This window comes from Diuraphis noxia, unplaced genomic scaffold (assembly GCF_037042655.1).
Source record: "Diuraphis noxia isolate RWA-SAM2 unplaced genomic scaffold, SU_Dnox_SAM2 contig0003, whole genome shotgun sequence".
NCBI lineage: Eukaryota > Metazoa > Arthropoda > Insecta > Hemiptera > Aphididae > Diuraphis > Diuraphis noxia.
The window spans coordinates 55672195-55744283 of NW_028301713.1; the positions used below are offsets into that span (position 1 = coordinate 55672195).

The 72089-nt window shown below is 29.8% G+C and overlaps 1 protein-coding gene and 1 pseudogene across 3 annotated transcripts; one reads left to right on the top strand and one right to left on the bottom strand.

The window, feature by feature from the left end:
- The first annotated feature begins 4725 nt into the window (after positions 1-4725).
- LOC107165473 (uncharacterized) lies at positions 4726-53986 on the top strand. Of its 3 annotated transcripts, none has more exons than XM_015513718.2 (3): positions 4726-5718; positions 14637-15651; positions 53453-53986. In XM_015513718.2, the coding sequence occupies exons 1-3, from the start codon at positions 5552-5554 to the stop codon at positions 53477-53479; spliced, it is 1209 nt and encodes a 402-aa protein (XP_015369204.2). In that variant the 5' UTR covers positions 4726-5551; the 3' UTR covers positions 53480-53986. The 3 variants fall into 3 exon arrangements, with proteins under 3 accessions (XP_015369204.2, XP_015369205.2, XP_015369203.2); XM_015513719.2 differs by having other exon boundaries at positions 14637-15645; XM_015513717.2 differs by having other exon boundaries at positions 14637-15640.
- On the bottom strand, positions 33740-34800 carry LOC149057562 (uncharacterized; annotated as a pseudogene).
- Positions 53987-72089: the final 18103 nt, after the last annotated feature.

The window sequence follows — 72089 nt, forward strand, 5'->3', positions numbered from 1 at the left end:
AACCGCCGTAACGTCTTAAATAACTTCACTAATATTAAATACAAATGAATAATTATCATAAAATATTGTAAAAATATAATTTAATACAGTGTATTATATTACTATTTTAAATACACATAAATAATAATAAAAAAATAATATTTTTGTTTATTGGCGCATTTATAATCGTAATAAAATCGTACGATAAAAATCACTATTTGTATTTAATATTAGCGAACGTATATTATAAAGCACTACAGTTTTGCCCAAATGAGGTTGGTCATAATAACTAGGTACTAGGTTTGCACGGTCGAAAGCCGAAATATGACGTTTTGTCCTGCAAGGATTATTATGGGCAGTTCACGTTTTGAGCGGGCATTTCTGAGGTTTGCCCGATTTCGACTTTTGCCCGTAACATATACGAGTATATTGGACATTTTACTATAACTTAGATCAGTGTGATCAATTGATTGTACCTATATATAATCTATATATATATATTTACTATTTTTATTCTGGTACATGAATAATGATGCATACCTATACTGCACCTAATTGCCTACATAATAAGTTTACTTAAATTTATTCTGTTTATTTAAAAAAAATCGGGTAAGTGAATGTCGCTCTGCTGTATATTAGGGGGGGGGGTGGACCTCTGACTAGGGTAGGTTAAATTTGAATGCAATGATAGGTATCATTGTATATGAAAAACGATTCTGAACGGAGATAATTTGTCAGTCTAGGATATTTTATATTTAAATATTGTCATATATTCTATTTTGAAACAAATATTTTATTTTTCAATTAGGACGCATTTTGCATTTTGCATAAGGAATGGTTAATCAATTTTTCAAAAACATTGCATGTAGTTATCATAATTCGTAATACCTTATATTATCATAGATATATACATATACCTGGTATGAGGATAAATCGTTATCGTTACGCGATTTCATAAAAATTTTAAACTCAAACGCTCAAAACATTTTTCCTAAAATGACGCTTCAAATTTTCTCTATATAGCTATTTGAAGAAAAACTAATGGAAAACTATTAGTGTTGAATTTTTTAACCTATTAGATATAAATACAAACAATTTTATAAATTTTGAACTATAAAATAAGTTGCAAATATTCATGGTTTTGACGAATTTTTGTCAATATTTGAACTTCAAATGCCAATAAAAAAAATTGTGCTTATGACGTATTCTTATAATTTTTTAATCACTATAAGAATAGCTTATGAAGAACTTTGTATTAAATTTTCAAGAATTTTGATAAGCCAAAAAAATGTTATCGACACTTCAAAAAAATAATATAAGAATTAAAATCGTTATCGTAGTTATATACGCTATTTCGTAAAAATTTAAAATTCAAACGCACTAACATTTTTCCTTTAATGATATGCTTCGAGTTTTCTCTATAGCTGCTCGAAGGAAAACTTACTGAAAATTTAGTGTTATATTTTTAATCCTTAGTTATAAACAAACAAAATTTTATAATTTTTCAACTTCAAAATTACTTGCAAATTTTCGCGTTTTCGACAGGTTTGGTTGGAACCTTCAACCCTGCAGATTGGTAAAAAGTAGATTCTCTGAATAATATACCACTAAAAAAAATGTTTTAGGAAGAAAAATGCGCAGGACAGGATTAATAGACAAAAAATTTTAATAATTAGGTAAGGGTGTTCATGTACCCACACCTAGTCATTTAATCTATATATACTTTTTAGTTTTTAATGTAACTTGTGTCAAATTGATGAATTATTTTAAACGAAAAAATCCTAATACCTATACCTAATGTATTTTGGTTTTATTTAATGTAACAGTTGGTAGCAGGTATCCCTTTAGTTGTCGTTTTCGATTTCTAGAACATTATGTGACTATTGATTTTAGCCCAATAATTTATATTACGCAAGGATAGTTTATGTACAAATATAGTTTAAAGTAAAATTACTTGAGAAAATTCAATATCAATTCAGTTGAAGTTCATACTTGGTTCAGCCATCATATAACTTTATACATACAATATGTTCATATTATGAAGTATAATTACTACAGTGTATTAATATACTGTATAGTATTAATAAAGATTACTTTATAAAAATCGCAATGAATAATATTATATTATTATATGATGGAAAATAGAAATGGCATTAGAACATTGCACTATTGTAGGTGCAAAACGTAAATGCCAAATGCTGAAATTCTATAAATGGCGGAAACCGAAAGTTGTTTGTATAGTGTTTATTTTAAAACTATAAGCATACAGTAGGGTCTCGATAATCCGAACGAGATTGGGGAAAGGGGTCGTTCGGATTAGCGATTTGTTCGGATTACCTATGGCTTAAAAAAAAACATCAATTTTATTTTTATTTAAAATATGAAATTTTATTTTTATTTGTATTAATCGTGTAAAAACTCGTTATTTCAAAAGACATTGAATACATAAAAATATTAATATTAATTATGAACTTTACCATTTAAAATATTGATTTTTTTTGTACATTGGTTCCCGTTATGAATTGGTAGCCTTGTCCCACATAATTGAAAAACTTTATTACCGGAAAATATTATTTATAAATACATACATAATATGTACATATTATGTAGTATGTACATATTATGGCGATAAGATAATTCTCAAGCCCGTTCGGATTACCGCGTCTTTCGGATTAGCCTGTGTTCGGATAATCGAGACCCTACTGTATTTGCTTTAACGTTCAAATGTTTCGAGTTGATGATCTATGAAATTAAATCAGCGCTCCACTGGATTTATTTTCATAGTATTGAATAATGTATGGCGGGAATCTCCTCAAATGTATTTATAATAATGATAAGTAATTATTAACCAAAATAATGCTGTTATTTCAGTTTCACTATAGTTTGAAACTGCAGAATAAAATTATCTTGAATTTACCATCTCAAGCAGTTATCAAAAATCAGTGGCGTAGAGTGCGTTTTGAGAAAATTTAAACAGAAAAACTTATGTATTGGAAATTTATTAGTAATTTTACAGTCAACACTACATTTAATTGGTAAAAAATATATATAATTCATTTTAATTTAATTTTATAACTTTTAACAATTTATGTACAGTTATAATTTTATTTAAATAATGAAAGCAGCTCCATTTCCATTTCCAATAATTAATTAAGTGTATATAATTATAGATCTATATACCTATATTCTATAACATACTATAATAACAAGAAAATAATTTATTGCCGATTATTATCGCCTTATCAGAAATAAAAATAATAATAAAATGTTTGGAACCGATAGGTATATATTGTGGTGTATGCAAAATCATATAGCCATATAGGTAAGAGCTTACAAATTGTATACAACAAATTGTATATACGAGCCCCCCCCCCTCTATGACATTGTATGTAATATTATTTATTATTTCTGAAATTTAAAAAAAAATTAGTCAAAGATTAAATTTAAATTTGTTATTATATTAACATTAATATATTAACCTATTTTTCCTTTTTTTCAAGTGTAAGCAGTCAAGTGCTTACAGTGATTACATGCACGCTATACGCCCCTGCAAAAAACTTATATTTAAATTAAGCCCATGACTGATGTAATAATATACAATCATATTAAAATTTGATGTCACATTTAATCAAGTCAGATAACACTCAATCAAATAAGTTAAATTCACATATAAAAATAATAATTTTAAATTACGTTTTGGATTCACATTAATTTAATTAAAACAATATATATATATATATGCCAAAGCCCAAAGGAGTTAAAACAAATGTATATGCCACTAAAGTTAAATATATAATGAATATAATAGCAAAAGTTAAATCAACTTCTAAATTTCTATTATGTGCGTACCTGTATGTACCTATATAATATATAGGAGCAGTAAATCTACTGCAGTATACCTAATAGGTTCCTAATTATAGTTAATTGTAGTTATTAGAAAAATTAAAGTTTATAATTTATACTTATATATATTCTACGCGTTTCCTTGCAAAATGGCAAAATGGCAAATCAAAGATATAATCTGGTTTCTAATCATAAAAACTGCATTTAAACTGAACATAAACTGATTTTTATCTTATATTATATATATATAATCTAGCATATTAAATTAATTTGATTCTGTAATATATTAGAATATACATTTATATAGGTACCTACTATACCTATTGATTGGTGCAGGGATGTTGTATAATAGTATAATACTATTATAACGACTTTGAAAGCGAATTATCTCTACTCATATATGCTATTATCTTCATTCACCGCGTTAATATCTCAATACATACTGATAATATATTTTATTATTATATGCATCATTGGAAATATTCAACCAAAAATATTCATCGACGATTTTCGCCAGGGAGAATTATTAAACACCAACCATCCATGGGTTCGACCGTTCTATAAGTATCTATTAATATAATATTCCTCATATGAAAGAAGTTGATAAAAAAATATTATCTATACGCGACCTAAATCATCATCGTATTATATCATTCTATATTTTGGTATATGAGTGCAATAAATATTCGAATTTGGCGAAACCATAATATATAAATCCGACGCGACGGCGGTTTCCTCTCGCTCAGTATGCAAGATGTGGGCGTGTACGTCGCACTACAAAATGGCGTGTAGATGGCCAATGAGGAGTTGAACGGAAGACCGCCCACTGTGGGGAGGGCGTCGATTAGGACGGCGACAAAGACGATGACGGCGGCAGCGGCGGTTGCTGGCTCGGTACCCGCACAAACCGGTCAGTGTCGATCGCACGCCGTCGTAACCGCCGCCACCGCGTGACTATTCTGAATTTTCGCCGCGACGTTCCGTACCGCAATTTCTACCTTATTTACGCGCTGCTCGTGACGCGTCATTTCCCGGTGCACTAATGCGTGATAAGGGTAGTAGGTATATCGTTTTGATTTTGTTTGTATAATTGGAATTTGGAATACAATATTTGATCTTCGTATGTCTACAAAACCTAATATTATATACCTATATTATATCGATTCCGTTGTTTGAAATAATAATGTATAGGTACATCGTGTGCGCTGTTAAATCATGCGTGCGCTGCAGATTATTCGACTGAAGAAAGCAATAATGTTGACATTTAATATTATATTGCGTATTGCACTAATATTACACTATAAGACATTAAAGTGTACAACTGCGGTGATATATGTATAAAAACTATGATAGTATAATATATAGGTATTATACTCGTATACATACATAGGTACACACACGGGCATAGCTTAAATAAATAGTAAGTCTATAGGTACAAAACATGCCTACATAATATCACGCGACGAGTGCGTAACCGACCCGTATCGAAACTACAATAATTATTGTAATAAATCAAATATATATTATATAGTTACCTATATACATACATAAACATAATACCTATATTATATAAATATATATATCAGTGAACTATGCGGCGGTCGCCACCGCTTCTGCCGCCACCGTCATCGTGCGCGATTGATACGACATGCGACTCCGAGTGCAGTGACGATCGAAACCTGCAGCATTTTAACACTGTGACGGTGACGACGATGGTCACGTGATAAGCATGCCGCGGCCGTGCAGAGAGACGTACGGCGACCAAAAGCCGCCGTACAGTTACATATCGCTGACGGCCATGGCCATATGGAGCGCTCCCGAGAAGAAGCTACCGCTGTCCGACATCTACAAGTTCATCAGCGACCGTTTTCCCTATTACCGGAAGAACACTCAAAGGTCAGTTATCCCCTATAGCCATGTGTGCATTAATAACGTACCTACCTATATATTGTATAATATGACTATTATAGCCTATTGACTATCTATATAAGTATACATACAATTTATTTAGCGTTATATAGAATAGGCGCATAAGTATTTTACTCTTTTGTTGTAATACATATAGGTATTAGTACCTTAATATATATATAGGCATTCGATAATTTCGCCGCGGAAGCAATGCGAAAGCAGATCCCGCGGCGTCGTCGGTTAAAACGGAAAAAAAAAAAAAGGCATTCGATAACTTTTGGATAACACAAACCAAGTATAGATTAATAGGTATTGTATTAAATAATATATACATTTATACTGATACCATTGTATTTGGTCGTCTATCTAAGTATATTATATATGGCACAGTTGTATATAGATAATAACATATATACATATGCCGTGCATATCTATATAAAGAAGTCCAATCTAAAAGAGATATGTTATAGAATTGATTTACCTATCTGATGTGTTAAATCTACCTACATCGCAGGCTTAAGTACGCAACTGACCGTTTAAAATTTTCAATTTGTTTTCAATAATAGCAATAATGCAGCTGTATTATATATATATATTATATACAAATATATTATATGCAAATATTTTTTTCACAGTGCATAAAATGTCGAAAATATTTAACTGCACACGGTTTTATAGGAACGCACATGCAGATCCAAGTGGGAATTAGCAATTTCATAATAATAACGGTTTATTTTAATTTTAAAAGTGTTTATAGTGCTTATACTACATTTGAAATCGAATTGTATGGCTGTTTCTGTTATTTTGGGAATAAAGCGATCTGTATATTGTATATGAAAGGAATAAGTTTGAGAGATGTATGAGCATGAGAAAGTATTGGTTTCTGAACATTTAATTTTGAATTTTGTGTACATTTAGCTTTTTAATTGAGATTCATAACTTTGTATACGCGTACCATAATATTTCTCATAGGAAGTTTGGAGTAGCGTATTATACAGTTTGTTAATTCATATATACCTTTTATATAATATATATTTTATTTTTGAAGTGAACTTTCGAATATTTAACTAGGAAATAGTTTATTTAAATCTCAATAATATAATATTTTATGAAGGAAGTTTATAGTTGTTATATCCAAATGTGTTTTCAACATTTTTTAAATAAATAGGTATAGGTAACAGAATTGCCTACATTATATCATAAGAAGTAATATACATTTTAAAACAAATCTACCTTTATATGCTGTGTACAATGTACCTATATGGCTATATACTATGTATACTTATATAATTTATAAGTAGGTATAAGCTCCACGTGATCACTGTTAATTCATCTTTCAGATATTTCCGGAAAAATCCATACAAACCATAGGTACTTGGTTAATTACATTTTATATTTATTAGATTAGTACAAAGAGTTGAAAAATTAACTAATATACTTTAAACAAATAATAACAATAATGCTAAATCATTATTCGCTATTCATTTGGTGGACATTGTTTAGATTAATCAAAGGTATAGGTATATGAAAAAACATGATAATATAAGCACATGAAATGTATCTATCTATGCCTACCATAACAGTCATCTGACAGCTATACCTATACATACATTATAATTATAGTGTACTCGTATCTATTATAGCCATAACCTTTTTGGACTCCTGACCCATTTCAACAGTTATTTTTATTTTTTATGACCAATATGTTTTAAAAAAAGCTGATTGATAAATACTATTTTATATATTATTTGTAAAACCAGACCAATTTTTAATTAATTTAGTATTATGTACCTATATTATATTATGTTAATTTGAGTATGTTCGTACAATTGAATGAAAAGATATTTTATTATACTTATTTATTAATATTAAATATATAAAATTACTAAAATTATTGTGGTACCTGGTTGAAAACCACTATAATAGCATCCTCTTAATATTAATATTTTAATATAGGTAATATATTTTCCTCCATTATCAAATATCTAGGTATACATATTTTTAATCACTGTTAAAATAATATACTTCTTAGATATTTCGTATAATAAGTAATATATGATAATTTCTTATTGCTTTGTAAATCCTGCAGTCCAGTCCTACTCAATATTCTATTATTATTTGTAATTTTATGAAACTTAAGGTTTTATTTTCAATATTGCAGTGTTTCTTTTTAATGTACACTAGAAGTTCAAATGACACATCAGCACATGAAACATTGTACTGCTCATTCGTCTTCAAAAATACGTTATTATAAGTTCACTGTACAGAAAATATACTCATTAAGAAAAAGTGGGCTACTGGGTGAATCTCTCCTGTATATTATAGGTGGCTGAGGGTCACTGCAACGGATCTGTTAAATTTAAACTCAATGGTAACAATTAATTGTAAATTAAAAATGGTTTTAGAGAAGAAGTAGGCCTATATCAACCTATATAATATTACAAAGTATATTTATGTTTGATTATATTATGATTATGATGTTAATTTTATTATTAAGTATTAGTATACAATAGTATGGTAAATTTATTTTTACCAAAAAAATTGGATTTAGCATTGGCATTGTCATTGTGTGTATAAAATACTATAATAATATACTATACAAGTTTCAAGTACCCACAAATAATACTTTGAAATTACAATAAAATAATTAAAATCACTATTTTTGGTTCTTTTATGTAATTTCGTCTGATTTTGTACTTATAAAATGTCTGTAAAATAAAACTGCATTTATAATTGTTTTTTCGATAATTGTGAATAACATGCCTATTATTATAGCACAGCAACATTGTTCAAAGATTTAAAAAATTTAATGGTGTATAGAAATCGCTAATATAAACAGTTTGGAAAATTTCATGTATCCACATAGAAATATAGTTACACCAATATAACTATCAAAATCAATTTTGTCAAAAACTGATTTTACGTAATAATAATTCCAGTTAAGTTTCCTTGATTTTGTTTTTTGATTTTTCCCGAAGCTTTTGAAAAAACATCTAAAAATTGTAAACTCGGCGTTCCAAATTAACTAACTATAGATTTACTTTCCTACCAGAAAATATACTGATACTGACATTTAAAACTGAAGCATTTTATCGACTAATTATCATGTATATTATATACATATAGGTATAGAAACACAAAAAAAACCTCGCACCGTTCAAAATGTATGATGTTTTACATCATACGCCATATCTATATTGACTTTTAAATTTTAATAGAGATTCACACGGAGAATATATTACATAATATTATCCCTATAATAAAAAGTGGCGTGTTTTTTCATTATCACAAATAGTGAATAGGTACATTAAAGTAAATAGTATTTGAAATATGTTGATAATGACTTATACTCGTCATAATGAGGTAAATTGTGGCTATTGGCGAGGTACGGTTATATACGCTCAATACTCGGAAACGCACTGAACGTATAGGTACGTAACAATGCAGGCTGCAGTTACTACCTCCTGGATGGGTGACCACTCAAGATTTTTAGCAACATATCTTATTGACATACATACACAAACACGTGTTACAATAACCCATTAACTTAAAACCCTATAAACAAAATATACAAAATAAATTCCTATCGTACCACCCTTCACTTAATAGCCTATAATATGTTGCAGTAGGTTCCCCTACCAAAAAAAAAATAAAAAATGAGGTTATGTATATTGGTACTAATATACTGCATATGTTTAATTCAAAAAAAACTCTGCAGAGGTGATGGGTGATTTATCGTAATTTGCCTGAAATAGCACCCATATAGTAGGTATATATAAATTATTATATACATATATAAATGCTATAAGAATTTGGGTACTTAGAGTGTATATTATATTTATTATAAACGTATATTGTATATAATATGTATATAAATGCATGTTGAAGTTTGGACCTCAATTTGGCTAACTTATATTAGCGCGGTTACCCATCCGAGTTGACTGCGAGCGCGCATTCGTGTGGAACGAATTGATCACCACGTGACAGCAGATATACTTATGTATCTGCTTAGTGCTTATTGTATATTATATACTTACACAAGTCTTAGCCAATAACACACACATTATAATATAGGTATATAGGTACATATTATATTATATATATCATTATACACGACTGTAAGTTGCATGCAGTCTGCAACACAATGGATATAATATTATATAATGTGTGCATATTTATACCTATATGTCATATATGTATCGTGAATTTTAAATATTAAATTTGCTCTCTATAGAAATCTAAAATAATTAAATTATAGGTTTATCTACCAATCAGTTTTGTTATTTTTATGCCTATTTATTACCAAGGCGGTAAATTTAACGATTTCCCACAGTTGTTTGTTTTTTGTAAATATCATTATGAATTCACAATAAGTGAGTTCAAAATTTGGTCTAAGATATTAGTAATATACATAACTATTTACCATTCTGAACACTTCATTTTTGATGGTATAGTCGTGCTATAATAAATTCATGCAATTATATATGTCAACATATTTTTATTACTGATTTTATTGAGGGAAGATACCTATATAATATGGTTTTGGCGTTTTATACTATTGTTTAATAACAATTTATAATGTGGCTATGTTTTTTGTAAATATGATATTTGAATATGAAAACGTTATTTTTATACCTAAATTATCTTAAACAATTATTTTTTCATAAAACTCAACTACATCAGTTGTATATTGTTTGTTGATAAGAAAACATAATTATGAGTTGATTTTATTAGGTGTCTAAATTTTCGTGTTGGTACTGAGTACAATTTATAATTTTTAGTCTAATTTTATGTTCATAAATCTTAATGTATATTTGTTTATTTTTTGAATGCATAAATCATAAGTGCATGCATCTTACCTTGTTTTTATACAATTAAATATGAACAGGCCTATACATACTTATAATCTAAATTTCAAAATTTATGATGAATCTATTTTCACGGTCTATTCAGTCTAACCTTTTTAAAATTATTCGAAGTATAAATAATACTTAAACATAATCAGAAGGTAAACAATTTTCTATTCTCTTACTTTATTTTTTTAAAATTTATTTAAAACGGTAGGTATTTGCCTTAAATAATGTTATTATTTGTTTGCAATTTGTTGATATTTTCCTTTGACTCAATAAAAAATAAAAAAGTAGTGCACTTCTTCGTTAAACATCTTGACAACATATCCCTCATATTTATGTAATAATTTAGAATCCAATTTTTTTCAACTTTAATTCATCTGTAATTTCTCCGATTTACTTTAATTCATTATAATGTGAATGCCAAAATACGCAGAAATTAATATAGTGCGAATTGCATTATTTTGGTTAAATAAACTAAATTATTTGATAACTGTTAAGCTGTAATAATTTTCTATTGGTAGCTTTATTAATAATAATAAAAAAAAAAACTAAATAATAATTAGATTAAATCTTTTGTAGGCTACAAAATGGCAACGCTCCGGTAAATTGGAGAACATATTTTGAAAACCCATACTAATACTAAGACCCTAACTAATACTAACGAATATTGTGTATAAGGATAGGTATTCTATTTATATTTAGTTTTGAAAATTTTATCCTTTCTTAAACTCTCAGTTCATTTTAATTTTTCTCATATTCCACAGACTGTAATGTGTATTGTAATTTTTTTTCACAAAACAACCAATTTTATTCTTAATATTTGCATCATTTTTTTTTATAAAATATTATCTACGAGGACCTACATAATATTGTGTATACAAATTGAAAAAATGTTAGCGTTGCAATTATATAACAGTATATATTATATTTTATTAAAAATGAATTTATTTCGCATGCATTAATACGTATGTATATCTACCTATTATAGCTATATAAATACATATTACGTTATTATAAATACATAAGAAATACAGATATATGCATAGCTAATCGTATTCGCATAATATAGGTACCTACGTAAACGTAGCTCCAACCATATATTATTATATAATGATGAAATTGCATTTAATCGAGATTAAAAATTAAATACAATTAGTACACGCATGCACTGCATTTCTGATTAAAAAAAAAAAAACCATTCACACTGAACTTATTGGTGCAAAAATTGTAAGGTCAAATTTTATTTTTATGTTACTTATCGATTACGCCCATTTATTATTGAGTATGAATGCAATCAGATTGGGAAAAAAAATGATGATCATAAAATAATCGTTGTTCTGTGTATACCTATTAAATATTTTCAAACTATTTTTTTTTTTTATCATAGACATTATATAGTATAAGTATTAGGTATAAAGTTCAAGAATAAATAATATATCAATATTTGTCCTATTCTTTTATTTGCAATAAGTAAGTAATAAGAAAACTAACAACTCTTATGTATTTTTATTACTGTAGGTATTTCACGTGATATACAATACGATTACAAGAAAAAAATCAATTTGCCCTTCAAATATAACTCGTGTCTATACAATATACATAGGATATAATAGAAACGTTATTGTCTATTGTCCAGATTTGATTTAATAATAAATATATGCTCGTATTATTATATATATGTGGATATAAAATATAATTACATAATTTTACATTCAAATAAAAATTTTGTATTTGAATTATCACACGAAATATGGTAGAATTACATATTAAGCTCGAATATATAATTATAAAATATAATTTTTTCATACTGTATTATATTTCACTAAAATGGTATACGAGTAGAGTCGACAAATTTAAGCATTCTTATAACTATAAATTATTGTAGTTATGCACGTATATTTTAAAAACATTTTTTTCCCTATTATTTACTATATATAATAACTGTATAACGGCAGCATTTTTACCCTTATCGGAAAATTGTTGATACCTAAATGCAATTGTTTATTCACATGCATATTTCAAAAATGTTTAATGTAATAAAAACCAAAATCCACATATTAATATATTATGTTTATACAAGGTGTCGCGTAATAACCGATATATATTATATATATTTGAATAATTACTTTTGTCTCATGTTTTATGGTTACCTACCAAATTGTTTTAGTTACCTACGGTATCTATATATAAAAATTGAGTAATTTTAATACAGTTCCTACGCTGAATTATATTAATTTTTATATTAAATTCAGACTTTTCTATAGTTATGGATAATAGTTGATAGTTGTATACTGCAGAAACTAACATATAGTGTAATAACCGTATAGGTGCCTAAATGTATAACTATTTTACGTACGGCTGTTACAGCAGTGGTACCTACAATATAAGTTTAAATATTAAATACTATATATTAAATATCGCTTATCACCTATTAATTGTATGCCTATACAATAAAATTATAGGATTTAACACAAAAAAATCTAAATCGGTAACCGATGTGTTTATTTATTTAAAAAAAAGTTATACGAGTACTATTATACACGACTGTTAGTTGTTACTTGGTTTTACTAGAATCTAGAGTAAACTGTATCTAAATAGTTTCAAATTTACTCTTTGGCGTGGAAATGCGCTTCTGTCAGTATAAAATATATTATATATAGGTAATGTAATATATCTCAGATATGAGAAATACCTCATCGAACTTATATTATCCGTACTCTTACAAGTAAAAAAAATACAATTAAATATTATTTCTACCTAAATCTATCAAATATTTTATACATATAGTCTTATAATACACTAACACACATAAATTAAAATTTTTTTTGTTTGTGGGAACCCGCGGTAACATAGGCCATTGGGTGTGGTGTGATACGGTAAGGGTTATTTTTGTGTATTTGTTTGTAGGTTTTTAAATTGGTACTATTGGTAGATTGTAACACGTATTTTGTAATGTGTGGCAAGGATATGTTGCTAAAAATCCCGGATGATCACCCCATCCAGGAGCTAGCTATACTGTGGCAGGTACGTACACTCAGTGCGTTTCCGAAGGCGACCGCGCATCACCAAACTACTAAATTAAATTTAAAAGATTAAACCACAATGACTAAAACCTCGTATCTCTATTGTATATAGTTAAATCGCACTTCCATGGGCACGGTGAATTCCTAGTGGGATGGGGAGGGGGGAGGTGAAATTTTAATTCGAACAATATACTATGCAATACATAGGTGCATTTAATATAACATATAGTTATAGTATAGATGGGATGATTAATTATTTCGCATCATTAACATTAAGTATAAAAATAATACAATTAATAAACCATATAAATGTATAATATTATATAATATACGATGTATGATATGCCTATATCTTATAAATTATTATCACCGTAGGTGAACATTTTAATTTTGAAAAATTAATTAAACGACGCTTCTCAATTCATACATCAACAAATATACAAAATATATAACTTTGATGTTAGATGTCTAACATGCGAAGTGCCTAAAAAGTAAAAGGATGAATTAATTTTATAACGGTATTATTTGGATTTTTTTCTTAAAAACAACGTTATAGTGTGTTTGAGCTCTAAAGGAACGTCTTATTTAGTTGAAAAAATGCTCCCATATCATTTCAACTTTGAGGGAGCTTTCTAGATATAGTAGATAGGATATAGTTTGTACTTTGATGGGTCAAAATTAAATAAACTACCGTGTGCTTTTTAGCATATTTGGCTGAAAAAAATACGAGCTTTTTTTAAATTTGTAATTATATCATTAAAATATTGGTCCATTATATACAGTGATGCAATCATCGGCAAAATACATTCGGACACCTACCGTACAGTAGAGTGGTTACCTTCTCACTTCTTTTTAGATTTATAACTTAAAATTTAACATCAAAAGTCATAAGTTATGACTTATGACTCATAACTAATATTATAAATTATTGTATAACAATATAATTCAATATGATGTCATATAATATAATATAATATTTAATATTTAATTCACCTAAACTGTATGTTCTATAACTCAACCCGTGTTTCAGGTGGCAGAACTCGTTGCGACACAATCTGTCATTCAACGACTGTTTCATGAAGATTCCCCGTCGACCGAACCAGCCGGGTAAAGGAGCGTACTGGACTCTACACCCGCACGCCCTAGACATGTTCGAGAATGGATCGTTTCTACGGCGCCGTAAGAGGTTTAAATTGCCAGCCGCCGACCGGGCATTGTTGGAGGCTACGTTTGGTAGGCCGTCATCGTCATCGGCCGCCGTCGCTGACTTTGATACCGACTCGCCACCACTGCGCCCATTGCCGGTCGGACTTCAGCTGCCACTGCCACTTCCGCCCTACCGCAATAGCAATATCGTTATGTCAGCGGACGGAGCGACGTCGCCGATCGGCACCGAACAGTCTTTGTCACCGCCGTCGATTCACACCGCCATCGGCGGCACCACGGCGGCCGTCGCGACTTCCGCGTCTATGGCCAACCACCTGCACCGGCAGCACAAGCCCAAACCGTTCACCATCGAGAGCATCATCGCCCCGGGCGGCGCCTGCAGAAGACACTCGTCCGACGACGACCATCGTCATCACGACCGAGACGTCGGGGATGACGAGGCCGTGCCACCGGATGTTCAACGGTCGTCGTCGTCACCTACGCCACCACCGCCGACGCAGACTGAACGGCCTCATCGCCGGTACCCGCCGCCGGTGAGTCTGCTACCGGGACAACCGCTTCAGCTAGCCGATCATCATCACCAGCAACAGTTCCTCCACAGTGCTCACCATCACCATAATGGCGGTGGTAGCAACGGATACGCGGAGTTGTACGCGTACCTGATCCAACAACAGTCATTCGCCGTGGCCACCGCGGCCGCAGCGGCCGCGTCTAGCATATTCCCAGGGCCGTCTGCCCCACTGCCACCGTTCCACTACATGCCGCACCATCACGTCAACACCGCAGCCGCCACCGCCGCCGCCGCCGCCGCTGCCGTCTTGCCACCGTTCCCACAGCTTGCCAACTTTACGAACCTACACGACTGCGGTACGGCAAGTGTAATATTATAATATTATAATATCTGAAATAATTATAGTTTAACAAATGAGCAATATGAGCGTCACACTTGTGCGATTCCCAATTCTCTAGTCACAACACCGAAAACGATCTGATCTACTGTCTCTCAAACCTGACAATTATACATATATAGCTGGTACTCTTAAATGTAACTTTACACCAAATATACTCACCATCGACATGTCGCTAAATTATTGTCTATATTATTACTATTTCATGTTTATATGATCCACTAAAATTATGATTATTTAATATTTTACCTAAGTTTTTGAAATTTCTCAAACCTACTTTCATACTTTTATTTGATGCAAATTATTAAATTATTTCTAAGTAATTTGGTTGTTGGACCATAATATGCATAATTATGTGTATGAAAGTATGGAACGGTCTATTCCAACAAGGAAAAACTTTTGAATAATACGAACTTCTCTAATGCACTATGATGACTCTGTGCATCTTGCCCATCTTACCTTGACGGTAATCATTCCCCTGAGGCGCATAATCCTCCAGAAACAGGCACATATAGTGTATCATCGGATCTAAAGTGATTAAGAACGTTACCACTCAACAACAGTTCACGCTATAAAGTTAGGTACTACTTACTGTGAACAACGACAACGACACGAAAACGATTGGCTTATCGCCATAAGTTCGAACAATACTTAAAAACATTTATACATACGTAGGTAAACACAGATAAGAAAAGCGAAAACGCTTGACAAAAATATACGCGAAGGTTGTGTGAATTTGTAAAAAAAAATGGCTGTAAGACTGTATAACGACAGTTTCACGAAACTGATTGACGGAAATTATTATCTGCTAGGTTACCCGTTCATCACGAGTAATACCGTAAACCATAATATGGTCAGTGTTTTTTCTCGACTGTGCTTGCCACGATTAGGACCTGGGCACCTGGCTGGTTCAGAATATCTTCACTGGAATACATCCCTACGCGTGTACTTGAAAATTCGACAGTGAAGTTCTATAAATCCTTGATCCTTGGTACGCCTGCAACTGTGGTATAAGCTCGATCGAGGTAACCACCTTCCATATACTTCTATATTATACGATATACGTATGTGATAGTTATCGTTACCCCATCATCATTCCTTTGATAATGGCCCCCGCAGGCCCAATGTCCATCGTACGCCATCCGTTACGATTTATTTTTTACTTTTCCTTTATTATACGATTTAATTATTATTACATTATCTGTCTAAATTCATATTATGAATAACGCAATCTATAAACGTACAAGTGTAATGCGAAAATTCGTACAACTTATATAGTAATATATTAGCCTATACCTACTAGTTAAAAAATTTAATATAAAAAAATGAATAAACCAAAAAATAATTTAAACTCGTAGGTACTAAAATAATTTCGATCAATCGACATGTAATATTATTTATTTCATATTTTTAATATAAGTTTAATAATATGATACTAGTATAATAGGTACAGCGTAGTACCTATGTATTATGTAATAATATATATAATTATTGTACTCCTGTGGTTCACAGATTACGTATAAGTAATCTTACAGAAGAGGCTCGATGACATTATCATATAAATATCAATTAATTTTTAAAACGCATAAGTTTTTCACATAGTTATAATATATATAGTTAGATTGTATTATACACTCATGCATGTATATAATAGGTACATATATGCGTTTAAACGTATTCGTTTTTTTTTATTATTATTAAAAATAATTTATTATTAAGTTATAGGTATAGATACTCTTATTCCCCTATATTATACTTCTAAATGATTCACAACCGTCGGACCCATTGTCCGCGTTATAAACGTGTAACAAGCTCACTATTATGTATAGGCATTAATGCACACAATATACGAATACTCACTTACACACAATTTCGTGTTATAGTTATGGTTGCTGTTGTTATACGCGCCGTGTAATACTACATAAAATATTATGCATTGTTTGGAAAGATAATATTAATATTTAATATGATATGTGCTTAAATTATCATTACATATGTTGTGTTCATATAATATAAGAATAGTGTATAGGTACTAATGTACACGTGAATTCCTATTTCCTACGACACAAAAATATACTTTATGATGTTTTGTTTTCTATTCCATCAGATAATAATATTATATTGTATATTTATATAAAACACGACCATCGTAACTTATACAAAATGAAAAAAAAACACACAAAACACAATCGTATGTATTTTATTTTGATATAGGTAGGTTAGGTGTCGCACACAAACTAAATATCATCCACTATAGACTCCTTGTTTACGTTTAATTTACTATACGTCATATTATAATATTATTGTAATGCTACACTTATTATATACCTACTCAAATATACACAAGACACAACAACAATAAGAAATAATATTTTACCACAGCGTCGACGATAGTAGTGAGGTTCACTTAATCATTGATCAAATAATCATAGTATAGTACCATATTAGTACCTACTAAATATCTGAAAATAATAATATAATATTATACATACACTTGGAGCTAGACATCCGGTCATGTTTGATGTAGGTGTAATAAATTTGAATTCTATAAAATACAATATAATATATTACTATGCAATATAAAATATTACTATGCAATATAAAATATGTATGTACCATATACATAAATGATGTAGAATTGCAATTTAAGCTTGATGTAATGTTTGAATATCCTGCTACTCTGTTATATGATTTTACTAATTTCTAACAATTTCAACCTTAACTGAACAAAAATAAAAAATTTAATTTGTATTTTAATATTTCTTAATATCAGCTAAATATAGCTGGTATACCTAAAATTACTATACTCGTATTCTTATAGTATAATATTGTGTTTGCGAACTCAACTCAAACGCGGGAAAAGGTAATTCTTTCAACCCGTCCCTCGAGTGTTGATGGTATAATATATATATAGGTATAATATAGTTGTATATTTGTATATAACATATATACAAATATATATATATATATATATATATATATATATATATAAACCTACTGTTCGTGTTCATTAATATCGACTTTAAGTCCACGTTCCACGCAACGGTGGTTTATAACTCACTAGTTCCGCCACTGGGGACTGTAGCGGTGAGGGTACGCGGCCCGACATAAAAATAATAAGTGACTTCTCGAGGGGCATTGAGCACTTCCAAACTTATTTTCGAGGGAGCTCTTCGAGCTGGTATGACTGATTTGATGTAATAAAAAAAGAAAAAAAACGACAGAGTGCCAGTATAAAATATGTACATACATACATACATGCATACATATATATTATACTCATATACAAAAAATTCCTCCGTGAATTGCGTGACTACAAACTTGATAAAACCATCGAATCACTCTTTTTTTTTTGTAATCATATATATAGGTATACAATATAAGTATATGCTATATAGGTATAGGTACTAAATATACATATTACGTACCGATTATATTATTAGCTCGTGCCGAGACGTTATATATTAAACGTTAAAAAGTGCGTATAATATACTTGTACATGCCTAATACCTATATACATAACATATTGATGTGATAGATGAATTTTTTTGTGGAAAAATGCTTCATTCATAGAAGCTGTGCGAAAAATATTTATACACATTAATCTATTATTCGTATATATCACGTTAAATATTAAAACGATAATAACAAGATGGTATTTCGTTCGTATTAAATGCAATTCTATAATCTATATGTTCTATACTGATATGTACTGATAATTTAATTGCATATGATTTGGCAACCATCATATTATTATTCTAATTACCATCAGGTACTGGTTGAGTGACTTTTCACATTAGACCAATTACTACCCAAGCGTATATATACCATAATATATATAATATTTGTATTTAATAATAGTACTGTATATAGTCAATATTGTGTATAATTTTCCACGGGTTTTTGTCCTCTGGCATCATTATACTAATATTGACTTGCTGCAGGTTTCATTATCATATTGGAATTATTAAACAAATATCAATTATAGGCGGTACTTATATATAATATACATAGGTATTATCATTATTATTTAGGTATATAATATAATAATATACATATAATACCTTATTATAATACACAGGTAGGTAGTGACTAGTATTGAGAAACAAAATAATGATTTACTAAAGCGATGATAATAACTGTTTCATGTTGATGCATGCGATGTGTGGGACTTTCATATTGCGTTTGTTTTTTTTTTCTTAGATATAATTATAACTATACACTCATACATACACGTGAATTTATAAGTGTATACAAAATTATAAACCTGCTCATGGACAGAGTAAAAATCAATAAGTAGATTAATTTAATTGCTCGTTTATGTGTTTGCACATAAAAAGTTGTTTTTTGTAAACACACATAGCCACTAAAACAATACAACGGATAGTATATGTAAAAGGTTATGTAGGATGTAGGTATATTCTATATACTATATATTATATATAGACACTTCTCTCGAGTTGAATAATACACTATATTATGATACAGAAAACGATTTTTGTGAATTTATAAATAGTAATTATTTGAAGGTCAGTTGAAGGATTTATATCTTGCTGAGGTTTTATTTATTTATTTCCATAGTTTATGTATATGTTTAGGTATGTACGCTGTATGCCTACCATTTTAAGACAAATATGAAGACCAATTTTACTTTTGGAAGGGGTTGACAAATATTTTAATGTTTTTGGAAAATAATGTTACCATTTAAAATAATTGAAACTGAATTGTCAATATAAAATGTGTGTATTATGGAAATACTTTATGTATGTATCTATATGCAACCTTTTTTTTTATTAAACGCGTGTTTAGAACTTTCGATTTTGAATTCAATTCCGGTGTTTTATTTCTTGATTATTTGATAATATTCAATAAGTTAAATATAATCAATCTACACTCTTTATCAGTATAATTACAATATAGGTGTAGATGTAGGAACGCGCGCGTGAATGACCGGTTATCGCCAACTTTTCACTTTTTTTTTATTGATTTATTTTTAGTTATTATTATTATTATTCAACTAAACGCACATATTATCACAGCGCGAAAGGGGTTGGAACCAATAATGATAGAATAACAATACTCGGAAGGTGAAAAATGATGATTATAGTTATATATCCACTTAAGTTTTTACGAGATTAAGATCATCGGATCTAACGCCAGTTTTGTGGTGTAAAGAAAAGCAGATGTTTTATTTAATAATAAAGGTGTCGGACGCATTACGCGCAAACGACTACACACTACTTTATTATATTATATGCATGTATATAATTTGATACATATATAAACCCAAAATACATATTATATAGACACCTGGAGCCCGGTGTTGATTTTCTTCCGTGTACTACAACACCTATATCTATATACTGCAGTTGGCTTCCGGAGGGGGTAACGGCAAGTATAAAATCTTAGTGCTGAAGGCTTTATATAAATGTGTAATTAATTGATAATCATCTTTTGGGTTTACACTTTTTTTGTTATTATTACTTACGTACATCAAAAAATATATTTATATATAATATAATAAAATACTATAGTATAATTGATATTAGTTTTACCATTGGTGCACGTGGATGGTGCAACAAAAAATACACACATTCAAGGTTGTGCTTATATACTGTTCACAATGCACTGAACAATAAAAATAGTCAACAAAATCTGTAAATTATTTTATCATTTCGTTTAAAAATTTGGTACCTAATAATACCTCTTTAAAAAAAAAATAATAGATTACGGTATTAAACGATTATTTTAAAAGAACTTAATAGGTTAATAATAAAATTATTAGTTAATTTTAATAGGAATTATAGTATAACAATCATTTAAAAAAAAGTATTTTGATCTAAAAATCGAAAAAGTTTTTTTTAATAAAAATAATACAGGTAGGTATTCGATATTATAAAACACAAACTATGACAATATGTTTTAACTTTACAATTTTAATTCCTAGAAACGCATTTTATCTAGTTTTATTACACATTGAGTTGGTACTCTATATTCTAATGTTGAACCAATTAACAAAGTATATTTTAATAATATACAGAGTAAGCTAGTTTGAGTGCCTATATCTATATTAACATCATTTGACATCTTAAAACTTTTCCAATTTGTATGAAATATGATAATTTAATAATTTTAGCCTGTACCAAACGTAACGAACATACAAATTGCAATACTGCTACATAAAAAAATATACTTAAACTACAAGTAAAATACTGTTCATAGTTCTTACATATTTAAAGTATATATTATATACTTATAGAAACTTATTGATATAATTTGTTAAAAATTTAATTTTAATTTTTTGTTTTTCTGTTTCAATATTTCAATGTATTTTAAACTTATTTTTGTCTACTCAAAAACATTTTATACTTAAAGACTTAATCCAAAAGAAGACTCACTTAATAAAATAAGTATATTATTTAACTTTCGAAAAAACGTTTTTAATTAAAATACTCTAAAAATGTTTTGTTATCCAAAAGTGTTAACCATCACATTAATGATAAGTTGCAATTAATGTAAGTACTTATTTAGTAAAAGTGTATAATAATTCATATGAATAAATTCACTTAAATCTTTTACCTGGATTAGATTTTTTTTTAAATTCCGTAGATGAAATTTGTTAAATGTTAAAATGTCTTGTCTTTTATAAATTACTCTGTATAATCTAACCGTTGCTTAACACTAATCCATCAGAGCAAAACAAGTTAGTAAAATTATAAGGAAGAAAAAATGATTTGCCAATTAAAAAAAAAAATATGATTATTAATTTAAATTATTATTAACCTAATCTATAAAATATTGTATTTACACTACGTATTGGTACAACGTTAACCGCTAGTTTGTTGAGGTACATTATTATTCCGTTTATACGATTAAAATTATCTACGTTTTATTAAGTCATATATAGGTATACGTGGTATTCTGTATGTCATTAAAATAAATAAAAAATGATAAACCTTTGATGAATATACCTTCGAGTAGTTTTATTGACTTAGGTCAATACTCGGTATACGTTTATCAAAAACTATTATTTTTCAAACTAAAACAAAATTTAATGAATAGGTAGTATAATAATAATTGGAAGGTTTAAAGGTTTAATAGCCTTTGGAAAAAAATTCATAATATGTTTTAAGGAAATCATTGATAACACTACCTACTTTACTTTATATTATTATTTTTATAATAACTTCAACTATAATTTTATCAAATTTAATTAGGTACTAAAAAAACAACACCAAAAAGTTTATATTTAACATTAAATCAAATATAAATCTAGATAGATGAATATGATAAACTGTTATTTGTTGATTTTTTTTATGATTTTGTATATATAATATTATAACAGTTCCATTTGTTTCAATCATAAATTTGATAAATAATTCACGTCAACATTTTAATGATACGTCAATGTAATAAATAATAATTAATACTAATAAGCGCATATTATTTATTAATTTATATCATATTTATAAATTATAGTATGGTATACCTAGCTATTTCAAATTATCAGTTCCTTGAAATAGTATTATGAATTATAAAAAACATTTTACATAATTATATAAAATATAATGTACTTACTTACCAATGAACATAATATTTTGAAATATTTGATTACACAATCGATCCGTTAACAATATATATTAAAGAAATCAATCAAAATAATTTTTAATTCACTCTTCAGCTGTGAAAGCTAACGAAGAAAACTAATTGTTTTACTTTATGAGCCTATCCTTATTCATATTTTCTATCCCTTTAGATAATTATTTTGTTTTTATAATAATTACAATCTTACTGTTGTAATCAATTTTATTATGCCACTTCTTTAATATTATAATTAATAATAATTTAAGAAAATGTCATATAGAACACATTAAGCACAGTTCATTATCCATCGAAGATTTTTCATTGCAGAATATTCGTAGCCTAGGTATGTACATAATATATACTAATTAAATTATTTACTAATAAAATTATTTGATTCACATAATATATAATCAATATTATATTAATATGCCATATATAAACTTAGTATATTTAGTACGAGCATGTAAATAAATATTATTCATGATACTCTGCAAGCTTATTAGTTTGATTAAAAAAGTACCTATTCGAATTTTTTCAGTTTTTATTTATCATATTTCAGTTTTGGTTTCCTTATTAAGATGATAATATACTCATACATTTGTTATCTTTGTCATTGTCAACTATCTCTGCGCTGATAGTTTTGATGTCGGAGTTCATTGACCTATACCTATTATCAAACTTTTGAGTAAAAACATTATCTGTACTCTCAAACATCGGCTTTTATTCGATATTTTAATTTTCAAGAGAGATTAGAGCATTTTTTATTCGTAAAATTTCACATCTGTATTGATTTCTTCAAAATAAAAATATTAAAAAAATATTATAATTTAAAGACAAATAATTTTATAAGCTGAAAGTTTGATTATTTTTTTATGATTTTATATGATGTTCATTCTATATCAAAATTAACATCACACTATTGAAACTAGTGAACGAACTATTTTTATTTTGTACGTCTGTAAGACGGAGACACTGAGACAATATTAAACGCGTGGGTAAATATAACGTCCTCTTAAACAATTTCTTAACAAATCATTTTTATCACTGTTAATGATACTTTTATTGATACGACCTATATGATTTTTGTAAGACAATAATGAAACAAATAGCTTTTTTTAATGACCTCTATTTAATGTGTTCATAGATGTGTAGGTATGAACATAATTTTGCAAATAGTTAATATTATATCAATGATCAGGTATATTGGTATATACATACAAGTTTTTAAGTAACAAATTAATTGTTTTTTTTTTTTTTTTTTTTTATATATATATATCAATGAAAAGCTTAACCTTAATTAATGTTGTACACATAATATATTGTTTATATATAAAATGGAGTAGTTAAGAATTTTTAATTAATAAAAGTATATAGAAATGTATTCAATTGTTTTAACACTTTTAACCTATAATATTATATAGGTAGGAACTAGGAATACATCATTAAAATTGTAGCTATGTATAATACAATATAGTATAATAGTATGAAATAATATAGAATAGCAAAGGTGGTTTACGTATATAAGTCAGAGGCTGGCTGATTTATACAGACATTTACAATATATATATACTGCGTATGTCTGTTATTTTTCAAACGCCTATTATAGTTATTATGTATATATATATACTATATAGGTATAATAAGTATGTACGTATATATCATAAAATATTTTTTCTTGCACTAAAACTTGAGCGCTAACTACGAAAAGTAAAATAAAATCGTAGATTTTCGCATTTTGCCGGCGTAGTAAATAACAATAATAATAATAATAATAAAAAATCCGTCGTACTCATTAACTTTGCCGCCTCTTGAAGGCCTGAACTCCGGGGCCATAAAAAATAAACAAGACTGAAAAGTAAGTTTATATATTTTGCGGTCCCGTATATTTGTGCTACAGCTCTACACCTATCGTACACACACACGCGAGCGCGCGCTCATAGCACGCACACATAAATACAATAATAACAACTCGTGTTGGAAAAAATAAGAAGAGGAGAAGAAGAATAAACCTTTTATTCTTATAACCGCAAATACGTTCACCCGACACCTGGGTCCGTGTGGCTGAGCGCAGACGAAAATTATACGACCGGACCGCTGCCGATGTGTGTCTTAAACATAATACGCTATTGTATCGGGTCGTTCCGTACATACACTGCACACACACACGCCGCTCGCGTTTATCTTTTTAAATTCCAATTACCCGCCCTACACACACACACACACACACACACACACACACACTTTAAATTATGTAGGCACTATATATACTTTGCTACACGTATATATCACAGAGTAATAATATCATATGCTTGTATTATAATATATGTGTATAGAGACATATAGAGTTAGATTTAGCGTCATATATATTATACACGTGTAATATACTTATGTCGGGTTGTTCGCCATCCGACCGCAAAACACTTCTGTGCCCCCTCGACGGGAATTATATTATAATGTATATATATTATATACATATAATATGTGATGCCGGCACCTATGCTATGTGTAGCAGACGCGTGAACCAACGCACCGCTCGCTAATAATAACGTTTTACCATCACTTCTATGTGGGTAATACATTATACTTCCTTTTTTGTTGTTTTTTTCACACGCCGTCCGTCAAACTCGCGGTGATGAGACGAACTACACGATCAGTTCGAAACTACCTAGAGTGTTAAACGTATATGTATAATATTACGTGTATCTGTGTACATAATACATATATCTAATAATTATGTATAACATGATATTTTGTAGATCCAATCCGATCGGGTCCTCCTCTCTCTGTTGCACGGTAGCGCTCCAAGGGTACATATAGTGGGCATATGATCCAGAGACTTTTTTTAAGACGTATGGTTGGAAATTAGTACAGCAACATAACACATGGATGATGTGAATCAGGAATCATATATTATATATATATATATATATATATATATATGTTGATATCGAAAAAAAAATTAGATACCTTTGAAACGTGGCACTGGTTACGTATGGAAAGTATAATTAGGATTAAGTCCAAACTAACGATGATGAGCGTAGGAGGTACTTTTACTTTGAATTGTAAAAGAATAACGTACATCTATAAATGCGGTTAAAACGACTTAGAAAATGGACAATGGTTGGACATGCCATCCTGAGACATACAGAATAGTTGTATAGTATAATTTATATAGAAGGCGTATGTTGAAAGGAAAAAGACTAGGGAGTGTCCTCGTACTTCTTATAAAGGACAAATTCAAAATGATGCAAAGTCAATACTCTATTTGAAGGAACTATAAGAAATGTCGATTGCTTAGAAATAGAGATTATTGGAGTTATAGAATAAGTTACGGGTTGAAAAAAAATAATGATAAAATATGTTAATAACCACCATAATATGTGTAAGTCCATCATGTAATAAATAATAAACGATTAATTCGACAGTACAATATTGGCATGATAAAAAGTATGCATTTATAAGTCATATACGCGCAGTTGTACAAACTACCGAGAATGTGCTTTAAAAGTAACTATTCGCGCAAAATCTAATTCTGTGATTCTAAAGCTATGTACCATAATATTGGTCACGTTATACAATTGTCAGCGATAGGAAATGTTGTGGTTTGCTGTTGTCAGTATGGCGTTATATACCTATTGCAAATAAAGAACACACTTCTATAGTTATCCCAAAATCCTATCTGTAAACCATACGCAAAGAACATTAGTGTGGTATCTATGGTCACTACTATACACAGTATGACATTGTATACTTTATACCTATATACAGAGTGATTATTTTATCATTGAACACTCATTATTTAAAAAAAGTATTTACTTTTTTCAAAATATTTTTTTACATAGTTTAAAGTTGTTAAAAAACCAACGTTTTTATTAAAAAATTATATTTTTAAATATTTTTTATCCTTATCATTTTTTAAGTTTTTTACTTTTTTGAATGACAACATAGAGTTTTAATATCATATTCCAAAGCAGAATATTTTTCTAATTATTTTGATACGTAAAAATCGAATTTTTGACGAGTAGTTTATGAGTTATAAGTATTTAAAGTTTAGATTGGCGGAGTGGAGTGGTACGGGTTACCCCGCAAAATGTTTGTCCACTACTCCGCTTGTCTAAACTTTAAATACTTATAACTCATAAACTACTCGTCCAAAATTCGATTTTTACGTATCAAAATAATAAGAAAAATATTCTGCTTTGGAATATGATATTAAAACTCTATGTTGTCATTCAAAAAAGTAAAAAACTTAAAAAATTATAAGGATAAAAAATATTAAAAAATGTTGTTTTTTTAACAACATGAAACTCTGTAAAAAAATATTTTCAAAAACATTGATACTTTTTGAAATAAAGAGTGTTCAATGATAAAAGAATCACCCGGTATATATTTTAACGAATACTAAAACTTTCCTTAAACGAATAATAGTCCATGTGAGAAATGAAAAATTTACATATTTTGTTGTTTTATTTTATTAGCACACAAAGTTTTACAAATCATTGCAGACTACAATGAGGAATTTCAATATTGAACTTATTTCATTTTCATTTGTAAGTTGCGCAATCATTTAATGTGAACTGTTTTATCATTTAGAGATTAAACTATTATAATATAGTGAAAATTATTGTGTATATCAGACTTTATGATTTTAATTTATGTTACTATATACTTATATTATCTCTTTTAGAGACCCTTGTGTCCACAACCAAACAAACATATTACTCGTACATGCGATTTTCGCCAATAACACGTCCAGCTCATCAGCATGCGTATATAAATAATATTATAAGTAGGTACTAGGTAAATATTGTATAACATATCCACTTCGTTATTCGTTTTCACACTAACCTATATTGTGTAATATATTGTAGGGTAATAAAAAAAGAATTGTCACGCACTGGTGACTTAGGCGTAAAAACGTGATCGAATTTGCTGCGGCGTACTTTTCATTATAACAACATATAATATAGTCTCGTGCGCGAATAATATTCTAATAACACAAATGACTTGTAAAATAGTTGATCGTCTTAAATGAAAAAAAATCTGGAAATCATACTGTAAGGTGTTAACAGTATAGCCAGTATAGGTACAAACCCAACCAAACCTTACGTATACCTACTATAATACGTTCATAGAATGTAATATATTATAATATATAGATAATAATAATTCATAGATCACTTATAGACGATTTATAAACTGTCTAGTATGTATAATATATGTATTCGTTATCATGATTTATATTGAATTTGAAATTTATTTTACTGACAAATTAAAACGATAGATCTATACGCAGACTAATAAGAAATACTATTATTTAAAATAATTTATTAATTAGATCGTACAAGATAAATCGTGTAATATATTCAGGACTGTAACTGACCTGATAATATTATATATAGGTATTACAATCTTGTTAGTATCTACATGACATTTCGCGCACTGTGATTTTCTGCACGATATATTCCGCAATTTACTTATTCATCACATAACCTATACAACAAAGCAAATAAATATATTATAATTACTTTTCCATTATTTAACTATTGGAGTAAACACTTGTATGATTTTTTTCTGCTTATATATTACAGTACTTTTTGCCGATGAAATCTAAAAGATTGCACCACTTTTATCACATTTATCTATCTTTCGCATGCAAGAAAAAGATCGTTCGTTGCAGCAGGTTGCCTAAAAATCCATATTTATTATACCCTTATAGACAAACAATACAGTATAGATGATTAGTTTTAAAAATTATCATGATCATTTCATTGTCCAGTGTCTCTCATCGATGAAAAATTTTTCACGATATACGATTTCCCACTTAATTCGTTGTTTAATTAGGAGATCGTCTTTAAAAGAGCTTACTGAATATTATTATACAAAATATTGTTTAAAGAATTGATTACTGATTAGGTATATATATATATATATATATATATATTTTTTTTTTTAAATTAATAATAAAACGTTCCTAGCCTATGGCTATCTACATCTATGGATATAATAGACATATTTTTTTGGCTATTTTAAAATGATAGTTAAATATAAATAAAAAATATTAGTAATTGATCAAATGTAAACAGATGAGTGAACTAGGTATAAGGTAATTACATGATTACAATAACTAATACAAAATTATATAAAACATAACCGTATACAAATAGAGAGATTAGGTATATGGATATCATCATTCCACTTCATTGCGTCCATCACGTCAGTTATAATATGTTACATCAGGTTTGATGTGGCATATTATAATATATGAAAAATCTGAAAAATCGTGGAATAAGATGAGTTACATGAACTTGTAAGTTCTAAGATGCGAAAAAATGACACCGAATTGAATCGTAATGTGGGTATAGTTTGGTTGTATCATATATTATAACGAGTGGCGGTGACGACGATGTTTATCTGCGCAACTATGGGAACCACTAGGAGGACAACGCGTATATTATATTTTATCTACCTACGCGTATGAACCTATATTATTATTATTATTATTATTACTATTATTATTATGTATATGTATAATACATGTCCGCGTGTACCGCCGCCGCCGCGGTATACCCGAGCAACCCTATAATTACGGACGACACTCGAAGCCGTCAGTGTTTTCTCTTTTGTCGGCTCTCGGAGCGCACGTTGCGTGGGCGTGGCCAAATACTCCCGCGAGCCTTCCATCGTACACAAACGCACACATAATATTATATATTATGTATATACACTCAAATGAATAAACACACACACACACACACAAACAGCTTGGACATTCCACAGAAACGACGATCATAGCATATATATATATATTATATACGCGATATAATAATAATATTCCAATACACCCGTAAGCTTTTTTCCTATATATACACAAGAGAATATATTGTTTGATATATTACACACACACTCACACACACACTCTTGTACACATGAGCTCCACCAACGAAACGATGATGATACTGCAGTGCACGGAAAAATAGAATCGTCGTCGACGTCTTACGCCCTCCCCTTGGCGGCTTGCGGGGGCCGCAAATAATATAAAATATAGTAAGTATGTGCCGCCATACACGGTATTTGTAATTGTGTCTATACTCATAATATTATACGTTGTAAATTATAATTTAAACCATGTACAATACCTCCACAGAAATATGAATATACTTGTACCTATTATACTATAATATACAATATCTATATTATGTGAGCATGTGTAAAGCAGCCCCAGAGTGGTTTCTTTGTTTCCGTATAGTAAACTTTATACATTACACGGTATATCGTAGTAAATTATAATATTATATAATGCACTAAGCGCAAGTATTTTAGGTGTGTTTAAATATTAAATACGTAATAAGTATATGCGTCATTTATTACATCAGCACGAAACCGGCTCGTTCGAGTGCGCGCAGTTATTGTGCGAGTGGATGCACACGTTAGACTCATCGTTGATGGATGAACTATTGTGACAGCTATTGCACCAAAAAATTGAAATTTTCCTCTGCAACCCCTCTTATTGTAGTACGTATTATTTCACCCTAAAAAGTTAGGTATTAACACATTTTGCGATGTACAGCTGTCGATTAACTATTTTATATACCATCGACCGCGTGGTATTATTATGCTGCAGTATTTTTTAATCGTTATTGTTACGTAGGTACGTTTCGAATATTTCGATGCGTTTCTCGACGCAAACATAATTATTTTAAACCGTTTAGGGGACGACTCCTTGTCTCACAATACCTAAATTATAACTATACAGGTGCTCATTTATAGCCTCTACATGACACTCCGTTTATTTTATTTTATAGTTTGTTTAATTTCATTATTCATTATATATATACCACAAACGCATTATTGACACTATATATATAATGACAGAGCGAATGCGCCCACTAGTTTATTAGAACGCTGACGGTTTGTTTAATCGATACATTTAATACATAATTACACATAACAACATCTCCAACGTGCATGTATATTATAATAATATTATAGGTACTTACTACTTATACCTATACGACCGGCCGACGTCAGCCGAACAAAAATTTTGTTCCCGTGTAGGCATTATTCGTCGTATTTCGTAATTATTATACGTTTCAAACTGTAAAATTTCCCTACGTAATAAAACGTATGTAAACACCTAAAATAATAATAAATAAAAATAAAAGTTTCCATGTGAAATAACTCGAGCCATAAATTTCGAAACCATCGATTCGCTTATTCGTACAGATTTATAGTCGTTGTTTTAATTTTGTTGTATTATTCTTCATATGCACACACACGTGTGTGTGTATGTGTGATTTGTATTTTGTACGAACAAGTACCTCGGCAGAAACTATAATATAATTTTATTATAATATGACGACGACGTTGGACGTCTATAAGACGCGTATACCTACCTATCCAAGTCCGAAATAGATTAAAGGGAAAATCGGTGATTCTTTATTATTATTATTTTTTTCGTTCTCCTCGTAAATTATTACCATACAACCTATAGGTATATACACAGTATACATAATAATAATATATACTTTTTAATACCAAGTCCGTTCCACATTATACGTACCTATGATACATGTGTATTCGAACAGCGGCGGCAAGGCGGCGTCCTTTGCTTCACACCAAATTTGCCGGGCACACAAACAAAACGCGCTCGCGGATAGGTCCCGTATAGAACCGGTTGATTTATATTATATATTATTATTATTATTTATACATATAACTAAACATCGGTGTGTCGTGTGTATACAACTCGAAACCGGTCGTGGGCCACAGGCGCAACACCTACCTACCGTATTCCCACACACACACACACACACTCGCGCGCCCAGATAATATAATATATTGGGTAAAGGGAGACCCGCCGTCGCCGATCGCCTTTATTACTATTACGATTGTTATTAACATTTTAATGGTTATTAACGCGATACCACGGCGGTGGTGGTCAGTGGAACGCGGTATACCCAAAATATACACATAGATTTTGTTGTTATTATTATAATATAATATTATGCACCGTAGGTACCAATGTGATGAGCGAGAGAGAGAAACGTGTAAAATAAATATCAGTCGCGATGTGTTTGCGTGTCGGGATGTCCGCGCGCTTGAGTGACTATATAAATGTGTATATTACTATATATATAATAATGATAATAACGGCCTCGATACACATATTTTATATTATATTATATCTTTGCGGTGTACCTATATAAAATATATGCCTATACCTACCTACCGTACAGCGTAGAACCGACGAAATTTACGACTTTCTCGACATCGTTTGAGTGGTGTTATTTTAATAATATGACTACGGGTTACAATGATAATAGTAATAATAATAATATGACCATTCTTTATTAAATTTGCGTCCGTCGATACACAAACATTTGTTTTGCGGTTTCTATGCCGCCGTTACATTTCCATTTTTCGATACAATATTATTACATAGTATTATTTAGTATTTATTATTATCTATAAACTTTAGTTATATACTGTATATTAGTATATTGCATATTATAGTACACGCGGTGTTATTGACAATAAAGGGATTTGATTAACTTGAAATTGGTACATTATATGTTCTGAAATCTGGAACAATGATTTGTCATCAATATATGATTGATATTATATTATACATGACAAAAATTGGGCCATTTTAAATTTTAAGATTGTTTTATCCGAATGAAATGATATTCACAACAATAAAATCAAATACATATAAGTTATTTATATCGATGTATATTAACTTCATCTGGTGGTTTTTTTTTATTAATGACAGCTTTCATTTTTAATTTCATATTCTAAACCAAAGGTATTCAAGCTTTGCGTCACGGCTCCCAGGGGCGTCACGAAAGTTTGCAAAGGGAGCCGTGTTAAAGCATCGAAACCCAACATCATACCTAGGTGTTGTATAATTATTATAAATATTATTTACAATCATTATGGAAATGAAAACGACACACCTTACGACGTGACCATTTGAAGTTTTATTTTTAGTACTGAAGTCACTGTTATTATCACCCATATAACATATTGACCATATTGTATCCATGTCTTGTTTCAACTTTTTTATAATAATTTGGGACTCGTCAAAATATTGTGAACACCCAAAGAAGCCGCGGGATGAAAAAGTTTGAATACTTCTGTTCTAAACTAAATATTTGTCCGAAAATTATTTTGAAATATGAAGTTCAGATGTAAAATATATAATAATGCCTGTTAACTAGTTATCGCCTTTATAAAAACACCGACTATACCTACGATAAAATGTGACACACGTGTCATATGCTATCTTCCAAAAAAATCATATCTACAAAAAGTTACGCATATGTGCCCTATTCTATCTAGCAAAAAAATCATATATACAAATCTACAAACTTAAGTTACTAACCTGCTCAATGACTGTTGGTTCACAGTTGTCCTATTTTAAATACCCTGTTTGTTAACAGTTGTTCATATTTTTACAAAAATGTTTTTTTTATATCTTGTAAAAAACATTCAAAAACATTTTTTTGATTGACGAATCTCCACCATTCTTCTTGCAATACTGTCTTTCAAGAAGATTGGTCGCTCTACGAGCTCTGATTTCATACTTTACTTTCATGTGTTTCCATAAGCATTCAATAGTCTGCAGTTTTGAGCACCTGTACGTGGATTTATATAAAGTTTTTGCTGTGGTTAACTGTTTGGTGATGAAAACCATGTTCTTTAAGAGTACTTCATTCATTTGAATAAATTGTGGTTTTAGGTTCTATTTTATGGACAATTATGGGAAGGAATGTTTCACGATCTCTTTTATCAACTATAAAACAAAGGCGTTCCAAAATATCATCTTGTCGAAAGTAGTACAATGCACATACCAAACACCCAAGGTCCTTGAACGAAATTTTCATAATTTCTGTTTTGGTTTTCAATATTTTGATTTTCTTCGTCAGAATCGTTTTCAAATTCAGAACAAGAACTTGAATCTGAATAAGAATTTGCATTATCATGAGGTCAAGCCGTAATCTGCCTCTATTGTACTTTCATTTGCCTTAGAAAAGACATTCGTCAATCTGTAGTCTGTACGATGTATCCTATACCTCCCATTTTTCCTCGATGTTTAAACTGTTCGTCGACAACGTCCCAACACAAATTATACCAATCTGAGACTGTGTGATGACCAGTAATTTTTTCTGCTTGTATATTTTTAAATTGATTATCCTAGCACCAAACAAGTTCCAATATTTATAGCATAAACTTAATCCACTATTATTTTTCTATTTTTGTCGGTGTAAGTAAAAAATGGCTTTTTTTACGAATGGATTGCCATGTTTTACAATCCTTTTTTTACATCGTAAATATTTTTTTATAACAATAAAAATAAATTTTATAAAGTTTCTTTCATCTCACTATTACATTTTTGAATTTTCCTCCAATAGAATTTAACTTTGTACATATTTTTGTATAAGGCAATAAATCACAACCTTTTAAAAATTGTATTATACAAGTTTCGTCATTAAATTTAATTTTTCTGTATAATTCACCCAAAGTACTCATTTTATAAAACCATAAATTTACAATTAATAAAAAACACACAACTACGACGTTTGATCTTGGCGATCAACGAACACATATTAAATTCTAAAATACTAAAATATAAAACTTAGAAATTCCTAAAGGAATTTTAAATATATAAAATATATAGAAATATAATATCGATACCGTCAATACGAATTACGGTAGATAGCATACGACACCGACAATTTGTTGGTAGGTATAGCATACGACATGCTCGTGTGCCTAATATTATATATTATAGTTACAAAAACCATAGCTTAATGTTTAGATGAGTGTGTTTCTAGGTCTAGTCATATAGTTCTTGTAACTAGTATAAACTCAATAAAGTATAAAAATATTATACGATACATTTTTTGTTGACTAGTACACGCCAGATGTTTAGTATTACATAAGTATACCAACGTCATATTTAATTAAAGCAATAATAATGATATATTCGATGAATGATTTTTGATATGTCAATTCTTATTCAACTATAAATTATATATTATATATTGGCTATTTGACAATTATAGTAGGGCTAAAATTAATACAAACAATAGTTCATGGTGAAGAACTATTAGTAGTTAATAACAAACTGAAAACTTACTTGTTTTTGAAATTGAATTAATTATATTTTTATAGTAGCCGTTTAGCATAGAAAACATCTTACCACTGTACGTTAATAATATTGTATGAGTAATACATTTTAATATTATATATATATATTTTTTAATTGTACATATACCCTCGGCAACATAGGCCATTGGGCTTAAAACAAATTATATTATATTGTAGCAATATGTTTATATCATTTAATTATTTTAATTCATTTATGATATGTGCGGGGGTCTCCGAGATGAGACCACGAGAGCGATGATATGAATATTTTGGGTGGTCGTCGTGTACAGAAACATTTAATTATACAACCGAGTTTTTCCATATGAATAATATGTTATATGTAGGTACCTATTATATAATATGATATTATACTAAATAATTTAATGTTAACTATAAACACGATAATATGGCGATCGAGGGACCAGTCAAGTCTGACCGCATTGATTATACATAATGAACATAGTAAACACTACAGGGTGCCGTCGATTTGCGTACTTTATGACTACCAACACAAATTGTCCCATTTTATAACATTATTCACTGAAAATAAATAAATTATAGCACATGAATTCAAGATGGGAAAATGTTTTATTTAGCCATGGTAGGTTTAAAATTGGGTTGTTTCGTTAAGATGTACAATTATTGAAAATTACAAAATCTAGCAGTTTGTTTATACTTCATATCTCTCATACCGTGTTACATATAGTAGATAATTTTACCGTTTTAGGCTTACATTATATTATTTTCATCGCTGGCTAAGCTGTAATATAAAGTTTATACCTATATAATACATATCCAATAGGATATCTTTTTAACTACGATCTGTGTTCTTCGAGGAACATTAATTTTTACGATATATACAAACACGACGTATAATACACCTCATCTATAGGTTAATTATTGTTTGAACGACGTGATTTTTGCATGTAATTCTCGTGTTTTACGACCTGAAAATTACGCACGTAGGTAGGTAAATATTATTATTATGCATTGTTTAAAATATTTTAATCATAAACCAACAACAATGTATAATATTATAAATACTGATATTCTTTTTGCTGCAGCGTTATTATGTGTTAATACTGAATTAGTTACAGAAATAGAATGGTACCTACAAAAGGACCGATTTAACGATAATTCGACTGTTATTTTATTGTGATGAGAATCTTGCGTTAAATCGAACAGCAGATAGCCTATGTTTATATATAGCATTAATTATTGTACATCTATAAAAAATAACCAAATAAATTGTATTATATGTACGGCATGTGTGTAAATCGTATCATATTCGATCGTTTACATTGAATAATTATTATAAAGAATAATGATGCATACATACGATAGATTATACATTTATATACTTACAGTTAATTGTTTGGGTCACGTATACCCATACTGTATACATCGAAAGACAATATTTCTCGGCAAAACGTGTCCGAACTTGAGTTACTAAAAAACGACATAATTATACTAAAGATATTGTTACAAAAAAAATAAATAAATTGACTGTATTGAAAATTGAAATTAAATATTAAACTATGATAATAATATGAGTTCAGCGTTAATTATTATTTAAAATAACACGCGTGTATACTCGTATAATATATTAATACATCTATTTTTTTTTATTGCTACAGTATCAACAACTACCTACTATAACTACTATTAGCTTACAATAATATAATAATATAAATTTATAGATTGAGTTGTACATATTATTTAATATATTTAAGAAAAATCATAGTTTTTTTACTGATATCTTCAATTGGACTCGGAGCTTTAAAAAGGTTATCTGGAATCCCTATAAAATATTATATTATTTAATAGGTAGATGGTCAAATATTAAATCTATGCTGCCATGCAGTCGACTTGGTCCATATTTTAATCCCGAGTTACTCGTTGCGGGACAAGTTAATGACGCCTCGGGGCATGTATAGTTTTTATTATTATCATCATCATTATTATTATTTTTATTTATTTATTATTTTACAGCCATATGCACGTAAACGTGTAGGCGATTAAAATGCAAGAACGCCCGGTTTTTTACGATATTTATTTATTTTTTAATTTTGTTATTTTTTTTCACGTCGTCCGTTTCATTCTATATAAACAAGTTATAATCAACGCGGCGGCGTGGCGCGGCTTGGTGTAAAAAGAAAACCAAACAACAGTAATTTAAAAAAAATATATATAGTTGCGCTGCTCGCTGCGCCGACGGGGTTTGCGCGCACGTCCCGGTGCCGATGTTACGGATATGTATAATATTATTAGGTTAGGTATATATACCTAAGTTGTAATGCGGTCACACCAACACGGTCACTTATCGCAGTATTTTAATATTATTATACCTAAATGGAACGCCCGGAAAACCCTTACACCGCGGAAATTGGCGCAGCGTGTCCCAATAATTACAGGAAAAACTATTAAGTATTTGTGTACATTCATAGCCCATAGGTAGGTACTTGTGTATGTAATATATAATATATACGGCAAAATTATACCTACGTTGTTCCGCGGATATAGTATTATATTATTATATATTTATCCAATGTGATACAGTATATACTTATAGTATATAACACAATTACAATAGTCAGCGGGTGCGGTCAAATGATTTTGTCTCGGGGAGGGAATGAGGGATGATGCTGATTTTTTAACACGCACTTTTCTCGTTAAAAGTATGATGTAATTAATTAATTAATTAATTATATTATATTTTATTTTATTATTAATCAATTAACTAAAAGCTAATTTATTCGTAACAATAATTGTTCCAAATTAGTAAATCGGGTTTTTTTTGCTATAGTTCTTCTAATGCTTAAATTGCATACTTCACAGTTCACTCCGTGGGGTTATGTTTGTAGTCATTATAACCAAATGCGAACTAGAGTCTAGATCTAGAATAACACACCATAACTATAAAATTAATTATGTTTTTATTAAATTTTAAATTAACGTCTTAAGCTTATTTTTTATTTAACTTAAAAAAAAAAATGAGAAAAAAACAAGAAAGTTATTCCTTTACTTAATGATATAAATTATTCGCGTTTGAACTGCTTATTTAATTATTATTATTCATAGTTAGCTTACAACGATATAAATATTAGTTGAATAACAATAAATACATATAATTCACTAGGTTGCGTTATACATATCAATATGTTTGAGAAATGAAATAATCCTATGGTTGAATTATTTTATTTATATAATATTTATATTACTTTTAAACCTCGGGACGTCTCAGGCACACTTTGTTGGTTTATTGTAACATAAGAAACTATCGAGATTGCTGAGTTTAGTCATCTTCAGTGAATTTTTGATATTGATTTATTAGTTGATAAAAGGAACAATTTGCTAAACAATATTGACTATTGATTACAAATAAGTATGTATTTAGAGCTAGGAGTTGAAAACATTTCTATATTTAGCCGCCAATGATGAGTGTATCTGTATTGTTTTGCATAAAACTTTCCATATAGGTAATTGAGTACAGGTATTATTGAGTACTATGTGCACAGGTATAAGTACCTACTTATTATAATTATAAATCTCACATGCGACTCATCCCTGCCGTGTTCCGCAGGAGCATATATTTTATACTTCAACAACCTTAAACCTATATTATAATAATATTATTTTATTTTTGGGGTTCAGGCATGCAATGTATATAATATATACCTACGGTGATGCTGAGGAGCGGTGAGTGCGTGTAAATACGCTACCGGACCTATATGGGCAGTGTGTGTAAACACCTGGTTAGGTACCGATTGTTATTGTCGAATTATATACGCGCTATATACATAATGTGTATATTTGTGACGAGTCGATGTACCACGAGAGTCGAGACAAGGCGGCGGCGGTGGCGATGATGCGCGAGCAGAGGAGCGGAAGAAAAAACCCGTCACGTCCACCTCCAACGGGCGTGCGGACCGTCGTCGACTCGGCGTGGAGCGTCGAAGAATCATCGGTGGAATGCGCGACGGAGAGGGAAACAGACTCGCATCACGTCCGCCGCGTCGGCTCGCGCACCCTAATTACTGGGCACCGGCTAATTGCCCCACACCTGGACCGTACCTGTAGTACCCGTGTATATAATGCGTACGCATTACATGTATGATATATTATGTTCTTATACCTATATAGATAGGTAGGTAGGTAGATAATACGACTATCCTCTGGCCCGCGCCGTAACACCCATAATAATATTATAATAGGTATACGAGAAAAGTATATTATATATATGACGTATCGGACTTGCAGCAGAGCGGTCTCTCGCTCAATCCTCGTCGTCGTTCTACAGTTAGTACATGATCCTATTTATATAAATATATAATGCACATATACGTGTTAGTATACTCATGTGTGTGTATGTGTATGTTGCTCGGTCTGGCGGTCTACCGTGTGTGTGTTGGTGTCTGTTGGTTACCCGGTCTACCGTGTGTGTTTGTTGATCGCTAATGGTTCGCCGACGCGCAACGAAATAAAAAAATTATAAGACAAAACGTGTTCGTGTACCTATAATATAATCGAGCACATTATGTACATATATGATAATAACATTACTGAAGGATAGGTACACACAAAAAAACAACAACATAATATTGTAATATTATTATTATATTTGCGTACAAGAGAAAAAGAAGAAAAAGTGTGATATTATAAGCGTTGTGCTGCAGCCCAGCCGTTGTGTATAGTATGCCTATACTACAGTGCCTGTAGTCACTAGTCAGTACTTCTGTGGTGTGAACTTATTACCTATATATGGCTTTATGCAGTTGTAGTACATACAACTTATGTGTATTATATAGCAATGATGATTATGATGATAATAATAATGATGAAGATAGTCATGATATGGTAATCACCACGGTGGAACTTTTTGATCGCACGGTATTTTTTTATAAATTTCTCCACAGTCCGCACCTTGTTATTTTTGGTACTTTTATGTGTATATTATTTATGTATAACTGCACAGTGCGCGATATTAATCTAATTCAATTTCACGCGTTTACATTATATACATATACGCATCCGTGTTAAGATACTAGGTACATAATAATGTATGGTTTATGCGTCGAAATGTTTCCAGATTTGCGCCTGAAGTGGTGGTGAGACATTTTAATCACGCTTCAGACCGCGGTTAACCTAATTGTATTTTATGCTATAGGTAATAATTGTTTTACGTGTGTAATTTTATGGTCTTGTGAATATTATTAAATCTGTTTGATGTTATAGGTAATGTATTCCTACGGTTTATATTGGTTAACTCATTGCGCATAATGCAACTATATGTATCCATGTGTGATAAATTACTATTTATGAGTACCTAGTTGTTCTATATTATGCAGTTTAAGCGTTTGATGTTTTTTTCGTTTCACTTCTATAATATTTTTATCATTAAAATATATATTAGGTACATTTTAATTATAAACGAGTATAATACTGTTCTATGATAATATGTAACTAAACTACTAAAAATAGTTTAATTTATTGAAGATATTAGGTGTTATGTATTAATAAATACTCAATTCTGGTTCTATAAAATGGTAATGGATAATACAATATATTTATATGCATAGATCAAGAAAAAGTGTCACAATGTTGCATAAATATCTATCCATTTTATGCAAAGTTCTAAAATCCATATTTTTCACTGCAAAGTGAATATCCACATGAAAAAAAACTTCCCATCATGTGACGTACTAACGTACCTATATATCAGATTGATTATGGGCACGTATACAAAGTACAATCAATTGAACACCTTAGGTGTTATTTACTGTATTCCATGTATAAATATTTGATGTTTTGTAGTCATGTACGTACTTACTTGTGATATTATAATATAACATATTGTGTTGTTGTCTGTCTGTGCCCACGTCTGTATGTAATACGCGTTCGTTGATGAGTAATCGACGAACCGTTTAAAATAGAATTATTTAAACAAACAGACAACAGTACAATGGCTGGCATCGTATGTGTCTACTTTATTTGGCACCATGTTTGTTGGTTTGTTGGACAGATTAGTTAACAACATACCTAATTGTGTTGAAGGCACGGTGTTCGGTACCATAATATAACATAGTTAAGTGTTTGATTAATGTTCTTGTGTACATTGTGTGTCTTGCTATACTATACTTCCTCGACTGCTTTGTAGTTTGTACACCAACATAATGTTCACCTTCATAATAAACCTACATGACTACACAGACACATTGTACCTACCTACATGAAATAGACGTAGTAATTAGCTAGAGACATTTGTCATCAAAATAAACAAACTATTACCTAGGCCTATTATTGTTTGTATAGTCATGTTCTTAAATTAAAAACATATAATATATGATTGACTTTTATTGTAGTCGGTTATTATATTATTTTAATAATACAATATTTATTAATTTATTATTATTAAAATATTAAAGAATAAACACATTAAAAATACCAAACATCACAAAAATAATGCTATTTAATAATAAATTAATAAATATTAATACTTTCTTTGGTAAAAAAAAAATATTATGTGTGGACAATTGACATGAAACAACCTTAGCCATGACCTGAATTATAATAATGTGGGAGGATACAAAAAGCCGAGGGTTCATAACTTCTGATACACGATTACCTGAAATTAGTTATGATAAACGATCGATTGTATACCTATATTATAATATTACAGACCATAATGCCATATTAATATATTACGTTAAGTATAAAGTGATTAGGTACAAAAAGTGGAACATTGTAATACTAAAATGTAATTACCTACAAAGGAATATAACATTATATATATAGGGTGCATCTTAGATTAAAAGATTTAACAATACAATAAACTATTAAAACATGTAGGATCTAAAAAATATTTTCCAGATACACTCAATATTATATTTTAAGTTTAAGTTTTCACAACCCCATAAAATGACGAAATTATAGAGACAATTAACATCAAATGTGTCAACATTTATTTAAATATTACCTATTATTTTTGCATATTTTGTCTGACGCTTCTATTATACTTAACTTACTATACTTCTTATATAATAAACAAAATATGTATAATACTTCTTTTTTTTTTATTGATCACAAAAAAACATCAACAGCAAAGGCCATTAGTTACAGAAAGTTAAAAAATATGTATGAATAAGTGTTTACAACGATATTTACAAAGATAGGTTATAAATAAAATTTGGATGTACATTTATATATATATATATACATATATATATATGATTATACAGTTTATAGTGTTTTAAAAAATTCAATAAATCTCAATAATTTTTAGGATTGGGACTGAGTACGGAGTCCAGGTTGTATATGATATCATGCATGTGCTCAACTCGTTCTTGGTTGTACAATAAACAGTCGGCACTTATATGTCTTTGACGGTTAACATAGTTCCACAGGTTTGACAAATGGCTCTTCTTTTGCCATCAGGAATCCGTGTGCGATTTTGGTGTGCCCAATGCGAAGTCTGTTAAGTACTGTATATTCTTTAAGGTTAAACTTTGGATTTACCAACGATAGGTATCTCTTTTAATATCATTAAGTTTGGTATTTGCGTATTCCAGATAATTAACCATTTATTTTTTGTATATACATTTATAAGATTTTTCGTGTCGTCGTAAGACATTTGGTGTATTAACAAGATTTCGTATAATACTATTATATACATAATTGTTAAAGTATATTAGGATAAAGTATATTAGGAACATAGAATACAATATCTGCAGCAGCATCATAATGTTTCTACTGCAAAGAACTAAACTTTATAATTATATAATTATATTGACCTTTTTTTTCGGTTTCTATCTTTCTCCTCTTTCTTGTATAATACTCTGAAATCTATCACAATGTAATAATTTAAATTATATATAGTTTAATAACGTATCTTTAAAATGAAAGCCAATAAGGCAATAACCTTAGCTGTTGAGGCTTTAAATAAAATAAAAAATAATTCAATTGTAAATTGTATTACGGATTTTTCGGTCTAATTACTATCTATAACTTACCACAGAAAACCTAGAAAACAAAAATATTTATTTTAGACTTTAGTATTACAACAGTATTTTTAACGCTCTATATTATTACAGATTTACTGAAATTATATTCTTTGCACCTCTGATATGCTTCCAAAGGAACTTGTTTACCCGTTTTTTAATCATGTTGCCTCTCAGGTTATTTCAGAAATAAGAGGAAATTCAATGGAATTTTACTTGTATGCATTTACTTTTAAATTAAAAGTGGTTTCCAAAATATTTCTATCATGAATTCTATTTAAAAAAAAAAACAATGTAATTAAATACGAAGTAAATAATGAATATTGACTTTTAAATATTTTGTACTGCAGTACACTAATTATCTATCATAAATTTGAAATCAAAATATACATTTTTAGGTACCTTGTATTTTTTATTTTAGGCCAATGGCCTTTTTTTTATGTAGTTATTCCAGAATCCACCATAAATAAGAACGGAAGATCCAATTTTCAAAATATTTTATTGTATGCTTTTTATATTATATTATTGTTGAAACATCAACAAGGTTATAACATTATTCAGATAGATGGAGTTAAATTGTAAAGATTATTTTTCACTGGGTACCTACATTTAGAAATTCAAATTATGGATCAAAATACCAATTAAAATAATAATTATATCATCATTATAGCGTCATGCGAATATATTCATCGACAAAATATTATAATCTATTTTTAGTTTATTAAATTATAAAATTAAAAACGAATTACGTTCTACAATAGTATTCATAAAGTAGTACATTTATTTTAATAATCCATTTATTTTGATTGAAATTCGAAGTTGGTCATCTGATTTCTCTGGTTATTTATAGATATTCGGATTCTATACTGTTCATTTCTGACTTTCTGAATAAAATACTTTCTTATATGTATAACACATATTTTATACTGTTCTTCTGAGAGCGTTTGCATTTGATGCACATTGTTACAAATAGCTATATATATAATATATTCAATAATTACTTATATTTATTCACTGTTGATGCACAAACATCTTCTAAGTTGTAGGTAGTAGGTACTTACATGATACTAAATAGGTACGAGTACATTGAAATAATATATATTATATAATAATAATAGTATAGACTTCAGGGGATACATTGTATCGTATATATACGCCCGCGTTGGTGTTTTGAGCAGTATACCTATATAAAACACATAATAATAATATAAATTACAAAACATATTTTCTTAATCCCACAAGTTGAAAAAATTTTAAATCATATTAATATAGTATTATTTTAGAACGCATTATTTAATATGGGTACCTGTACTGGCGGTAAGATTTTCAAAAGTGACCGAACGACTCAACACGTTTGCTGGTGGCCCCCGAGGGTCGCTGTGACCACGAAAGTCGATTAGCCCTAATATATTATACACCATAGTATGTATACATAATATAGTTTCATTTATTTTATTATCATCGATGAAACAAATTGTGTTTTAATGTTTAAGTCTAAACGGACTCACACGCTCACACCACTATGATATGTTATTATGATCCAAAACTATATTCCGACTAGGTACATAAATAAGTGTGCAACTATTTTCAACAAAGACTGTTCGATACAGTTATATGATACACTATTTGAATGCATAAATGTAAGTGCAAAATGAAAATTTAATTAAAAAAAAATAAAACTGCATATTATAAAGGTATAAGTTATATAGTGCATAACTACATGCGTATGCATAGGTACCATTAAACCAATAATACCATACAATAATATCACTGTAATTTTTAATCATTCAATGTTCCCGTTGAGCTTTGGCCATGATATTTTTTAATTTTTATTCTGAACGGTGTTTAAATGGTTAATAGAGAGAGCGGGGAGATGTCAATGATCCTAAATAAGGATTGTTATTAATATTATTAATATTATTAATATTAACATCGTTCTTAAAATCTCTATGCCAAATTAATTAAATAAACAATCATTTACTATTTAGATAAGCTTACAAAGTAGGTAGATAGGTATAGATTTTTGTTGCTAATGAGACTTCGTAGTATATGGATTCTCCTGTATTATGATTAATTACAAATAAATGTAAGTCAATCGTGCTACCCACATGAGTAGGTACATAGTATATAACATAATCTTTACGCCAAATATACACGTGTTGTTTTAATGATAATTTTTCTGTATTGTCAGTCATCCCACTCACCTGCATATCCACGCTGTTGACAAATCACATAATGTCATAAATACATATATAGACGATACGTTTTTTAAATTTGTTTTATGAAAGTCAAAAATTGTTAAGGGATTTGATTTATTGTTATGTTTATTACCTTATTTTTTTTTTTTAAATTTATGGCTGTAAAACAGAAAATGTATAGTTTATACAGGTATAATTACTAACTGGCATACTGTAGTAGAATTTATGATTGCCTCGGTAGATATAGTAGTTGTATATTACACTTTGCACGATTGCCATTATTTGGTCTATACGCATTCTGTAAAATATATATTTGATTGAAATTGACATATCATTTGTGGCAATGGCAACCAATAATCAACAATCTTTTTCAATTTGATTTGTATAACGGTAAAATACTATACAATAATATTACAACAAATAAGCGTTCGTGCGCATAAATGCGCGGGGTCTTTGAAATGTAATTTACAAATCAGTATAAGTAAATTTAAATTTTTTATATTCAATTTGTGAATTTAATTTCAAATGAAAAAATAAGATTTAATAATTTAAATAATCATTGTATACTTAAATAATAATTATGTTTATATACTTTAAGATTTGATTTTAGAACTTGTTCGTCTTCTTCTAACAAGTGTATTTATGTTTTTGTGTAGAATCAATTGACATTGGTATTCTATGTATATAAATATAATATGCAGCATCGATGCTATTATTAGTTAAATCATATATTTTATAGATTTGTTCAAACACGATTCACATTGTAATGTATGTAATTATTACAAATTAGTTATTCATATGTGTTACGTGCATAACATAATTTATATACTTAAAGCTGCTATATGTTATATTTACTCAGCATCACTACATCAGGTGCTTAAGTTAAAATTGAACAAAATATAATTTTTATGAATAATGTATAACATATTGAGTATTAGTCGTGTTTATTAGTCATTATCTTATAGAATATTATTTCGTTCTGAATGTTTGATCCCACTTAACTTATTACCTATTACTGATTACGTCTTCTTATTAAATACCTACTCGAAATTTTAATAATAATATAATAAACGACCAAAACCAAATATTCAAGTTTGTATTTTTATACCTACGCGTTAGTTTAATTCCAATGATTAATAAATAAATGCATATATTATACCTACATGCACATGGCACATATCATATTAGGTATGTATTATATTAATATTAAAAGTAACAATGAGATTAAACCTTGGATCGATAATTCAATTAAATAAATATAGTTGTAACATATTAACTTTAAAACGTAGCAATTGGTGTTGAATTCTATAAATTATTATAAAAATATCGTATAATGGAAAAATCGATATTTTTAATTTTGGCAAATTTTCAAAAAATATATTTCACTCTAAGTTCATGATTAATGAAATTAATTTTTAATTTTATCTAACTTATAGTGTTATTAAATTAACATTTAAATGTGTCGTATATATAGGGAAAAAGAAATTTTTTTTATAATCTTAAATAGTATAAAATAATAATATGTATTTGATACTATGTGAAAATGGTACTATTAAATTAAAATAACTATGTCGCATTAAATATTTCCTAGTTACAAAATTCTTTTTATAAAATAAATAATTTAATACGATGAACAATTTAAATGATATTCTTAAATATTTAGTATTCATTTCCTTATAAAAAAATAAGGTGGTTTTTGTATTAAAATACTGTTCTGAAATAATTGGCTTCATCTCGGTTGACTCCTTATAGATATATTTTGGCATTGGTACCTATATACAATATAAGCATATAGATTATATAGGCACATACGAGTATAATAATAATATATTGAAAGGTATGACTTTATATGCTACCAGCTACCTCATTAGCTCACCTACCTACCCATAAATCATTTTATTAAAGTTATTATTAAGCTTCAACTTCCATTGCTGACATATCGAGCCATTAACGATCAATAAAATAAATACTGTAATTATTATTATACACGATAATTATAACGGTTCGAAACTTACTAATGGATATCCTAAACTGGTACCCCGAACGAGTAATTGTAGAAAAAGTACCTATTACTTATAATAAATATTTACGTTACTAATTACCACAGGTATACGTGTAGTATAATAAAATATTTTAATGTCATACACATATGTAATATTTCAATATATGATGTGTTTTTCAAAAATATGTTATCTGTTATTTATTAATTATTATACGATGAATATATATACTCACAATTATACTGTAATTATAATAATATACACAATCTCACCGCGTGGAGGGTCTTTGGAATATTTAAATATCCTGCAATAGGTTAACCTATGAAAATTAATTTTTAACACGCAATTAAGTCGTTAACGTTTTGTTTTTATGATTTATTTATATAATATACTTTTATCAAGACGATTAATATGAATATAGTTATTTTTTTTATGGGTATACTGTGTACACTATTAGCGTAAAATATAAATAAGTGCCACATATATGATACTACAAATTAGAATGCTTAAGATATTTCAAATTTTCAATACATTATACTTGTATATTATACTAGTATTACGGTTTACTACTTTTACGATTACCAAAGAGTTTGAAGCTCATAACTTAAAATATTGTTTGAGCATATAATTCTTCTTATAATATTTTTAGTAAATATTCTCGTGGTACAAACTTGCTAGTTTTTGGGAGTTGTAATAGTATGTCTTATTCCGTAGACATTAACAAAATGCTTATTTTTTATATGAATACAGGGTTACAATGTTATAGGTACTCGTAGTATTATCTATACCATCATTATTTTGTGAGTTTTATGTATCATAATCCAGAAAATATATCATAGATACGTTTATTTTAAAGTTTAAACTTCATATAAAGGTATAAAATGTAAAATAGTTTCTTACCAACATTAGATGCAACTGATGCAAGTCATCCTATTTTACGGCACTTAGGTAAGTATTAACAATCGCGATGAATACATTTAATGAGAGTATAGATATAGCCATTGGCATATCTGTAGGGCAAAAATTATAGTGGATATTATCATATGCCAAGACATCTCTACCCCCGATTGGTTAAATTAAAAAAATAATAATTCATGAATGTCGCGATTATGTTATTGATTTATGATATCGTATTTACTATAATAGGTTATTTAAAATTATTAAACAATATTGTTGTTTTGTTTTGTATAACCATGAGCTATGAACCTATACATATTTTTATAATGTATATACCTAATGTGTATACTTATTATACCTACCTCTATGAACACCTTAATATCATAATATACTAATTCTATTGGCTATATTTTCGGCCGTTATTTGTATAGTTGAATACGTCTCGTGTAGTCACGAGTCGGTTACTTACCCATATATAATGGGAGGATTAAAAACTTTTTAATTTAATAAAAAGGGAACATGCAGCTACTCTGATCAGCAGATTATGATATAATTTTATAACGAGCGGTTTTGACTATTTTGTAGATCGCGAACTCCAAATATTGGTAGGTATACTGCACAATCTGCACCCATGCAAAACATTTATAATTCGGAATTTAACTGTATACGCAATACGCATAAGACATCATATAAAATATATAATATTAATCGATTATAGGTGATTGAAATGCGAAAGCAGATCGTTGACTGCCGTATCTTTGTACCTTGTACTTCTTATCATTATATACGTATAAGAGTATACCTAATATGTTTATCTTTGAAAATATGAATAATTAATAAGAACAATTATTAAAAAATAATATGAAAAATCATTGGCGCGAATTGACAAATTATTTTGGGGTAGGTACTAAAGCCCCTCCTATAATATTTTCTAAAAATTATATATGCTCAATACTATAACTGACTTTTGAACTGGGGGGACTTGGCAAAAATATGGGGAAAATAAGTCTTCTCGAGTCCCCACCTATTTTCGCCAATGTGAAAAATTGTATTTTAAAATTAAAAATACCGTATTAAACAGGACAGGTCGGCAACGTAATGCTCATTTTGTACGTGATTTTGATGCTTTTAAAGGCCACCGATTACGTACATAATTGTATGTGCATGATGTGTGTTACTTATATAATAAAAGTAATATATTTTGCACTTATATCCAAGGGTTTTTATTTAGTAGGTAAACGCGTGCGGGCGAATAATAGTATAATATACATGATAATATTATATATTTAATGTCGGTCGAGAAGTCGTCGTCGTGAGGATAGTTATAATACGTTTGCCACCATCGGTCCGACACTCAGACACTGGACCCATAATATTATAACGCGCTATAACTATAACGCGTACGCATGATAATATTATGTGTATGTAATATGCCTACGAGACGTATATAAATGTATGTGTGTGTGTGCGAGTGTGAGTGTCTATATATTATTGTACCATTGAATGGAATGCCGTAGCGTCAAGCTGTCTGCTCTGTTCGGGCTCTCTGCTGTATATAGGTATACCTAAGTCCTATATATAATAATACTATATTTATAGGCACCAACGTGTCTGCGTGTTCGTGCGAGGGCAATGCACACACGTCGCGTCCTCAAAGAACGCGGTGAAATAATAATAATAAATAAATAACCCGATGGAATATTATTATTACTGTACGCCCAAAGTAAATTACGACCACCACGTGTGCATGTGTTTTGTGCCTATATATATAAACGTTTGGCCATTACCGCGACGACACAAGACGTGTTATAATTATATTTTTTACATACTCGTGTATAATATGTATAGTGTATATTGTTATTGCTTTAGATCGTATACCACGTGATGTGTGTATAATATATACTGCTGGACGCTCAACGTACCTAAACCATGTTTTGTGTTTGTCGACGACACCTTATCACTTATCAGGGATTATAGGTACATAATGCTTTTCGAACATTCACATCATTTTTTTATTACATCTTTATTTATAAACATCGTCTATCATCTTAATATTTAACAATTATTCCGTATACATGCAGCGTTCACTTGACCAACAAACAAATTTTTTTGTTTGAATTAACACTGGTACTGATTGAAATTGATGAAATAAACTTTCAATGTGAAACATATTTTACTCGAAATGTATTTAGTCTTCCGCGGAAATGATCTTCTATTTTAGTCCACACATTATTATATTACAATATATTATATTATTTTAACACACAGTATTTTTTTGACGTGTATATTGTGTATCGTCCTAATAATTTAAATCGGTATGTCATTTACGGTATCGCACTCTAGACCAGCGTTTCTCAGCCAGGGGGTCGCGTAGGTCAAAAATAATAAAACGCTGATTTAAATATAACATAACGTTTACCTGTGATAAGCTTAAATTATTACACATAGGTAGTAGTTATACATTGATATTCAAAGTGGTATAATTCGTTTGGATAATGATTGGATATTTTTATTTTTACTGTTCAAATTTTAAATTTGATACCTAATATAGATAGGGGGGGTCGCGAAGTAATTGTCCATATTTTATTCCTATTCTGGGGGTCACAACACTAAAAAGGTTGAGAAAAGATGATCTAATTAGACAATTCACAATAGTCATTAGTCACTAAATATAGCTCGATGAGTTAAAAGTAATGTCATTTTCAATACAAATGTGGTTTATTTTTTATAATTATTCAATTTTATATTTTTAAATAAAAACTGAAAACTTAACATAGGTACCTATGAAGACTTTTTTGTCATTCGTTATTTTTATTATTCGTAGAAAATGCGTGTGATGGTTCAATATTCTGAGAAAAATATTCAAATAACCTAATCAAAGAAATCAAAATCATTAGTATTATCATCATGACGATGAATATGCCATTCAATTGAAACAAGTTTGCTAAACATTTTCAGAATTTTCACCACGTATATATTATACACAATAAAATCATATAATATTAAGCTATTCATATACATATTATTATGTATATTAAACATTATAATATCGGACTTATACTTCAGATAAACTTATGTTATAACATCATTATTATGGAATTATGTAAATTATATTACACGTTTGATCTATAGAATAACTGCATGATGTTCAAATGCGTAGCGCCGCCAATATTTATAGAGAAGATTCTATGCGGATCGGGAAAAAAATTGTGTAAAACCGATTTTGTATCGGAGGTTAATGGCGTTAATACTGCAATCCAGGATTGCCTAATTGGCTACTATATAGACTCAGTGATAAATTAATATTTTTGGATATTAAAACAATCCGGTTATCCGTACGTGTGACCTCGCCGCGTACCGAGCAGGCAGTGGATCTATAAGGTGTATATATTATAATTGTGTGTGTGTTGAGCGGTGTTTCAAGGGTATAAAAAATAATAGAGAAAAAAACTATAATCTAAATATTAGTTATACACGTCAATATTACATGGTATTATATATTATATTGGACGAGGGGCATGGTGCATTCGTGTACCTATACGAGACACATCTTCTGACCTCTATACACATTACACACACGCTAATCGCCATATAAAACGGCTTATTATTAGTTTACAGCAACGTTTATTATTATTAGGTATTATTATTTTTTTAACCCGTCGATTCGGTTTTCCTATTTTATTTTTTTTTTTATGTAGGTACGCTGTTATCCACCGTCTTGTATAATATAATAAAGTTGAAATTCCTACGTATTTTATATACCTATACCGCGACCATCGTATTATATTATATATCATTATATTTGTGTGTATAATGCTAGAATTTATAAAAAAATAATAATTTCGAGGTCGCTCCATGTTTTATTTCTCCAAATTGATATGTTATAGCGCTTTATCTATAGTAAATTTTGTTAGTAACGCAATATGATATACCTAACATAACATTCACTGTATAGAGGGTATTGATAAAAAGGAATAGAATATTGTTTTTATCGAAAAATAAATACCCGGAAATGTGTGATTAGTACATATATTAAATCATTCTTATTTATAAATATTAAATAATATATATATAATATGTCGATGAAAAAAAAAGTATTATCAAATTTTAAAACCAACTAATGCACAATTTTTAGTACTGTAATTAAATTACAATTTATGAGTGTTTTATCATCTTAACCTTATTTTCCATCAATATTAATTTTTAAATTGTATACTTTTATAATCATAAAAACAGATTTAATTATTTTTATTTGAAAAAATATTGTATAGTATAATAAATATATTATTGACGGTTGATTAAACTTAAACAATATTTATTTGATTGCAAGAAAATAGACTCGTCTACTTTTAAGATAATAATATAAATAACACAATGTTAAAAAAAAAAATAGTCAACTTATTTTCACTATTACTTTATACCTATTGTAGACAAGTAAATCTTGTTATTTATGATGATTTATTGACAAAATAATAATATGATAGTGGCTTAGTGAGTCGCGACGGTTATACGCTCAATCTGCGGAAACGCACTGAGCGTACGTATCAGCCGCAGATGCTAACTCCCAGATGGGCGACCACCCGGGGTTTTTAGCAACATATCCTTGCCACACATATACAAATACGTGTTAAACCCTACCAACTTAAAAACCTACAAAGAAATACACGAAAATAACCTCTATACCGTACCGCCCCACACCCAATGGTCTATCGTATGTTGCCACGGGTATTCCCTCTAATCAAATAATAATAATAATATACTGACAATATATCGTGTCTTATTTGTTGATAACAACCTTTACGAATAGGGCTATCTGCTTAAAAATTACAACAAATAAAAAAATCTATCTTAAAAGTTCCCGGACCAAGTTAATTTTTAATCATCATATAATATAATACTATAATAGGAATTTTATTGATTGATCTTTTTTTAATTTCAGGTTTGGAAACAATGGTTGGACCGTTAAATTTTGCGAAGAGGAGACGAGACGAGGCATGAAACTTATTTTCAGTGTTTTAAAACTGTTTCAAATAGACTTTTAAATGGTATATTATGTACAAATATACATACTGTTGTATATTTTTTATTATAGCATTTTAATATTGGAGCAAATGTACGATATAAAACAAATTATTATATAAAACCTTTAATGATAATCTGTGTTTAGAGAAAACAATATTCGTAGCTTTAATATAACATTATGATGTATAACTTACTATATAATACATATATAATGTTTAGAATCTAACCTATATATTGTATGTCTGTACATTATTATAGTATTGTATTTTATGCACTTATGTTGTCCGTAGTGTTTCGATGACGATGTAGATAACTCTATCAGTTGTAAATATAAGTCTAAAAAACTATTTAAGAAATATTCAAATATAGCATAATAATATTTTATATTATGTTTTTGCTTCTATTATAAATAAAATAAAAATCAGAAGTAAATAAAACATATGACATATTATTATGTTCTTTTAATTATAAGCAAGTGTACACAACAGTTGAACAGTATATATTGAATTCTGTTCAGTTCAATTAACCGTAGACCGTAGTTATACACCAACACAATATAGGCAAATTATATTGGTATGGATCTTAAGCAATGTGGTCTTTGACGCGAACTTTATGAGTGCAGGGTATATATACCTAATATACCTACCATTTATAATAAGTCGGCTGCCGTTAAACACAATATGACAACGAGAATATTATTACAATTCCTCGGAAAAAATAAACAGTTATTATTGTTTTGACTTTTATACAATATAATATTATAATAATAATATAGTATTGGATTAATAACAGTGTATCGGAATCGTTTGCGTTATCGAGAGGGGTGAAAAATCGTGCAGCCACGATTAATTTGCCAAAACATAATTGTACAAAAAAAAAAAAAATATTTATGTTCACAATATTATACAGTGACTACTACGCCTAATTTATTTATAATAGCTGGTGCTTATAAATAACGACAACACTTTTCTTTTTTTTTTTATTTCGTCCGCTGCTTTCACGCGAATACGTACAATTAATAATATGACGTACGGTTGCGAGCATAAGATTACTATAGTACGCCCAATATAAAATGAAATTATACGTACGAACAACGAACACCTGATGACGTCCAATACTTGAAAAGCGCGATTCCTACGACCCAATAACTACTCTGTGGATCGTTTCGTATATGAACACATCACAATGCGATATCTAAACATATGTGTACATAACACAATACACCATATACAATGCGGTGTTTTACTTGCAGGCAATTAAAAAGTTAAAAAGTTAAAAAATAATAATTTCTTCCGTTAAAATAATATTTCCTTTTATGATCAATTTGACGTTTCTCGCCGCCTCACATTGCACACTCGTTCACACTCTGTCGTTATCGTAATACCTACTAAAAAAAATATTTTTTCTCCTTATCATAATGTATATATGTATGTGTATAAATTATGATGCTCATCGAGTGTGGGCCACGACAACATGTAATTATCACGGGTCAACTGACGCACGCGATATACGTAATTTAATACATTTTGTACTTGTAGCCAAACTCCATATTAATTCCCCACCGAAAGGCGCGTTTTTCGTCTGACACGATGGCGTGCTATGTATAAAGGTACCGCAACCGAGTAAAATAATAATAATATTAATAAAAATAATGACCAAGTGCCGGTGTACGCACATAAGCATTACCATTGTCGGGTCATCCGCGATGTTGAATTCTGTGAAATTTCGATGTGGCACGATTCGCGGAATCGAACCATCGGTTCGTGAAGAGGAATAGACAGATCCGCAGCTACAACCACAACGTCTGTTTGGTCCACTGCGCTGACGTTGTCGAAAACGACTCGACCGCTAAGTGATAATAATAATAACAATATAATATAATATAATAATACTAGTGGAGGTAGTTATAAACAGCAAAAAATATGAATTAAAATCAACGATTTTCCAAAACTCAACTATACGTTATGATGTTATAAGCATCGTCTGCCACAGCAAGCCACTGCACAATAAACGAAATATGTAATATTTAGGGCAAGGATAAAGAAGCCTAGCTATAATAAACAAATACATATCATGTCTTATTAAGCACAACTTACCAGCAATTTATCTTGAGTTGAATATGCTTCAAAAAGTTTTGCTATTTACAGGATAAAACAATATAACTAAGTTGGGTAGGTACAACTCATTTGGTAAATTTCGCTTTGGTTTGTGAGGTACCACAACGCCACATTTCCACGGCAAACGGATTGACGAAAGGCTAAAATGTAAAGTGAGCATTGGACACAATAGTCATTATGTAGCAAATGTAGGTACCTACCTATTTTGCGTATACACTATACGGCATACGCCAAACCATATTTGATATTGACCAAAAATCGTCCATTTGTATAGTTAATATAAAATATTAAACATACATACATATACGTGTATGTTCATTATACATAATCAATATTTTGCTTTAGAAATTGTTTAATTAATAATTAATTTAAATTAGCCGTTACTTATCAGTACTTTTAACAATGCGCCAATACTCACCAATACTATGTGTCTATGTCTAGACTCTAGAACCGATAATTATGCATTTCGAAATAGTATTTAAAACATGTAATCAAGTATAAAACTGATATGACATGCATGGAAACTGCAACCTATTCTAATTTCTAATCACACTAAATAAACTATTAAAATCAGTATTGAATGAATATTTAGAAATAAGAAATCATTTCCCGGTGATAGCTGTCAATGGTATAGCTACAGGCTCAATAGAATTACAGTTTTCTTTATGTCCACAATATAATATGTTATTTGCAATCTCATGTACTTGTTTTTTTGGATAATGTATAAGTGGAGTTTTTCTCTATAGCTATAAAGTGTTCGAGAGTGTTAGATTTCTATGAAAGATTAAATTGATTCTTTATTTATTCTATTAAATATGAAAGGATAGGTTAGTTGCAACTTTATTACAATTTAATTATGAATGCTAACATTTAACAACGTATCACTTTAGCAGATTCTTTCAGTTACTGTTATAATTTCAATATGGTGAACGGGCGTAAATGCAACAGTAGGTTAGGGTTTCAGTTCTTACACGACGGCATGGTTGCTGAAAATGTTAATTTATAATCAGTTGTGGCCCAACGGTCAAACCTCGCCACTATAAATTATTATCGCGAATCGCAGACCGTTTCGGGCAATCGAATAATGTACCTACAGCAAAAGAAGTGTCAGGAACGATGTGATGGCTCCGAGGCGGTAACGATATATTCGGCGAACTGCAAGTGCGTATTTTATGTGACGACGACAGTGGTAACGAACGATACTGTCGATGAAAAAGTAACAAAACGTAGATCAAAAAAGTGGTATTGTGGATTCGGCGGCCACCGAATTACCTCACGACTGAGATCGAAAAAGTGGTTCTGCGGAATCGGTGGCCACCGAATTACCTCGCGGCCGATATTCTGCTGTATTTGGTCCACCCTTGCATGATGTCGGTGGCCCGGTGGGCCATGAAAAAAAACTGGGTGACTATTACCACTGAACACCATATACGTAGTCTGTCACGTATTTTCACGTTGTGTTATTTTGTCTGGATTTCTTCGACTATAAGGGCATATAATATTAGGGCTGTGGCCGCCGTATTATTTGCTTCAGGAAAAACGGCAACAAAGAACAGCGCGTCATTTTTGTCCGCGATGACATAATAATGTTATAGAGATGTTTTACGCAGTTCGAGTGATGCTCCAAGATCAATCGTAACCGACCAGATCCTCGAACGTATTGATCCATTCTGCTTCTGCACCTTCTACTGTTCTAAACTACTCGCACTGTTCGGTCTGTCGGCGATAGTCGTTCCCCGGTATATAGCCTTATACACTGTGCACACCTCACTATGAAGACAGTGTCTCATATAATTATGTGTCACCATCATATAATCCTAACTTCAGCTTTATTTTATTTTCAAAATATAAAGTTAGCTAAGTATATAGCGTTTTTCAAGATCAATATAATCGAGACGAGTAATCGCCCTACGGTAGATGAGTATATAACAAGTAAATTTTTTTCTTTCCGTATACAATCAATTACCTACACGCAGAAATAAACTAACATATTATGTAATAATATTATATTAGCGGATACCATGCATACACACCATAAATCTTCAGTCTATATTATCAATACGTTTTTTAATCATTAAAATTGGTCGAATATTTTTTGGTTCCATATAGGTTAATTTTTAAAGATTTCCTAATCTAGAGTTAACCCTTTTTCAATAAACTTTCAACTCTAACGATGAAAAATTGTGTACCAGATCGTATTTGAACATACAACCGTGTTTTAATATTATTTTTAATGATTGCAAAATACAAACCACTGTTATTTATATCAAAAATTGTCTTCTTTTATTGTGTAATTTAAATAATTTCTCCCAAAATATCACATATTTATTTTTATTACAAATGTGTACCATACTTACTATATATTGCTATTAATGTTTAACGGTTGTTGTAATATCGTATGGATTTTAAGGCAAAGTGTCTTCAAAAGAAGAGTTGGCATGTTTTAGACAATTTTAAGGTTTACAATTGTTAGTATTGCAACATAATTTACGATTTAAAAAATGTTCACAAGTTTCAAAGTTATACTTATTATCGTAATACTTATGATGCGTGTTTTTCAAAACTCAATATTCCTAGATAATAAAAAATTAACCTAAGTTTTATCATACGTGTAAAAAAATTACATAATATACGAAAAACGTATGTCATAATTCCCATCAGAAACCAAATTATAGGGACTTAATAAAAGCTCCAATGAAAATAGCACAACACCGGTGGTAATTTTACCGGCTGATGAATCACAAATTCACTACACCCATTGTCCCGTCATTCACGACGCAACGCGTGGGTGGGTGGGCATCGTGAGTCCATTTAGAACCTCCATCGGGAACGCGTAGTATAAGATGATACGTGATGAGCTGCAGCACCCTGCAGATGCTTCGATCTCGCGACACCACGGCGCCTGATATATATATATATCACGGTGGTGAATAATTTATTTCTCAGTCCAGGTAATTCTGCTGACTCACACTTTCGATTTTCCGTTGACATATCAAATCTTAGCCAAGTGTCTTGGTCGTCGAATCGTTCATCGCCAGTAACTGTATCATGTATGTACTCACCTGTCGATGTAGGTGCGACGTATAATGATATATCGGGGTTAGTATTATATGGACTACAGTACCACCAGGCAGTGTCCCCACAAGGGGGGGGGGTTAGAAAGATCACATGGTACTGCATGCTTGGGCCCGGCGTTCGTGCAAATAATTACTCCAATATATATTAAAAATGTTTTTAAAAAATAATTGTTATTTAAGAGGGACCTAGATTTAGTTCTGCACTAGGGCCAAAAATATGATGTGGGGGGGGGGGTTGCCACCAAGGATAACGACGCCATCCTGACGTAATTAGCAAAACAAACATTTTTCTGTGCAATACGTACATAACCGTAACCGCGCTCTTGCGGTGTCGTTTTCGCGTTGTTGTTGATTATATTATTATGTTGTAATAATTATAAGGAACGCGTTTGTCGGTTTGTTATTATTACGATTATTTCGAAAAAAAGGCCTATATAGTCGATGTTTGTTGCCGATGGGTGTCTGCATAGGTAAAATAACAATAATAATAATGGTATGTTGTGAATTCTTGTGATGATGACAAATGCACAGTACAAAAATTAAACCAACAAACATTATTGTACAGCCGACGATAAGCTATAGTAATGATCGATGTATGGGATGGCGGTGAACAGCAAGCTCAATCAAATATGATGAGTTAGTAATCGGTGCCGCGGCGTTCAGTTGCAGACTTTTGTACTACGCCGGAACAATCGCAAGCCAATAAAAGTCACGCGGCAACATTAAATTACGCCAAAATGCGTGATATGTCACGGCGAGCGGGACATGCGCAATAACGCCGTCGTTTGCATCGTTACGTATACCAATAACGATGCAACTTCCCAACCAGGGGCGTAATTAAGGGGGGGATGAGGGGGATATATCCCCCCCAGAGACTATATAATGTGTATATTTATATATTAATTTGAAGCTTATGGAATTATATGTTTTATCGTGCTGACATCACGACGAAATATATTAAATATAATTAATATCAAGAAATCTATAAATTATTATTTAATTTAATAGTAAATTTTAATTCTAATATATTCAAAATTTACATTTTTAAGAAATTATTATAATATTGTATAGGTACTAAATTGTGTAGAATTTTAAAGCACATTTATTAATACATTTTGTGTACATATATATATTAGTTTAAGAATTTTTGATAAAATAGTTTTCCCAGATATTGTACTAGAAAATCTAAGTATTTTGTGTGGAAAAAATGTTTATCCCCCCCTAAGACAAATTTCTAATTACGCCACTGTTCCCAACCGACACACAGCGCGCCCGGTACAAAAGGTAACGCAGACGAGTCGATATTCGGTATGCCTTACGCGAACGGCGACGGAACGATAACGCACGATAATAATAACATCAGATGAGCGAAATGGGCTCACGTTTAATCCCGCGATGGCTATAGTAGCGATGGCCAGTATAGCGGCGCGACACAAACGGACAAACGATAATAAAAACGATATTTTGTTTTTGTCCTGTTGTCTGACGACGAGTGTCGTGGAAGTTATACGCTCAAAAAAAAATCAGCAATAAACAGACGGCCAACGACATTATAGCAACCGATCAAATGTTATTTTGCAATTGCGCAAAGTGCTATGAGCAATAGTTAACCGTACAAAAATAAAATGTCACTGTTGCAAATATGCCTCTTCAGGACAGCGTTACAGTAATGATAATAGTCGATGGGTAATCAAAAAAAGTAATAAACACCGTTATGTGTTACCGCGCCGATACCGGTAAACACAAACAATGATCTGCAGTGTATCCGGGTGCAGGGACACGTCATGATATCTGTCTGCGGTGTATTCCGACTGAAGATGTGGTCGGCGACAGCGTGACGGGACAGAACGATTTCTATGCATATATAATATATCAATATATTTTACTGACCGAAATCGAAGTCAACGGCGGCGGCACGACAAACGCTATATATGTATAATATACATCAGAGGCGGCCTAAGTTGATTGCGTTCAACTGGTCGATCTTGGACGATTTAAAAGTAGCTCTATTTTTTTAAAATTCATTAATATTACTATTATTAATTTAGAATATATAAGTTACAGTATACAATATTGATAAATTTGTATTATATTTCGGATTGACCTGTTTTTTTGCGAAATTATGGCATTCTGTCAAATGAAAGTTATAAAACTGAATACCAAACTATAATTTCTGGGATTAATTTAGAGCAGTAGATGTGTCTATTATAGCGATGACGATCACCGAAATTATAATTAAATGGTCATTATAATATGTATATGCGATTAAACACGCTAACCTATAATGTTAATATCTTCTGAAATTGTTCAGAAATGTATAAACATTAATTTGAAATTAATTTACACTTCTATACTGCAGTTATCAATATAAAAAAAGTGATACATTAATTTATATATATACATTTTTTTTTATATTCTCTGTAGATTTTAATAAAACAAATTTGGCCACCCCTGATATAAATCTACCTGAAAACAATACTTTATGATATCATGTCACAGACTAAACTATAAGCTCGAGTTCATATGCACAACAGACGTGTTGGTATGAGTTTCGTACCATCCCGATGACCGCAGGAGAGCTGTGCTTAAGGGGACAATAGGACAAGTGCCCTAAGCAGACAAAAATATTATTAAATTTAAACGGTGAAAATATTTTAACATGTATGTTTAAATATTTAATAGGAGTGCCAATACAATTTGGCACTGTACTGCAGGGTGACGAGTATAAAATATGCATTAAAAATTATTGTTCTTTCAAAAAAAAAAAATATAAAAAAATACATCTCATGTTGAGAATAAATTAAAAATATGCAATTATGCATAAAAACTAATCGTAACTGAAAAAATAAAAAAATATGAAATATGCATAATATGCGTCTAAAACCAATGAAATATGCACTTTTTTTTAAATAAAATGGACAAAATATGCATTTTTAATTTTTTAGGTGGCCATTGTTTAATTCAGATTTCTAGCTATGCAGCTATAAATTGAGAGTATATAAAACAATATGCAATGGTTTTATTGACAAAATTCGTCATTATAGTTATGAACATTAATTGTGAATTATTTCGTATTTATCTTTATTGAAAATTCATATAGTTTTAAATTTGAGTGACTAATGATTGAAAGTTCAATACAAGACCATAAAATCCTATTCTACTCTTTTCAGGAAAGCAAACTTCACTGTACGTAGCTGATAAGTATATAGTTACAAAGTGAAATATAAAATAATTATATAGTTACCTCTATGAACATATATATATACTATAATTATATATACATAGTTACATCACACTTCATCAAAAAATAAAATAAATAAATAAATAAAAATAAAAAAATATAGTGAAATATTAAAATCGTGTCTAATTTAGGTCTTCTAGAAAAAAAAAATTTAAAAAAAAATGGTTTCAAAAATGGTAAGTGATTACAATTCATGAATCTGGCCGTAGGTGTAAATATATAATATACATCATTTATAAATTTTGGCTGAGGTAAATTGAAAATATTTCACAATAAATTATACAAGACAACATTGTATGAGGCATGGTATCAAGTGGACAATGGTAACACTAAAATACAAAGGTGCTTGGCACCCTTAAAGCACTCATACAAATGGACTAAACTGACATGACGTTATACGTTTTCAATAAACCGCAAAGGTTTATTATTTTTGTGCGGTCGTTAATAACGGACCATGATGGACTCACACATGAATCCAAGTCCATATTATATATGTATAGTACATTATACTGCTTACAATACATTATACAAGCTATCCACACATTATGTTCTTATTTTGTAAAAGAGAAATGATCAACTCGATGACATCTGGACATCTGCAGCCGTTGACCGACGTCTGCATCAGCGAATAAATATATTATATTATCGTTATAATAATAAATGCACTGAACTGCGATAGGTACACACCTATATACCAACGATAGGTATATACAATAATATGTGCATTATATGTAGGTATGTACGTATAATATTTTATGTTTCATTCGAATTTTGGGCTGCGACATAATAGCGAGAGTTAACTATACATATAGATTCCATTCCACTCAAAGTGTTTAACTCCACAATAATAATATTCTCCTTATTCGGTCAACCGTGTGCGTGATGCGATTATTGTCACGGCCAGTTCTGAATGCACTCCGTGTAGTATGAAATTATAACGTACAATTATTATAACAATATAATGTTTACAATAACCCAACAACGCGTATTATTGTAAAAAGTCAGAGTTCGATGTGTGTTAACACTCGCGCAGCAATAGATGCATTTCGAGTTTAAAGAACAAACTCCAATGGTATACATTTGTTGATCACAATATAATATAATAATACTATACATACATAATACATTGACACACGTGCAAGTCACCGGTGTTATATGATCAATCAAAAACCCGCGGCTCAGGTATATGGTATATATACCTGCAATTACCGGGTAGTGTTATAGACAGGGGTGAACTATATAATATAGTAACTGATATCCATGCACTCAGTCACCCGTTAAAAATACCAACTCTATATAATGATTTTATCATGATTTGTGTTTAGTTCGTAGATTAACAAGTATACCTATATGCTGTTTTACAGTAGCGTTTATTATTAAAAAATAACGCATAAAATATAAAGAGAAAAAAAGTTTATTATATTAAAGTGTGTTATTTGAAAGAAACTAATAACAAAAAACAACTCTAAGCAACATTTAATGTATGCAAATTATGCGCTTTAGTTGAAATATAATACGATAATGGCCGAGTGTAACAATTAGCTCGTGAAACGTTTCAACACGTTGAGTTTGCGAATGACGAGAGAAGGCGCTGACAAGACGACGGTTATCCATATATAATATGTATAATGTAGTATATTGTGTGTGAATTAATTATGCACATGAAAACAGGTTTGCCGTTTTTATATATTATTACCATTATTGTTGTTGTAATTTTTGTACTTGTGTTTGTTTTAATTTTTTTAATTACTTTGATTACACATTTCAGAGAAAAATATACATTAATTACACTTATCCCGATCATATTCCACCAATGCCAATTCCTTTATTCATATCAGGTCTGTTTCAACGTGTTATTAATAAACTCAAATTTATAATGTTATGTAGAAATTATCTGTTAAAATGGATGTAATAGAATAGTAAAATAAAGAAATAATGTATTTCTTTAATTTGCGACCGATTGAATAATCATAAATTGTATGCAATTCTACATAATTTTATAAAAGTTTTGATTCACAAAGTTTATTTTAATATATTTAGGATATTTTATTAATGTAATTTTAGTATCTGTATCTATTATCAAAAAATAAAATTGTTAAGGATTACGATAATTATTCTTTTTTTTTAATGGGTACAATTGAAGATTTATCAAGATAATATATTTAGTATAATATATTTAGAACACCTGAAATCAAATTGTTTTCGTGACTAAACAAATGTATTCATAAATAATTTAATGGTAAAAGAATTGTGATGAGTTACTTAAGCTTGGTAGTAAAATTTAGAGTTCCTAATATTATAAATTTATAACAATGTAAAATACTCAGGGGCATAATTTCAACTTTTTTATTGTTGGTGCCAACTTTTTTGCAGGCCATTTAAAATCATTACCAGGCTACAAAACTTTCTTTTTTTGGTAGGAGGGGGGTTGTTCGAGTGAGAAAAAAATTGTAGAATATGAGTATAATTTATCTAATATAATTTTACATGTTATATTATGTTGAAAATATCACAATTATTGTTACTATTTTTGTCTAACTATTTTTATTTTTAATGTATTATAATAGTTATACTTATTTTGTGATTACCAGTGCTATTTAATCTTAGTAAATAAATTTACAGGTATCTTCATAATAAAATACCTAATCGAACCTAACCTATGCATTTTTTTTTCACGGCACTCAAAATATATAAATATATAATATAGCTAACTTAATAAAACTTATAATTTATTGTATGTGTACCCTTACTCAATTTAGCATAATAAGTGTTTTACACAACAGCTAATTATATAAAAAATTAAACAAAACACATTAGCATAATATGTTTTTTTAGCAGGCCAAAGAAGGCGTTTTAAATAAAAAATTGATGCAAATGTACACTCCCCCCCAATGATACCCCTATAAACACTCCCTTATAAGCCTCAGACATCGTGATTGTCAATCATCCTATATAACAACAAACAAGAAAACAGAACATTTTATTGGCAGGTTAGTCCAAGCCTGCTTAGCAATACAAATTGAACATTTCATACTAGACATTAGGTACTATTGTTCTTAATTTTTTTATGCTACTTTACTATTATAATTTAACACGGTAAAATTCACATCAAATGAGAAACAAGAAAAAAATTTCACAAACTAAAACGAAAAGATGAATAGCTTCCATATGTTAGATAAAAAGAAAGTTTAAGAAACCAAAACCGAGAATTACTTCATAAATAATATAGTTTATGTATATAATATCATATATCTAGTAATATAGTAAACACTAGCTAATTAAGCAATACTATACTATATATAGTTTATTTTTACTTCTTTGTATATTGTTACCTACATAAAATAATTATCCTCAATTCATTTATTCTTATCAATAAAATAATAAATTGTTTATTTTTTTATTAATATTGTTTAAATTGAAGCCCCGATAACAGGACCAGCATTAACTTGTATTAATATTTAAAATAATCAAATTTAATTGTACGATTTTATGTCTTTTAAATAATGTATTTTTTCAAAAAAATATATCAAATAAATAAATATCTTAAACTTACTGAATAAAAAACAACTTGGTGATTAAAAACATTATTTAGATATCTAACCAACGTTGTCGATATGAGGAATAATAAAGATAATCCCACGACCCCTTAATAATATAATGTCACCAGTATTTTTGGCGACCCTTATTCTAATATGATAACGTTAAAATTGTAAGTATTAGCAACCCTAAAAAAATTATCGGTGACCTCCAGTTCTCAAGCGATTAAATGCATGACTCATCTTCAGATTCTCTATATATGAAAAGTAAATTTAAGAAAAAATGAAAAAATGATAAATTAAGTAGCACAGTCTCTCATTTGCTATAATTATACGATGATGATATATGATTTCAATGATTTTCGGTATTTCGTATATTATAATTTTATTGTAGTATTAAGACCCGGCCTTATTTGCATAATATTGTGACTAACACAATCGTAATTTGATAAAAAATATATTATACTATTTTTGAATAAAGCAATAGTTTTTTTCTTATATTATATTGGTGGACGCCTCTTGCACCACGGCCCCTCGCCCTAGTGACAATATTATTATAGTGAGGCAACCGCGGACACATTTCTTTTAGATAGTTTTTAAAATTCTAAATCAAGTCTTCCGATTTATCAAAGATTTATATTTTGTAGACGGGTAGTTCGAAAAAAAAATATGAAATTTAAGAGATATCGTGTGAAGTAACAAAATATTGTGCAGCTCAAAACATGTTTAATTTGGTGGACTTTTCAATCATAATAATATAGTGTATACCTGTGAATTAAAATACATTACATATTTAAAACAAGGTCCCTCATGAGTAGTTGATATACTGTAACCAAAAAATATCAAAGTATATTAACATAATTTTTTCTTATAGATGTTTGAAATTTAAATTTGTAAATACATTTATAATTAAATCATTACATGTTTCCATATAATTTTTTTCTAAGTGAAATTTATAATTTTGTTAGTAGGCAGTGATGATCATTATTTGCTCACTGCAGTCATGTTACCAACCCATTAAGCGATTAATGACGTCTTTTAATACGAATAAATTACAATTTGTCTGTATTCTGGTTTCATGCATGTACACTCGCTAATTGTTTTTTGTATGACGCGGTTTTCGCTGTTGTTATATCGTTAAATAGATAGAATATAATTATAATATGCTTTTACACTCACTTCATCGCAGAGGTTTTTCGAATTTTTGATATTGAAACCTAGGAAATTTGTTTATGAGCTTTAAACAATCATATTCAATAATATAACAAAATACTGTATTATATGTATGATTTTTCATAATATATAATGGTATAACTCGACAATCGATGCGTGAATGTTTCCGGTGTGTTGAATAAATAATTGTGATTTGTGAACCGTCCTGAGTGGATTCAATTCATTTTCTGTTTTTAGATACATAACGAAACTTAATAAACTTATAATAATATAACGATGGGTATACCTATACGTGCCCACCACAAACATATTATAATATATTATTTTATATGATGATATCATGTCGAAAGACATCGCTTGATGATGATGATATAAATGATTTCTTCGTGGGTTTCAGTTGAAATAATTGAATGAGTCGTCCGATGGTAGGTTGGCAAAATAATTGAAAAAGTGTGGTTTTGCGGCCGCGACGTGGGGACCCGACGAGTCTCGTGTTTAAATGGCCATGAAACAATTGCCGGGAATCCCGCTTCGATGACCAAGTATATAATAATATATAGGTAAACGTGACGTGTCTGCCGAGGTGTAGGTACACAGTGATTTTTGTCACACGTTTAGGCGCATCCGGTTAACCTCAATCGTTCAACGTGCACCGTTCAAGATTAATAACGAATTCTTATTATGAAAACTCATGAACTTCGTGTATACATCAGCATAATCGATTGTCGCGATTGTTGCGGGACGTAATACCGTGTAGGTACGCGCTGGTATTTATATTTTTGTGTTGACGTTCCGTTATATGGTTAACAATAGTGCAAAACAGTTTCTAAATATTACTATTACAAAGTGTCAACGTGTATTATATGCAGTAGGTACCCAAATAATTTAGTTCTTTTACTTTATTCCCGCAAATCTATATAATTTTTAAATATAATAATATTATACACTTCGATAGCGTTACTGTTTCCGTTACACGTACGAGCGCCACATTGTTTGAACGTTTTGTATATTTTCGATTGTCACCACAGTTCTGAAAGACGATTCATCACAGTGCGTTTGCGTACCTGCCTACAAATCATTTATAAATAACATAATACATAATAATACTTTCTTGTAAGTATTTTTCTCGTTGTTGTGCGAAGTCGTTTGAATATCTCCTAGGTCCGTTATGTAGTCGTCTTTGAACTGTATACTCCCATTCACTGTGATACGTATACGAAGACTTACAATAATTTAAGATCCTTCGTCTTTTACTAGATTATGATTTTATAACTGTCAACATATGTCCAATTGCAATTCTGATGAAGGGATATACCTGATTTCGTTGTCAAGTCATTTGCGTTTTGCCCTGCATCAGTCGATCATACATTCCTTATTGCTGTTGATATTTTGTTTAAAAGTTGAGAATAGCTTTGATTGATTCCTTTATAAGTTTGTAGCCCAACCTATAGTGAATATAACCTCATAATTCAGCCATTTGTTCACTTCTTTACTTTGTCCACTTCCTTCAATTCTTTATTCCACACAAAAATAAGAATAGAAGACGGGTTCAGGCAACCAAAACGATAACACATGTGTTTGTAATGCTTATCGTATCAAACCAGTTATTCCTAATTGAGTTATTAAAAACGCTCAAATGGAAAATACTGTCTCACCAATTGTCATTGCAGTAAACAGGAACAAAATTCAAAAAAAGAAAACGATAGAAAATCCATCAAAGAAAGCTCTATCGTGGACTTCCACAAACTCACCATATCATGAGGATAAAAAAAGTAAATTTTTCGTCTTGCCAAATCGTTTCCAAGACTTGGCAACGGATGAACAGTACAACGTCTTCGTCACAAATGAAGCTCAACTCGTCACACAATCTGGCGAAACCTCACCAATAATCGTGAAATATTCAGAATCACCAAAATGTTAAACTCAATTGTGAAATTCGAATACACACAGAAACAACTTGGCCCTCTCCAATACCATCACTGTCAAAAGTATGGACACACACGCAACTAACACAAACCGCGATGCGTGAAATGTGGAGCTGAACACTACACCGAAAATTGTACGAAAAAGCTGGTGGAACCAGCAAAATGTGCAAACTGTGGGGAAACCAAACTGCCAATTATATAGGATGTTTAACATTTAAAAATAATATTAAGCCGCATCAAATCTAAAACCAGAACGACAGAAACAGTTTATCAATACATTCAAACACATGTTGTACCTCCTGAAACTCACAGAAGAGGACATGTCGCGCTAAGCTCAAATCCAAAAGAAAAGCTCTAATATACCGAAGCCCCAGTGAACAATCCACCACCCGATCAACCTCTGAAAATCATCACCAATTTCCTTAAAGAGTTAAAATTAGTTCTACATCCCTTCATAGCTGCTCTAACATGCTTAGTAAACAAAATCCCACTCCTTAATAAATTAACATACGCATCACATATCTTCTGATCATACTATATTTAATATATAAATTCTTAATTGTATTAATAAACTTGTAATAACATATAATATGTTGACACATTTTAAAATATAATAAATGAAAAAAAAATAGAAGAACCTCACAAATAAAATAAAAGCAAATTTCACAATACCAAAGTTGTTAGTCATTGGCTGCACTAGAACATTTTTCACGCATAATTCTAAGTGCGTCAAACATGGAAATTCCTAGTCCTCTTTTTCTTTTGGAAAATTTCTAACCACCAAGTAAAATGTAGACTTAATGAAGGGGCACACCCTGTCAAATATAAACGTTATACTATATGTAAACAACTGGCCCAAAGGCATCCAAAAATCTCAAATAAAATACCACAGCTACTACAACTTTTTAACTCCACGATCAATTATCAGTCCCACCATCAACAACCAACCAATGTCGCTAAAACAACGTGCGTATACAAAAATATCCGAGAATCATCCTACCAGTATTACTCTAACCAATAACAATGAAATAGCATTTTTTAAATTCATTGAAGAATTGAAGTCAATCAATATAAATTATAAATAATACTTATATCGACGTATGGTGTACCTATCGCTAAATCAATTTCGTGACCTTCAATGAATATTTGAACACTTGTATACTAAATGTTAACTTATAACTATATTGTTATATTTTATCCAAGCAGTTACCTTTTTTATTTAAAATATTATACTTGATATAAAAGATAAGAAAAAATACCTGTGATATTTAAATAACAGTGAGCAGGTACCTTTAATATATATTATATTTACATTTCTTTAAAAATTATAATTTGTTCGAACGGGAGAGTTTTAAAAACAACAAATTTAATATTTATAATGGTTGCACGCAATCGTTTTACCTATATCGATTGTATCTTTTAAAATAGGACACGATTAATATAACCCCATTTATAAGGTTTTATTACTACATTTTTAATACATTACAAATTTATGAAAATATTATAGATTTAGAATATGCCAGTTATTATAATATGTAAAAAAATTTAACTGAACATATTGTAAGCATACCTATCAATTAGTTTAATTGGCAAAAATTATTTTTAATAAACCACTTGTTTTTATCTGAAAGTAAAAAATAAAAATATTTTCAACATAAACATAATTATTATTAAAATGAATCACGAATATATAATAATATAACATAGTAACATACTGCACGTAGGATTCTTGACATGTGCAAGGGTAGAGGAAAAATATTTTTGTACACCTATTCATTATTATACATTTTATTTTTTCCACAGATAGATGCACGAGAAAATATTGCATAATTAATTGATACACTTTATTCCTACACAATAATGTGAAAATAAATAAAATAATATTATTTAAAATAAATGATTAACGTTTTTATGTCTGTGATGAGTGATGATTACTGTTTACTCGAAAACAAGTAACTACGTATACAATATTTATACGCATTTATACACATCGGGGTGGTGACTATTACCCATCTCACCAGCATAAACCCACTTTATAACCTAACATAAAAACCTACTACTGATCATACACAATAGACGTATCTATGTCGTATACTAGAGTTATGAAATCTTTATTTATCTAGACTTTAAAAAAAAAAACCGTCGATACTTAGGTCATATTTTAAAAATTAAAACTAAACATTGTCTAAGACCTTAGATATATATTATATAGTAATATACATTAATATTGTATAATATTACTAATATAGTGTAAACGATGAAAAATACAAGTATCGATTCTGCGACGACGGGGTTGAGGTTGTATTTTACTCTATATACCTAACAAATATATTAACTGATTCGCGTATTTCCAGCTTCATCGCACGGTACGTCAAAGTTGCGGAAGCGATAACCGGAAACACGACGTCGATGTTTCCGATTTATTTCTCCTACTTGCTTCCTCTCAATTTCGCTCATATAAACATACGCGCAAGCATATACATTTAAAAAGCATATATATAATAACAAACGCTCACATGTATACGACGACGACGATGACAAGGGGAGCAGAATCCGTCATATATATATATATATATATATAATATCATATCATATATAGTCGTCCATTGTGACGGCGACCAGTCTCGGTCTGTCGGTTACCCGTTGTACGTCGACATTACCCTATACATATAATATAATACGTATATATTATAAATGTGTGTGCACGCGTGTTCTGCCGCCGAAGACTAAATTATATTATAATGTTGGTATAAACTACATAATGTTATTGGGGATTTATGTATTATTAGTTTATATATATATATAGTCTCTGACTTAACGAATCTTAAATGGCAATACCGCTGTGTATGCACGATTATATTATTATATAATGTGCGCGTATACACCGCATGCAGTACAAATAATACAAAATATTAAATAGAGCGATGAATCGAGAGGATGCGCGGTGGTAGAGGGTAAATCGCGTGTAGGAAAAACTCATATGACCGTGGCGAATATCCACTAATGAAACTGATTGTATTTGGGAACATTCCCGGGGGTGACGGACGCCCCCTCGCAGATGCAGTTCACGCGAAAGGGATGACGAAAGCGCTCCTCGTAGCGCGTTTACATATACATCAATATTCATATATGACGCACTATATAGTTTTTGCCGCAATATGAAGTATACACAAAAAGGTGTATATTTACACTTATAATGACGTCGATTCAAAAACATATTGAAAAAATAATAATAAAAACAAATGGTAGGTACATGGATATCGTCGTTTTCTCCGGAAACGATGGAGATGTGTGTATAAAACTAAATTATAGGGAGAAGTATGTCAATATATGAACATTAGCACTCAAAATTATAAAAATATGTCGAGTATAATATATAGGTATTGTAACATTCGTTACACCATATATATATATGCCATATGTATATATTTATATATTTATATATATATAAATATTATACCCACACTTAACACACACTATATGAT

Coding starts and splice junctions, on each gene's coding strand:
- LOC107165473 (XM_015513717.2), top strand. CDS start 5,552: ATGCCGCGGCCGTGCAGAGAGACGTACGGCGACCAAAAGCCGCCGTAC. Junction 5,719..14,636: donor TACCGGAAGAACACTCAAAG/GTCAGTTATCCC, acceptor CCCGTGTTTCAG/GTGGCAGAACTCGTTGCGAC. Junction 15,641..53,452: donor TACGAACCTACACGACTGCG/GTACGGCAAGTG, acceptor TTTTAATTTCAG/GTTTGGAAACAATGGTTGGA.